We start from the raw sequence: 72,089 nt of genomic DNA, 5'->3' as shown, positions 1-72,089 counted from the left end.
ATGTAATGGGCAACTGGAAACAGTTAAGTTTACTGAATGGTTTAAAACTTTACATAGTACAGTAGTACAATTACAAAAATGTTATTTGTGCAAAAAAATCAACAATGAACTGGTTAGGTTGGAGCTGCTGGCACAGTGTGGCAAAAGAATGTACACACTAACACTGGAAACAGTTAAGTTTACTGAATGGTTCACTAAATAAACAAAATCTCGATCCCCGTAACACCAGTAGAACTGACATGAACATTGTCTGTGCATTGGGACGGCTTAAACACTTTACATGAGATCGACAATTAACTAGTTAGGTTGGAGCTGCTGGCAGACACCTTCGTGTCTGAACATTCAGGGAGGAGTACATTGAAAAATAATAATAATAATAATAATAATATAGAGGTTACTGACCTCACATCTCACTCAAAAAGTTTGAGTTTCAAGGCTTGTGCCTTCTTTGACAGTGTACTGCCATCCAGCTGCATTAGGATTTTCTGTACAACTTCAAAAGTGTACCTCAGTTCTGCAGGGTAGCCCAGATTGAAATTATAGATTAGACCAAACAGCATGGCTGTTGCGAAGGGCACGCTTGGGAGGTCTCGCAGTACAGCCTGCCCTTCGAGGACGATCCCGATGTCCCCTTCACTTGGGTCGTCGCTCTTTATATTGAAGATCCCCACTGTGGTCGCCTCGATCCCATCCTGGATGGTGGCTTCGTCTGCAGTCTGGAGAAAAAGATTGTCAAGTTACATTACTTGGAATATGAACGTTGGTTTGGAAAAATGTTGTGCATGAATGCGTTCAAAAGAGATTTTTTTTCTTCCAAGAATGTTGAACTGAACACAGCCATTTGAATCTGGTGAACGTGAACTAGTTCATTTTGGGGGGCTGTGAACCTGTAGTTCATATTTAGGAAGATAAATCAATGAGAATTAAAAGTAGGCTAGCCTAACTCGAATACAAAACAATGCTAGATTCAGATTCTTCGCCTTGAGGCTCGTTATAGGCTACTATCAGTGTTTCACACGATTAAGGCTGTCGCGCGAGCATCAGGAGCAAGTGAGAGAAGTGTCAAGTAATGTTTGGATTAGGTTTAGGCTTAGGGCTGGTAATCATGTGGGGTTAACAGGCTCTGCATCGATGGGAACTAGCCTCTACCCATTATGTTGCTATAAATGACACTGCATTACTGCATCTTATGCATAAAAGGAAATTATTGACATTGGTTTAGTGGTAAAACAAAACTTTTTAAATCACTGTCTATGATTCTATAATAGACTGTAGCAATAGCTTGTGGTACACATATAAAAAGGGACTTTTTGGGACTGAACTTAGTTCAAAATAGTGAATTATGAACTTGAACACTTTAGTTGGACTTACATCATACTCCCTCACCAGACAATCTGGCTTCTCGTTGAGGTACACACAGAGACCCTTGAGGATGGACTCCCTTCCAAAGTCAATGTCATCATTCTGGAAAGAGAGTTACCGGTATTTCATTTGTCATAACAACCGACAAGGGGTGTTAGATCACTGCAATGCTCAAAGGAAAATTACACCTTTTGGGGAGGTTAGCCTATTTACCACCTTCCCCATTGTGAGACAAGAACATGTGGCATTTTCTTCTCTGTGCATTCTGTATGAACATTTTGGAAATCCAAAGAATTACCCTAGCTTAGCTGCAAGAACTAAACTGAATGGGCCCCGCTAGCATTGTTGCAGCATTGCTAGTGGAGCCCATTCAATTTAGTTCTTACAGCTAAACTTGGGTAATTCTTTGGATTTCCAAAATGTTCATACAGAATGCACAGAAGAAAATTGTATATGTTCTTGTCGCACAATGGGGAAGGTGGGGAAGGTGGCAAATAGGCTAGACTGAAAAAGGTGTTTTTCCTTTAAAGGTGCACTTCCCCCATTAGCAATCAGCTTTCTGTTCTTCCATAAGTGTCAGTACATTACAATGAAGGTGGTTTTCCTGACCTCAATCTTCCCTGGGCTTCCAAAAAAAGTATATGTTGTTTTTTTAAACTACACAAATTATGTCATAAAGATGTCAAAATCGTCATATGACATAATTTGTCCAGATTTTAAATGTTACTTTTAATTAACTTTTTTGGAAGCCCAGGGAAGATTGAGGGCAGAAAACCCACCTTCATTGTAATGTACTGACACTTAGGGAAGGACAGAAAGCTGATTGCTAATGGAGGAAGTGCCCCTTTAGTGCAGCTAAAAAATGGTCTCAGAAAGCCACCATCCCAGGCCACCTAAACAGAAGGACTGAAATTATGTCAAGAGGGGGGTCCAGGCAGGGCAGATTGTCAGCTTAGTCTAGAGGCAGGGATGGAGAGTATGACAAAAGTCCTCTGTGCCCTGTGGTTACTGCATAATTGTACACCAACATCACTGTTGTACAAGAACTGTACATAATTTGCAGGCAATATACCACATTACATTTGATTTTAATCACCATCATGCAACACATATTAGAGTACAAAGAATTGGGGTACATTATTCTATCAAATATTTTTCTGGAATAAATGTACATACTTTGTCCATGGCTTCCTGGATTGCCATCACTTTTTTGCCGATCACACCTCCTCTCTTTTTAAAGAGATGCAAAAGCCTGTAGGTGTGCATGTCAAGCTCGGACAGGAACTTAGATTGGAGAGGCATTGTAGTGATGAATGGGTGAATGAGAGGCCGTTGTAAAGCACTTTGGATAAAGGCGCTGTATAAGTGCAGTCCAGTTACCACTTAGGAGGCCTTGTTGTTGGTCTATCTAGTCCAACCAGGGTTTTTACTTTTATCGTCAAGGTCCAGTTTACCCTTTTCTAGACACAGCCGAGTCCATCAATTTAATTTCCTAATGAAATAATTTATTCATTTCGTAATCGTTTTTTTTCAATGCTAACATTTTATTTCATCGGTGAATCGGTATTGTTTCATAGTCCGGGTCTCCTTTTTTATGCGTTAGCCGCTTGGAACTCTGGGAAGTGGCCAATTTTCTGTACAGCCTCCTCAGCCCAGTGGGCCTCCAGCGCAGCAACCGCTTCATCCACCTGGTAGCGCAGCGCCTCAGGAGACGCCAGCAGGCGCAGCAGATCACGGTTGTCCATCTCCAGCAGCATGCCCGTGACCTTGGGGGCGATGCTGGGGTGCATGCTGAGGATGGATGGGAAGAGACGCTCACCTGGAGGGAGGGGGGAGTAAATATCAGTAACAGTAACTGTTGTAACGTTATAGGTTACCTGATCGATTGACAGTTAAAAGAGATTGATTAATATGTTACATGATTGATTGACAGTTAAAAGAGTTATTATTTATCGTTAAGGTAGTTACAAAAAAAGAAGTACATTTCTGTTGTATTAGTTAAAGAATGGGTTTCAGAACTGCAGTTTCCAGAATGCCTTGCAGCAAGACGTCTCACAGAAGTTGACAGTTTGTTGTTTTTGAGAAATGCGAATTGTACCGTCCAGAATATGAAAGTGAATATCTAACAGCTTGTTTTATTGAATTGAAAGTGATCACAAGTGCATGTCAGCAGATTTGTATATAAAGAACCTTTCGCTTGATAACACCAGTCCTAGCCATCATTTCAGCAGGTAGAAATTCTACAGTAACTGTAACAGCTAATGGGTATCCATAGAAACAAACAAATATACTCACCTATCATCTGCTTCTGGTCCTCATGGGGAACTGTAGCCAGTATGGAGGCAGTCAGTGTCTCCTGGTCCTGGTCCTGGACATGGACAGCAGGCTGCTGCACGGGGACTTGTAGCTGGGGAGCTGTGTGCTGCTGGCGGTCGTGTACACCAGCTGTGGACTTGTTCTGGGGCACAGCGTGCAGCCGTGCCATAGCTGGATCACCATCTGCAACGGCAGGGTGCTTTCTCAAGGCCTGGGTAGCTGAGAGGGGAAGATAAGCATAACCAAAGGGATATTTATGGCAAATGTTTGGATAGTGCTCTTGTCTCTATGTCAGGGGTCCCCACACCTTCTGAAACATCCCATTCAAGCACCTTTCAAGGACTTTCAAGACTCGATTCCCTCAAATTCAAGGACCCAACACGGCATAGTTTGAGACGGAGCTAGTTGACGAGCTGAGTAAAACATTTTTGAATATATATTATTTATTTTTTAGCGAGAGAGAGAGGGGAATTCAAGCACTTTCAATGGCCCATGTCTATTTTCAAAAAACTTTTAAGACCTTGATTTATTTTTCTCAAATTCACAAACTTTCAAGGGTTTCAAGGACCCGTGGGAACCTTGCTATGCGCAGGGATGCTTCACTAAATAAACTGACCTATGTGCTGAGACGTCATCCTACGGGGCACCTGGGAAGGTGTGGCGGGGGTCATAGCATCGAAGGTCTGAGGCCCGGTAGCCCATGGAGACGTGGGGGTGTCGTCGGGCGTGTTCTGGAAGTGCTGAGGTTTCGCCTCAGGTTCGAGGGTAGCCAGGTGATGAGTGGGTCTCAGCTGAGCTGAGGAGTATTGGGCGGTTCCACAGTCCTGGGTCTGTGGAATGTGAGAAGCCATGAAGAGTCCAGGTGGGGGAGCAACCTGGTAGGGTAAGTTAGGTAGGAAGTCTGGGTCGGGAACGGCGCAGACGCTGGCCATCCTCTGTGGCATGTTCCGGTTGGTTCTGAGAGCCTGGCGCTCCTCCTTGCGCTGGGCCAGGGCCACGTACAGGGGCTTGGTGGCCACGATGCGGCCGTTCATCTCGGTCACGGCCTTGGTGGCCGCCTCGGGGGAGGAGAAGCACACGAAGCCGAATCCCTTGCTGCGTCCTTCCTCCGTCATCATCACCTTCGTGCTGGTGATGGTTCCGAAGTGGGAGAACTCTTTGTGCAGTTGGTCGTCGTCCAAGCGGTCGTGCAAGTTCTTCACGTACAGGTTGACACCCTGCTGGTAGAGAGAGAGCATGTTTAGTGAGATGTTTTTATACCTCAAATACATCAAGAATGTTTACCGAGACTATCAGCTTCTTTTTCTTATACACATAATAATGTTAGCTGTAGCTATCTCCCAGTGACTAACACTGACAGATATTGACAGCTGTCAATCTAGAGGGGGAGTCGTTGTGTTACCGCCCATTAGCTGGCTGTGTGAAGGTGTGAAAAACAACCAACTCTTTAAACAGCTTTTTCTCTGGATTGTGATTGTATGACACATCATTCGAAAGCGTACAATCTGTAGTTTAAGCACATGTAAAAAAAACAACTGAAAAATGACTTTGCCTACTGGTTGCTTTGACTACTTTTCACCAGCAGCTGTCACATTTTTTTCCTTCATAAACACACACCTGGTATGTGGTCCTGTGGCCCTGGTTCAGTTGCTCAAACTGGCTCTTCAGGACAGCCTGGCGCTCTCCTCTCTTCTGGGCCCGGCCCACGTAGACCCGCCTCCCGTTTATCTCCTGGCCGTTCATCTCCTCGACGGCCCTCTTGGCGTTCTCGTGCCTCTCGAAGTTGACGAATCCAAAACCCACGGATCTACCAGCGCCATCAGTCATGAACCGGACGCTCAGGGCCGGTCCGAATCTCTCAAACCTCTCCTTCAGGCGTCGGTCGTCCATATCCTCCCCAAAGTTCTTGACGTACACGTTAGTGAACTCTCGCTCTTTGCGAGACTTCCAGTGTCCGACAAACACTTTTTGGTCGTTCAACAACGTGCCGTCGAGTCTCTCGATAGCTCTCTCTGCGGCCTCCTGGGTGTTATACTGGACGAAGCCGAAGCGTTTAGAGAAGCCGTTCTCGTCAGACGCTACCTTGCAGGAAAGGATGTCCCCGAACTCGGAGAACGTGTCGTAGAGGTCCTTGCTGTCGAAAGCCTTCGCTAAATTCTTGATGAAGATGTTGCCGACTCCACTGTTCCTTCTAGAGGGGTCACGCTGACACCACATGATGCGCATGGGTCTCCCGGTGACGTCGTCGAAGTTCATGGTGTCCAAGGCGCGCTCGGCGTCAGCTCGCTGTTGGAAGTTGACGAAAGCGTACCCGAGAGACCGGCGTGTCCTCATGTCCCTGCACACTCTTATAGAGGTGATCGGTCCAGAAGGGCTGAATTTCTCAAATAGCATTCCTTCAGTGGTGTCCATGTGGAGATCTCCTACATACAAGGAGGCCGTCGGTTGAATAGGCGCACTAGGATTCATTGTCTGGTGACTTTCGGATAGCGAGAGTTGGAGAAAAACTGTGAGAAGAACGAATAACTAATCTATCTATCTAGCTCTTCACAGAGGAATGGCAGGTAAATGAACGGCATGTGTACTGCAGCTGGATTCTAGAACCCCAGCTGCATGTTCTACATTGTTATGTCATCACATGGTGACATCCTTAATGACTGGATGTGATGTGGGGAATGTTTTAGAAGAATTTTGGTCATTGTTACATCACAGACCATAGCCAGGGTCCATGTTGTATAGAGGTCAGCAAACCCATATTAATAATAATAAAGTTTATTTGTATAGCACTTTTCCTGCAAACGTTGCAGCTCAAAGTGCTTAGGCTATATTAGGCAGTGGAGGCTCCTCCATAGAGGTGGAGGAGGCCTGGCCTCCCCAATAATTTGAGAGAAGAGAGAGATTTAAAAAAGCAATACTTTTATTTATTTATTTAACAAAAAACATATTTTAAATGTTTTTATATTCATATTATTTCCGTTTTGTTCATAAATCTGAATTTTTCCATGGCTAAAACCCAATATTGCAATTGTAAAGCACCTACAGGCCAGAATCCCTATCCGTTTGTATTGAGGAGGCCAGGCCTCCCCCAGGAAAGTGGTTTCTCATAGAAGTCAATGTAATGTAATTTTTTTCATGGCAATATGTGATTGGCCAAATCACTGAAAATGGGTGGGCAGAGGAGGCCTGGCCTCACCATGCATTGAGTCCAGGGCTGAAAGATTGACATTTTGTTCGTCCAATCACATGAAGCCATTTTTCCCTGAAAATAATAGCTCATTTGGCCAAATACTTTTGCTTAAAATGACCTCGGAAGTCGGTGAGATGGCGCGATTTATACATCGAATAGGTAGACAACATTTAGGATTTATTGAACAGTTTTATTTTTAATATTAATAATTAATAATTGTATGTAGTATGTTGTGGTGAATGTTGTGAGCCTGAGCAGAAGGGACAATAGCTGCTGCAGGCGGACCAGAGATTCATGCCAATTGTTTTGTTTATTTGATGACCCATTGTGCAGGTAACTTATTACATATGTTGTTTGAGTTCTATGTTTTGGTGCATTTTGTAAGAGTCCACTCGTGGTGTTGCTAGCATTCGCGATCTAGGGCATGGCTAGTCAGTAACGTCATGTTGCATTCCACATGTAGTACCTTTTTCCGCCACACGCGTGTATGAGTGCTGCTCTGCAGGATAAATATTAGAAATGGATGAAGTATTGTTCTGAATTGTATGTTGTGTGTCTGATTGACATAGTGTTTGAGTGCTTTTGACATGTCATTGATTGTATGTAGTATGTTGTGGTGAATGTTGTGAGCCTGAGCAGAAGGGACAATAGCTGCTGCAGGCGGACCAGAGATTCATGCTAATTGTTTTGTTTATTTGATGACCATTGTGCAGGCAATAAAAGCTGCTTCATCCACCATCCTGAGAGTGTCCCAATCCTTTCAGTACCGCCAAACACAAATTAATATTTTTTAACAAAGACAGATAAGAAGAACAGGGAACATTCCATCGCGAGTGAAGCGAGCAAGCGGAAAGAGCAAGCCTCCTCAATTCTGGAAGTCACCAGCCTCCACAGATATTAGGAATACTTGAGGAATCCTTTCCCCAGCGGAGATGTATTACACGTAAACAAGGATATTGTTACTGAATATGAGGGAGAGAGAGGGGGACAGAGGGAGAGAAGGAGGTAGGGAGGTAGGGAGAGAGGGAGGGAAGGAGAGAGAGAGAGAGAGACTGAGATGGACGGACAGGGCGTTTGTGTTTGTGTGTGTGTGTGTGTGTGTGTGTCTGTGTCTGTGTGTGTCTGTGCGTGTCTCTGTGTGTCTGTGTGTCTGTGTCTCTGTGTGTGTGAGAGATAGAGAGAGAGAATCCGCTCCAGTTTGCCCCTCAGCCATGCTACAGATAACAATAAAAGACCACAACAGTTTGGGGGTACTCGACGTGATTTATCTGCAAGGTTATATTTCATGTGTTTTAATGTGTTCTCTGTTATGATGGGAGTAATTCAACAGGGGCGGCTCTTTTTTTCTTCCCCAAGTCATATCGTTAAGTCGAGTTCCTTAAACGGTGCGAACGATACGATACTTTTAAATCAACCGGTTGGTTTCCCGAGGTGCTCTGCGAAACGTCGAGACGCGCTCGGGGCTTTCACCTGGCGGATGGATGTTTTTCAATTACATTTCTTCACATATCATCAGCTTAATGAGCTATACAGGGCTCCACAATAATAAAAAAAAGCGTTATAGAAATATGACGCCCGGATGCCTCAGTGTTTCACAGTTTGAGAAGTTTGTTCTGGAAGAACTTTCAGAAACATTTTCCCCTCACGAGGGGTTTATAAACACGGATGATGAGGGGAAAAAAACGAAACTCAAATTTCAGCTGCGGCTTTCTCGTAATTGCCGGAGCGTTGTCATGGTTTCGTGTCCATTAGGTGGAGGTGGAGGAAGGGACACAAGCTGAAGAGGCACTGCTTGTTAAGTCGTGACGTGTTTCCGGGTCCCAACGTTGGCTGAGGCGCTGTCTTCGAAATGGAGAAATAATAATAATAATTAATTATATTTATATAGCGCTTTTCCGAGGCTCAAATACCCTGACAATAAGGTATTACTACAATGGGGAAAAGTGCTCCCATCACCACTAAGACTGTTAGAAAAGTGCTCCCATCACCACTAAGACTGTTAGAACCTGGCCAGAAGGGTCCGCTCCACTGCAGATCTGCCTAAATGACACCCTATGGCAGGAATATGAGCATGAGGACCTGGAACAGTACACGTCGTCGGTTCTGAACCACATAGTGAACTGCACCAACTCAGTCACCGTGGACAAACGGGTCCGGGTCTACCCCAACACGAAGCCATGGATGACTGGGAAGGTCCAAAAACTGATCAACGAGAGGGACAACGCCTTCTTCGCAGGGAAGCGCACACCGCTGTACAGCTCCACCAGGGCCAACCTAAAGCGCGGCATCAAAGCGGCCAAGGCAGAGCACAGAGAGAAGATTGAGGAATGCCTCCTGAGCAACGACTCCAGGCGGATGTGGCAGGGGGTTCAGCTGATGACAAACTTCAGAGCCAACAGGCTCACAGCCGCAGAGGACGACCCCCTGCTGGCGGGAAAGCTGAACACCTTCTACGCCCGGTTCGACGAGGGGCGAACGGAGGTAACCGCAACACAAACACCACTCTCTCCAGCTCTCAGCAGCCTCACCCTCACAGAGCATGAGGTGAGACGCGTACTGAAGGCAGTGGACCCCAGGAAAGCCTCGGGGCCGGATGGCGTCCTGGGACGGGTGCTGAGAGACTGCGCCGACCAGCTGGCCGGGGTTTTCACCAACATCTTTAACCAGTCCCTGTCCCAGGCCACCGTCCCACCCTGCCTGAAAACCTCAACTATCATCCCAGTCCCGAAGAAAAGCACGGTGAGCTGCCTAAACGACTACCGCCCGGTGGCACTCACACCAATCATCATGAAGTGCTTCGAGAAACTAGTCCGGGCCCACATACTCACACGCCTCCCGCCCAACCTGGATCCATACCAGTTCGCCTACAGAGCCCACAGGTCCACAGAGGACGCCATAGCGACGACTCTCCACGCCACTCTATCCCACCTGGAGAGGGGAAACAGCTACGCGAGACTGCTCTTCGTGGACTTCAGCTCCTCCTTCAACACCATCCTTCCAGACAGGCTAGTGACCAAACTACTAGACCTGGGTCTATCACACTCTATATGTGCGTGGATCAAGGACTTCCTGACCGACCGCCCCCAGAGGGTGCGGGTGGGCCCCCACACCTCCACAGCCCTCAGCCTCAGCACTGGGTCCCCCCAGGGCTGCGTGCTAAGCCCCATCCTCTACAACCTCTACACCCACGACTTCACCCCCGTCCACCCCAGCAAATACATCGTAAAGTTTGCAGACGACACCACCGTGGTGGGATGTATCTCGGGGGGGGACGAGGCGGCGTACAGGGATGAGGTAGAGCAACTGAGCAAGCTGTGCAAGGTTAACAACCTGCTGCTAAACAAGTCAAAGACCCAGGAATTCATCGTAGACTTCAGGAGGAAAAAGTCCGAGATCCAGCCCCTGCTCATCGACGGAGAGAGCGTGGAGAGAGTCTCAACCCTCCGATTCCTGGGACATCACATGCGGGATGACCTGGCCTGGAAGGACAACACAAAAGGCACCATCAAGAGGGCACAACAGCGGCTATACACCCTGAGATGCCTCAGGAAAGAACACAACAAGCAGGAGATACTGGTGGCCTTCTACCACGGCGCAGTGGAGAGCATCCTCACCTACGGCATCTGCAACTGGTTCCACAGCTGCACAACAGCGGAGAGAAACGCGCTACAGAGAGTCGTGAGAACAGCACAGAAGATCACCGGCGCCCCCCTCCCCTCTCTGGAGGAGCTGTACAACACACGCTGTCTCAGGAGGGCCTCCAAGATCTCCAGGGACCCGACCCACCCTGGGCACGTACACTTTGTCAGGCTGCCCTCGAACAGGAGGTACAGGACCCCGGCCGCTAAGACAAACAGACTGAAGGACTGCTTCTACCACAGGGCCGTCAAGGCCCTGAACACAGAAAAGGCCTAAGTTCTGGGCCCAGGACAGTCCGGACGGATTGTATGGCAGCTAGTGCTGAGGCACAAACATGTACATTTCAAGCCTGCAAACTGTGACACTTTAAAATAACGTGAAAAAATACTTTTGTGCAATATGACAACCCTAGTTGACTATCTGTGCAGTATAGTACAGTGGATTGTGTACATAGCCTTTATTGATGTAAACCAGCTCCCTACCTTCTTGTGATTTTATGCTTTTTTTTCCCCCTTTCCTAACACCAGGGGAGCCACCCCTCCTAAATTTCGTTGTTTGGTACCTGTACTGTAGCAATGACAAATAAAGTCCATTCCATTCCATTCCATTTTGATATTTTAAGGTTAAAACCACACCCAGTGTTGGAATGGGATGAATTGGATTTGGGCTTCAACGTACACTTCAGTCCAAACTTCAACATGATGACTGAGCCAAAAAACTAAAACAAAATTGTGTGCACATTATGCAGCGATGAACTGTCTTTCCACAACAGTATTGTTTTGTGTAATTTCAAGATCCCTTGAGCCAACATCTTGCTTCTTTAGACATGACAGAAGATGATATACACTTGCTGTTGTTTTAATGATTTGTAATGACTGTGCTATGGGCCTATAGGTACGATACTTTATTCAAGTTGCATGTGTATCTTTGTGAGAAAGGATCTGTTATAAAATGATCAGACCTGTTTCTTTCTCTCGTGGATTGCATCACTTGCTATTAGCAATGTGTCTAAATGATCAAATAAAACTCAGATGAAAGATTTATATTTGAAATAGAACATTTGTTATTTTAATAATCACAAAAAACATACTCACACACAAATAAACAATTTAACCCCTTAAAAACCCTGAGGTTAAATAAATAACTATATACAGAGAGGAGATAAAAGATCCATATTTGAAATTGAACATTTGTTATTTAAATAATCACAAATAAACACACACTCACACACAAATGAACAAGTTAAGCGTATTCCAGCAGGGTTCCAGCAGGGTTCCTGTCACCAGCAGGGTTCCTGTCACAAGCCGAGGATGGTGCTGACAGCCTGGTTACTCTGCCAGGCTGTCCACATGGTCCTTTCCTGGCACGCTGTGCTCATCCACTACCTGAAAAATAATACCAATGCCAGGATACCACCTTCAGGTTTTGTGCGGATATGCTCAGATCTAACATCAGAATAACATTCTACACATGACAAAGATATACAATCATCAATAATTAACTGAATACAACATGAAGCAGAATTATAACCTGCAGGAAATGACATGCCCACAATTAATATAGAATATCTCCACAACCATAAGGGCCATTGTAATAATCTTGGTATCAGATGAAAACTAACACCTGTGGGGTGTCAGAATCAAAATAGATGTTACTGTGTAGTAGCAAATAGAGCTAGGACTTTGTATGTAATCAGTATTCCAATGTATGATTAGTACTTGTCCCAAGTTAGATGCTAGTATGTGAGCCAGTGACACTTTGGAGAGGTTTTAGTACAGGTATGTCCAGACGGACCACCAAATTGTGCCATTTGGAGAACTTTTGGCACCACCAGTGCCATTTGACCTTTCTCATGTACCAGACTGTAAAACTAATTATATTTCACCGACAGATCACTATAGGTATACATTCCATCCAAATTCAACTGTTTTCTCACCATTCACCTCTATACGTTTTCCCGCTCAAAGAAAATCATACAAAGAAAATGAAGTTTGACTCAGATTTATTGTCAAACTGAGAATATACAGAATTACAATGAAAGCCAACGTTGAAATATGAAACAGAAAATATAACCAAACACACAATAAAACCAAACCTTGAAATTTCTGAAATAACAGGTAAAAACAAATCAGAAGTATATACAATGTCTGCCACTCAGTCATTTGCACCTGCATTTGCACTTTCTTCACCACAAGAATGTTTCCTGGATAGGATTTCACGATGAGGACAATAGTGAAATAAGATTCATTTTTATCTAATCATGAAAATAGGTTGAACCATCCCGTAAAAAACTATGATGTCTGTGACCACTAAACAGTCTGATACTCCAATCCTACTCCTACACTTAACTCCTAACACTGAGGACCATGTGTTGGTTATTACAATTCTTCTAATGAGGTCAAATACAGAATCCATTGGAGGATACAACCTTCCTGTTCTGTGACCAAAGACCACAAGTTACTATAAATACATGGATGAATCTATCTTCTTTTTAACTATTATAATAATAATAATAATAATAATAATAATAATAATAATAATAATAACAATAATAATATATGCAAACACTTTTATCCAAAGCAACTTACATTGCAGTGAGTGCATACATGTTTCAGTATATATGGTCCCAGCAGGGATATATGGTACTACACAAGGGGTAATGGAACTCTGTCAGTGTGCGTACCATGATGCTCTCAGGTTGCAGGACTTACTGAAACTGTTCTGACTCTAGGAGCAGTGGTACTCTCTCCTGTGTGTATTCTCTGATGTACCTTTGGGGGATGTTTGTAACTCTCCTCACACTCCCCACAAATGTTATGGCTTCTCTCCTATGTGTGTTCTCTGATGGGTCTTTAGGGTTCCTAATAGAGTAAAACTCTTCCCACACTGGGAGCAGTGGTACCAGTTCTCTCCTGTGTGTATTCTCTGATGGTTCTTTAGGTCTCCTAGTTGAGAGAAACTCTTGCCACACTGGGAGCAGTGGTATGGCCTCTCTCCTGTGTGTGTTCTCTCATGTCTCTTTAGGGTTCCTAATCGATTGAAACTCTTCCCACACTGGGAGCACTGGTATGGTCTCTCTCCTGTGTGTATTATCTGATGTCTCTTTAGGGTTCCTAATAGAGTAAAACTCTTCCCACACTGGGAGCAGTGGTACCAGTTCTCTCCTGTGTGTATTCTCTGATGGTTCTTTAGGTCTCCTAGTTGAGAGAAACTCTTGCCACACAGGGAGCAGTGGTACGGTCTCTCTCCTGTATGTATTCTCTCATGGGTCTTAAGGTGATCTAGTCTACTGAAACTCTTCCCACACTGGGAGCAGTGGTATGGCCTCTCTCCTGTGTGTATTCTCTGATGGATCTTAAGCTTTCCTGCCTCATTAAATCTCTTCCCACACTGGGAGCAGTGGTATGGTTTCTCTCCGGTGTGTATTCTCTGATGCTTCTTCAGGTCTCCTGCTTGACTGAAACTCTTCCCACACTGGGAGCAGTGGTATGGTTTCTCCCCGGTGTGTATTCTCTGGTGAATCTTTAGACTTCCTGCTTGACTGAAACTCTTCCCACACTGGGAGCAGTGGTATGGTTTCTCCCCGGTGTGTATTCTCTGGTGACTCTTCAGGTCTCCTGCTTGACTGAAACTCTTCCCACACTGGGAGCAGTGGTATGGTTTCTCTCCAGTGTGTATTCTGTGATGCTTCTTCAGGTCTCCTGCTTGACTGAAACTCTTCCCACACTGGGAGCAGTGGTATGGTTTCTCTCCGGTGTGTATTCTGTGATGCATCTTCAGGGCTCCTCCTCCACTAAAACTCTTCCCACACAGTGGGCAGCGGTAGGTCTTCTCTCCGGTGTAAGTCTGTGGGTGTGTTTTAAGGTGATTCTTCCGCCTCGAGCTCCTGTGTTGTTGATGGTTTCCTGGTGTGGTGGAGCTGGGCTCGCTGTCTGAACCTGGGTTGGAGCTCTGCTGGTCTGTAAGAATAGGAACATATACAGGGTTACATAGGCAAGTTTATTTGTATAGCACATATGATACAACAAGGGCAATTCAAAGTGCTTTACATACAGCATTAGGATATTAAGAAAAAGAAATATAGAGAGAAATTAAATATCAACATTTGTTAATCTATCTAAGTATGTCTCAGAGAGACAAACCTCTGCACCTCCTACAAGCATCGTACCACCATACAGGATTACGGTCAGATTATCACGGGGAGTGGCTGCACATATGATGCAGAAGAGGTTGATTATCATTATTAAAAAATAATAGTAATAAATATGCAAATATTTTTAAATTGATATACATTATATACTGTATCATAAATACACTTTATACACATTATATACTGTATCATAAATAAAATTGTATTTGTTCCATGTTCCATGAAAATCCGTTGAGGATTACAGACATAATCAAATGTAGGCTACTGCAAGTACTTTGCTGCGATAGCTATAGCGAGACCTACTGTTAAGTTTATCATTCATAACTGTCTGTACATAGACATATAATATCCTATCACTACTGCGTATGTAACTGGGGTAAAACCTGTTATAGAAATAGCTTTATACGAGGTAGATTTAGAACATGTCAGGATACTGGGTGGTAGAACGCACTTATCTCTGAAAAGTCATGAAAGGAGGGTCCTGAAATTTGATCGACTTCAAAGGTAGAATCTATTTTTACTCACTAGGTCAAATGACCCCACCCATGGCTGTTCTAGTGTTAATGACCCCACCCATGGCCGTTCTAGTGTTAATGACCCCACCCATGGCTGTTTTGGTGTTAATGACCCCATCTGTGACTTCTAGTGTTAATGACCCCACCCATGGCTGTTCTAGTGTTAAGTCTAGAATATCACTGTTCTTTACTCTGATATCCAGTCTATCCCATTTCGACCTCATTCAGAGCAGACATTGTGACTTTGCAACTGCAAACCACGGCCTCACACGAGTTGCACAAAGGACAGACGAAAACGTGTTGATATGAAATCAAAATACTCATCAGAACATATGTTTGTTCCGTGGTGTATTCCGGTAGAAACGATCAAACAGATACAACATCTCTTCTGATTAGTATGTTCACCTCATTTAAACTTTCCTCAAGAAACAACCACCATTACGAGACGAATGAAACAAACAATGCGATGCAGGACTTGCTGCTACGAACACGTTTTACTTACATTTCTGCGTTTTCACCAATGTGGAGATACCGGCGCTGCTCCAAACGGCCCTGTCGGAAGTCTTAAAAAATAAGAAATAAATGTCCTACAAGCTGGCGACCTCGACGGACTCACATCAGGAGTAGAATGAAACATGTTATAAACAAGTTGTCGTCTTTTGATGACGTCATCACCGGGTCCTTCCGGAGCTGTGTTCTGGAACTCCGCCCACTTAGCTCGGGTACATTTCTTAAAAATAAAAGCTTGTTTAAGCATTTAGAAATACTACATTTGGATAAAGTAACGCAAATGATATGCAACTACATAATTCTTCTAATATCCTAATTATTGTGGTGAAAGACTGCTGCACTGCATAAAGGGACATATAATTGATTGTACACAAATAATCTTCCAAGGCTAAACATGATTACTACCACTGACTGTACTCAGCAACACTTCTAGAATATGGATCAAGTGAGTTTCAATCATGAGGGGTGACATACAGCTGTCTCTTGTCGTGTAATTTCTACTAATTAATCAATAATAAAGATACACGTGAGTTGCTAGGCTTACAAGAACTTACCACTAAGGTACACGATGTGATGAAACAAAGTCTCCTCCGTTTATTAAGAGTTCTTAGAGAAGCAAGATACAAAGCAAAGCTACCTCAGTAGGGGTTACTGAGGGGTAAAAATACTCATAATACAACAATAAGGAAGACAAGATATTATCACTTATCATCAACACAAACACATTTCCATCAGTGGGGTGGAAGCTGTTTAATGTTTGCACTTTTATTTCGAAAAATGAGAATACATTTCAATGAAAATCAATGACACACTGGCTAGTCAACTAACACAGCTTGTTTTGTGAGCCTGCTATTAATGCAAAGTATATTTTAGTTAACTAGGTAGCAGTAGGGATTACTCACCAAACCCACTGCATTACAATATATTGGCTTGTCTAGCGAATTTATTCAGATGACTCAGGGTCGATCACTCTCTATGCTTGGGAGTCAAATGAATTGCCTGACCCAGCTGAAACCACTTTACACTTTACAAGTGTTCTGGGTCCTTTGTGTCATAGATGAATGAGGCACCTAGCAGACATCCTGTCTGTGATCAAATCGACAAACCCCTTTTTTCCTTGCTATTAAATTTGAATGTTTCAGTAGTTGGGTGTATCATGTTTGATCTTATTTTAATGTATGTTTTATGAGTAGTGTGTTGTTGTCATTTTCATTATTGTGAGATGTTTCTTTCCAGTATTTTGTTGTGCCTTTTTAATAACATTCCACAGAAACCCAGCCAAATGTGAATCAGTCAGGTCAATCAGCTCATGACAATTGGTATGGAGCTCATTACAGTGGTTATTGGGATGTAAATAGTGTCACACCTCTGGCTGATGTCTCTGTGGAAAACACTGTTTATGAAATGAATACTTTTGTTGTGTTACTTGCCAGTGAGTGTCCCCATTTGATAAAAGGTCTTTTGATATTTTAAGGTTAAAACCACACCCAGTGTTGGAATGGGATAAATTGGATTTGGGCTTCAACGTACACTTCAGTCCAAACTTCAACATGAAAAACAAAAAACAAAAACAAAAAACTACAACAAAAGTGTGTGCACATATTGCAGCGATGAACTGTCTTTCCACAACAGTATTGTTTTGTGTAAATTCTAGATCCCTTGAGACAACATCTTGCTTCTTGTGACATAACAGAAGATTATATACACTTGCTGTTGTTTTAATGATGTTTAATGACTGTGTTATGGGCCTATAGGTACGATACTTTATTCAAGTTGTTGTTTTAATGATGTTTAAAGACTGTGTTATGGGCCTATAGGTATGATACTCTATTCAAGTTGCATGTGTATCTTTGTGAGAAAGGATCTGTTATAAAATGATCAGACCTGTTTTTTTCTCTCGTGCATTGCGTCACTTGCTATTAGCAATGTGTCTAAATGATCAAATACAACTCAGATGAAAGATTTATATTTGAAATAGAACATTTGTTATTTTAATAATTACAAAAAACATACTCACACACAAATAAACAAGTTAACCGCTTAAAAACCCTGAGGTTAAATAAATAACTATTTACAGAGAGGAGATAAAAGATCCATATTTGAAATTGAACATTTGTTATTTAAATAATCACAAATAAACACACACTCACACACAAATAAACAAGTTAAGCGTATTCCAGCAGGGTTCCAGCAGGGTTCCTGTCACCAGCAGGGTTCCTGTCACAAGCTGAGGATGGTGCTGACAGCCTGGTTACTCTGCCAGGCTGTCCACATGGTCCTTTACTGGCACGCTGTGCTCATCCACTGCCAAAAAATATGACCAATGCCAGGATACCACCTTCAGGTTTTGTGTGGATATGCTCAGATCTTGCTTCCTCTAACATTCTACACATGACAAAGATATACAATCATCAATAATTAACTGAATACAAAATGAAGCAGAATTATAACCTGCAGGAAATGACATGCCCACAATGAATATAGAATATCTCCACAACCATAAGGGCCATTATAATAATCTTGGTATCAGATGAAAGCTAACACCTGTGGGATGTCAGAATCAAAATAGATGTTACTGTGTAGTAGCAAATAGAGCTAGGACTTTGTATGTAATCAGTATTCCAATGTATGTTTAGTACTTGTGTAGAGTTAGAAGCTAGTATGTGAGCCAGTGACACTTTGGAGAGGTGTTAATACAGGTATGTCCAGACGGACCACCAAATTGTGCCATTTGGAGAACTTTTGGCACCACCAGTGCCATTTGACCTTTCTCATGTACCAAACTGTAAAACTAATTATATTTCACTGACAGATCACTATAGGTATAAATTCCATCCAAATTCAACTGTTTTCTCACTTGTTTTGAAAAGTAAACCATTCACCTCTATACATTTTCTCACTCAAAGAAAATCATACAAAGAAAATGAAGTTTGACTCAGATTTATTGTCAAAGTGAGAATATACAGAATTACAATGAAAGCAAACTTTGAAATATGAAACAGAAAATATAATCAAACATAAAAAATAAAAAAAACTTGACATTTCAGAAATAACAGGTAAAAACAAATCAGAAGTATATACAATGTCTGCCACTCAGTCATTTGCACCTGCAATTGCACTTTCTTCACCACAAGAATGTTTCCTGGATAGGATTTCACTATGAGGTGAATAGTGAAATAAGATACATTTTTATCTAATCATGAAAATAGGTTGAACTATCCCGTTAAAAACCATGATATCTGTGACCCCTAAACAGTCTGATACTCCAACCCTACTCCTACACTTAAGAGCAGGAGTAGGGTTGGAGTCTTGATCTGGGATGTTGACGGTACCACAGTAAGTTGTTGACATTGCCTTCATAGTTACAGGAGAGAGTGACGTCTGATCCTTGGAGGACATTCACCTCAGTTCTCACCGGCTGTATTGAATCCTCAAGACTATGATCTGCAACACATTCATATGGTCATTATGTTGTAAAGTTATTCCTGATGATGTTTTAATGGTAAACTGACAATCTGGATTTGATGCACCTCATGAGAAGATTTTGATGTAGAATTGTATGTGAATTATTAGTTATCTGATCGAAAACTACTTATACAATAATTTAATTGTGATGTTATCTTACTTCTAACAACATTAATATTTAAAAACTTACCAAGAAATGTTGAGAGGAGCAAAAACAATATGAGCAACATCCTGACGAAGCTTGGAAACAGACTGACAGCGAGAGACAGTGAGAGCTGAGTAGACAGTCCAACCACACGCACGCATGCATGCACGCACGCACGCACACACACACACACACACACACACACACACACACACACACACACACACACACACACACACACACACACACACTATTGTAACTGTGTTTGCATACAAGCCTGATTTACTTTTAAAGTGACAGCACTGTATCTGCCTTGTTTGATATTTCTCTGTTGATAAGGATCAAGGTAATTCTGAACAGCAAACCTGCATCTAAATGTATGTGTGTCAATTGGCATGTTTTTGTACAGTGTCTCTGGGTTTCCTGTCACTGTGGGCTGCAGGGCGCAGTAGTAGAGAGCAGAGTCTGTCACTTCAGCAGAGGAGATCTCCAGATCCACACGTTTCTGGTCTTTGTCATGTGTGATGTTCAGTCCTGGTATTGGGTTGGTTACCTGTCCTGTGTACTCCATAATGAGGAACTGTGATGCTGATCCAGGGTTCAGGCGGTACCATAACAGACTGTTAGTTGTGGATGAGCTGGTGTACTTGCAGGAGATGTTAACACTACTACCCTCCATAGAATGCTCTACATCTCTGTGTGGGGTGATTGTATCTTCTCCAACACTTGAACCTGTGAAAGAGGAGAGGTATGACGCTGTTTAGTAAATACACATTATTTCTGTCTAATATTTATCTAGAAACCCAAACTGTATTACGCTCTGGTTGAGAGAGTCTGCTAAATGGCTAAAATGTAAATGAATTAAATGTTAATAACATGTTCCAGCTGCGTATACATTCAGTATTTCTCCTCATGTTCAATTGACAAGGAGTGAATTCTTACCCACAAGAGTACAAAACAACATCACTGAATAGAGCAACATCATAGCTAAAGCACTGCGTCAGATAGAGAGACTAGAAGCTTTGCTGAACCAGAGTGATCTTCACTTGGAACATTCACTCTTAAAGGTGACTCTGTTCTGCTCACTGTCTGTTGGGAGTGATGTTGAGCTCCTCCCCTTTAACACAATAGAATGTTGCATAATTGGCTTCAGTGAGACAACCTGTTGCCAATGCACTGTAGTGTACTCATCACTCCACTAGGTGGCAGTGAAAGGTAACAAATTACTCGAGACTAGAAACACTCTCAGGTAATAAGAGGTTTTTGTACAGTGTCTCTGGGTTTCCTGTCACTGTGGGCCTCAGAGCGCAGTAGTAGAGAGCAGAGTCTGTCACTTCTGCTGAGGAGATCTTCAGATACAGTCTTTTTCAATAACTTTAACAGAGAACCTTGTGTTTGGATTTAGAGGATCTGCAGATCTTGTGGTGATCGCTGTTCTATATATGGACCAGGGTTTCCGTTAGAAAAAATTGCCGCCGGACATCGTGTCCGGGAAGATTTCGATTTACCGGACAAACGTGATATATTCCGGTCATCATATTAAAATATAATAACATTTTTTTTTTTCAAAATCATATTTTTTTCCCCAAATCTAATATAGCTGTTTGTCGCGGTGATTACTGTTGTGTAGCGGCCTATATATGCCATTTAATGTCTATTTCTCATCCGATACGATTAGATGCGAGCTATATAATATATAATAATATAACATGATTCGCATGCGCGCTATGCCATTATGTCCAGCGCTGAACGGGCGCCTCACTGGGAACTGAACAGACAGCATCGATCAATGAACGGACTCCACATTACGTTAACTGAAGTTTGTTAAATTGTTTGGGATTAATGTGAGTTTTCTATTTTCTCTTTCCAGTTTTACCCTTTTTTTATCAATAAAACAACGTCATTTCTATAACCAGGTCTCGCTGGTTGGGAAGGCATTTCGTTTAGCTGCCTGTCAAATCATACTTAATCGGACTCGGGAGTATGACAATGAGGAGAACATAACTGTTTATTGAGAAACAATAGGCAGGCTGGTATACGTATATAAAGAAATACCACAATGTCTAGATGTATAACATTTTATTGAACAGTGCAAGCATGTAGGCTTCTGGCGTGACATCGTACCCCTAACGTTCTTAGGGCTTGTTTGAAAAGCTTAGACTGAAAGTTAGTGCCCTGGTCAGATTGTATAACAAGAGGAAGACCGAATGTGGAAAAAAACGTTGTTAAAGCTTTCACCACTGAGCTGGCTGATATGTTACGCAACGGAACAGCTTCGGGAAAACGAGTAGCAGCGCACATAATAGTGAGCAAATACTGACTTCCACTTTTAGTCCTAGGCAAAGGTCCAACACAATCAATTATTACACGTTCAAATGGCTCCCCTATAGCAGGAATGGGATGCAATGGTGCGGGTGGAATGGATTGATTAGGCTTACCCGCCATCTGACAAGTATGGCAACAGCGGCAGTGCTTGGCAACATCCGCCTTCAGTCCGGGCCAAAAGAAATGTTTCAATATCAGCTGATAAGTTTTAGTTATACCTAAATGTCCTGACCACTGGCTCTCATGTGCTACAGATAACACCTGTTGTCTATAACCCACAGGCACAACCACTTGTTTTACAGTATTCCACTCACAACCATTTGCATTAGGAGGAGACCATTTACGCATTAATATCCCATCGTTAAGGAAATAAACTACGTTGCCCCCTATTTCAGATTCCTCACTAGCTGCATGTAAAAAACATTTGTTTAATGACTGATCAGCTACTTGAGCGACACGCAATCGCTCGCCGGTTACAGGCAGAGATAGGCTGTCAGCGGATGGTATGGTAGGACTCGGGGAGGATGGTAACTCTACCACTTTCTCCCTGGGAGAAGCTGAAACAATCGGGTTCTCATCCCTTTCAGAAAAGGCTTGCATAATCACACTATCACAGAGAGAAACATCGCTATCCTCCTCTCTGCCTCGACTCGATTGTGCACGAGTTATAGCGCACACCGGAAACAACCGCTGTTTCGCATAGGCAGCCTACACATTAGGAGTCATCATCATGCCGGTGTCAAATCATATCATAATAAAAGAAATACATAGCCTATATATTCGTCTTTTTTCAAATAGAAGGAATCAGAATGTGAACTTTAGCGAATTGTATTCAAATTGTGCTTAGAGGGAATTCTTTTCACCGGACATTTATGTCCGACGAGTTTTCAATTTGTCGGACTTCAACAAATTTTACCGGACAAAAACCGGTAATTACCGGTTAACGGAAACCCTGATATGGACATAAGGAACTCAGGTGTTTGTCCTCCGTGTTGTCGATACCAAAATAAATAATCTTAATGCCAGCAGTTTTGAAATATGTGTAGGAGAGAGTAACGTTGGTGCCTTCTACAGTAGACACTTCAGTCTGGACTGGAGTGAGGTCCTGAGAACTGACACCTGGACAGAAAAGAATAATACAAATGTTTGATCTTTATTTAATTTGAACAAATAAAAATATGACCAACACAATTGTTAACATATGGTGAAACATTATGGGCCCTATTATGCACTTCATAAGTCTTAAGCAATAAGACGAGGCGGTAGATCTAAACTTAAGACGTGGAGGCGTGGTCAAGGCAACTTTGCTATTATGCGTGCGGTAGTGGGCGCCTAAAACCCGGCGCTAAGCAAAGAAATTAGTCATGGGTGTGTTTTGGGCGTCTTCTCAATCAACCCAATCAGCGTGCCAGGTGCCATTCCCTTTAAGAACCGGCTGCGTTGAGTCATTAGCGCTATGCTATTATGGAAGTCCTAAGAAGGAGGTCAGCGCGCTTCTCTGCCTCTCCCTTCTGAAATAAAGCATTTATACTGTGACCGTAATTGACGTCTTGCCGTGGAGCCACGTGCGTGTTCATGTGTGCCCACATGCATGCGCAAACCGCGGAGGCGCGCTCGTGTTTCAAAACGTGCATGAAGTCTAAACTTAAGAACTTTTCAAACCACTTCTTAGCGCTAGGAGCAAAGTCAGATCGCATAATAGCAGGGGCGCCTAGTGCACTTCATTAACATATGAACACTCCCACAATGAGTAATATATGCACGGGAGTATTGCGTCTTATGTGTGGGCGCCTATCGACACCGGCATAATAGCAGTAGCGCGTATGAAGCGCATAATAAGGGTGGCGGTAGGTCTTAACCTGGCGGTGCGTCTTAATTAAGACTTAAGACGGCAAGTTAAGAAGTGCATAATAGGGCCCTATATCTCGTACCCATAACTATGTTCAGGAGCAGCAGAGAACACAGCAACATCATCTTACATGAAACAGAGACAAATGATAACTGAACATTCCATCCTGGTGTTTATGTACTTCACTCTCTGTTTAGCTCCTCCCCTGCCACAAGCCCCTCCCCTTAACATAGTCAGTGTATGTAGGTGTGTTTCATGTACTGTAGGTTCATGTGAGGTTTTTGTACAGTGTCTCTGGGTTTCCTGTCACTGTGGGCCTCACAGCACAGTAGTAGAGAGCAGAGTCTGTCACTTCAGCAGAGGTGATCTTGAGAGACAAGCGATTTCCACTAACTTCAGCAGACAATCTTGTGTCTGGATTCCCAGGATCTGCATATCGTGTGGTGGTCCCTGATCCTGAGATGAACATGAGGAACGTTGGTGCTTTTTCTGCATCTTGACGATACCAGTAGAATTCATCTCCAAAAGATGCAGTTTTGAGTAGTTGAAGGAGAGAGTAACACTGGTGTCTTCTACAGTGGACACTTCAGTCTGGACTGGGCTGAGATCCTGAGAATGAACACCTGTATGTGAAAGTATATAAATATGAAGTTATTCAGGGAAATGTATCTCTAATTTCTCTGTCATTCATTTAATGACTAAAGGATTACATATTTATCTTTATTCAAATACATGAGTATCACTATCACATGTTAATCACCTACCCATAACTATCACCAGGAACAACAGCAACACCATCTTATATGAAACAGAGATGAAGAGACAGGGAGCACTGCTGTTTCTGAAAGTTTCATCCTCTTTTATGTACTTCTCTGTTAAGCCCCTCCCCTTAGTGTCAGTAGGTGTGTTTCATGTACTGTAGGTTCATGTGAGGTTTTTGTACAGTGTCTCTGGGTTTCCTGTCACTGTGGGCTGCAGGGCGCAGTAGTAGAGAGCAGAGTCTGTCACTTCAGCAGAGGAGATCTCCAGATCCACACGTTTCTGTTCTTTGTCATGTGTGATGTTCAGTCCTGGTATTGGGTTGGTTACCTGTCCTATGTACTCCATAATGAGGAACTGTGGTGCTGATCCAGGGTTCTTGCGGTACCATGACAGACTGTTAGCTGTGTCTGAGCTGGTGTACTTGCAGGAGATGTTAACACTACTACCCTCAATAGCATGCACTACATCTCTGTGTGGTGTGATTGTATCTTCTCCAACACTTGGACCTGTGAAAGAGGAGAGGTATTACGCTGTTTAGTAAATACACATTATTGATCTAGAAAGCCAAACTGTATTATGCTCTGGATGAGAGAGTGCTAAATAACTCAAATGTAAAAATGAATAAATAATTAATTGGTATTCCAGCAGCATATACATTCAGTATTTTTCCGTAAGTTCAATTGACAAGGAGTGAATTCTTACCTACAAGACTGCAAAACAACATCACTGAATAGAGCAGCATCGTAGCTAAAGCACTGTGTCAGATAGAGAGACTAGAAGCGTTGCTGAACCAGAGTGATCTTCACTTGGAACATTCACTCTTAAAGGTGACTCTGTTCTGCTCACTGTCTGCTGGGAGTGATGTTGAGCTCCTCCCCTTTAACACAATAGAATGTTGCCTAATGGCTTCAGTGAGACAACCTGTTGCCAATGCACTGTAGTGTCCTCATCACTCCACTAGGTGTCACTATTGTATGAAAGGGAACCAGAGACTAGAAACACTCTCTCAGGTAATAAGAGGTTTTTGTACAGGGTCTCTGGGTTTCCTGACACTGTGGGCTGCAGGGCGCAGTAGTAGAGAGCAGAGTCTGTCACTTCAGCAGAGGAGATCTCCAGATACAGTTGGGTCTTCTCTGTGTTCAGTTTACCAGAGAGGCGAGGGTCCAGAGACTCAGCAGTCCCTCCGGTCCCAGTGGCGCCTAGGAGAAGGAGGTACTGGGGAGCAGATCCTGGGTTCTGCGTGTACCATAGTAGAGAGAACGCTGAGGAGTAGTTGCAGGACAGAGTAACTTTGCTGCCTTCTTCACCATGTACTTCATGCTGGTTTGACTGGATAGTTTGCCCAGAACTGACACCTGGAAACATGAGGAAGTGAACATTGAGTTATGAACAGATAATACTACAAATGCAGTATTTTCCCCAAATAAATAGGACTACTATAATAGGTTGAAGCAGTACACTACAAAGTGTTGAAAAAAAGACAATTGAACAGAAACACAACATTGTTGGGGTCGGACGTCAAACTGACAAAGAATGCACCAAACTAAATTCCTCTGCAAGGTTTTCAATGGATCATGTCACCCTGTCTTTCTGTTGAAGCTCCACCCCAAAGGACTTTAATGCAGTCATGTGTTTGTACAGTGTCTCTGGGTTTCCTGTCACTGTGGGCTGCAGGGCGCAGTAGTAGAGAGCAGAGTCTGTCACTTCAGCAGAGGAGATCTCCAGATCCACACGGTTTCTCTCCTTATTCAGGTTAACAGATAGTCGAGGGTACGGAGGATCAGCTCTCACTACATTCACTTTATCTCCATATGCTGAGATGAGGAGGAGGAACTGAGGAGCAGATCTGGGATGTTGGTGATACCATAACAGACTACTTGATGCACTACTAGTTAGTGAGTAGTTGCAGGAGAGCTTGACATTGTCACCCTGGATCGCATGTTCTTCCAGCCTGATGGAGAATATTTCATCTTCGTAACTGTCACCTGTCAAGTCAAGATTGTGTAATGAGTCATTTATTGGCAAATCGTAATATGTTGTGTTTTGTTATGAATATATTATGTTTTAAAAGTTGTTATTAAGAGGTTATTACATATCTATTATGTTACTGTATTTCACTTACCTACGAATGTTAAAAGTCCGAAGACTATCCAACACAGCATGGTTGATGTTAAAGAGACAAGCTGACAATGAACAGAGAAGAACACTTCATGCCACTCTGGTTCTCCTCTTCTTCTTCTTCTTCTTCTTCTTCCATTCTAGCTCCTCCTCTCAATGCAGTTGTACATGACATCTCCTTTCAGAGAGGATCTTCTGAAGAGGAGGAACCACAGTCAGGGAAGAAGATGTGTTGGAAAGAATAAGCTTTGTTTTTCATGTCTGATTTTCAAGACCAATAAGAAACAATGAAGAAAACCTCTCTCCAATCTATCCTTTGTTATGGAGTTTCAGTACATGTTTTCATATGTCTTTAATGTCCACTGAATTAATGTCAACATGTGAGAAAGATAACAGTAGTGATTGAGTTAATAACTGCCTCTATGTTTTTACAATGGAGTTAATGTGATAGTTTGACCTTATGTGAGGTCACATTGTGTAAAGTGTTGCCCCCATCACGCTAAACATGCTGCCACTCGTTCACCCAACAGGTGTTACCACAACAATACTCTTATCTCCAGAGCCTCTGCAGCCGTGTGGCTGATACTGAACTGTGGTGAGAGAATGACCTGTAAACTGGTCTACAACAGGGCCTTTCTCAGCGTAGGGGTTTTTGTACAGCCTCTAGGAGACTTTGTATCAGTGTGCGGCCCTGAGGGCGCAGTAGTAGAGAGCGGCGTCTGTCAGAGTCACTGGTTTGATCACGAGGCTGATGGACTTTGGAGACGATTCAATCGTATATCGACTATCAGTGCTGTGTTCATCTTTGTTTGTTCCTGCACCTTTATACAGTAGAAACTCAGGCGCCTGGTTAGGATGTTGCCGGTACCAGAAAAGGTGGATGTTTTGGCTGCTTGAATCATAGGAGCACCTCAGTGTCGCAGAGCCTCCTTCTGTATGGGTGTATTCTTCCTTCTCAGGAGTCATTTCATCACCACATACTAAACCTGCAGTGGGAAAACTATTATGTCAATTATTAAAAACAATATATGTATATGATATATGTGTTTATATCAGCATGACTATCTACATTAATATTCTTGTTTGTATTTTCATGATTGTTTAGTAATAATATGAATAATCTCATGGTGATAATAAGGATATCAGGAGACTTGTTGTTGTTGTTTACATGTGTTGTTTATTGATGATTAGAATCAGGACACTGAGGGGTTTCTCCATCTCCAGACAGACTGTTGCAGGCCTTCACTCTCCTCTAAAGTCTTCCTCTGTGTGTTACTGTGGGCTTTACAACCAGCTGGGACGTCACCACACCCACCAAGGAAACAGGAGGGGCATGTTTACTGTTCGATAGCTGCAGTGTGTCTGTGTGTCTGTCTGTCTGGCTCTCTGTCTGTCTGTCTGTCTTTCTAAAACTTGATGAAAGTAATGTAAGATCGGATACAGTGTGTGTGTGTGTGTGTGTGTGTGTGTGTGTGTGTGTGTGTGTGTGTGTGTGTGTGTGTGTCAGTGGAGGCTCCTCCATAGAGGTGGAGGAGGCCTGGCCTCCCCAATAATTTGAGAGAAGAGAGAGAGATTTAAAAAAGCAATAATTATATTTTTTATCAGACACACAACATACAATTCAGAACAATACTTCATCCATTTCTATTATTTATCCTGCAGAACAGCACTCATACACGCGTGTGGCGGAAAAAGGTACTACACGGAGGCCAGGCCTCCTGTCGTAAAGTGGTTTCTCATAGAAGTCAATGTAATGCAATTTTTTTCATGGCAATATGTGATTGGCCAAATCACTGAAAATGGGTGGGAACAGGAGGCCTGGCCTCCGTGTAGTACCTTTTTCCGCCACACGCGTGTATGAGTGCTGTTCTGCAGGATAAATATTAGAAATGGATGAAGTATTGTTCTGAATTGTATGTTGTGTGTCTGATTGACATAGTGTTTGAGTGCTTTTGACATGTCATTGATTGTATGTAGTATGTTGTGGTGAATGTTGTGAGCCTGAGCAGAAGGGACAATAGCTGCTGCAGGCGGACCAGAGATTCATGCCAATTGTTTTGTTTATTTGATGACCCATTGTGCAGGCAATAAAAGCTGCTTCATCCACCATCCTGAGAGTGTCCCAATCCCTTCAGTACCGACAAACACAAATTAATAATTTTTAACAAAGACAGATAAGAAGAACAGGGAACATTCCATCGCGAGTGAAGCAAGCAAGCGGAAAAAAAATTGGCCTCCTCAATTCTGGAAGTCACCAGCCTCCACTGGTGTGTGTGTGTGTGTGTGTGTGTGTGTGTGTGTGTGTGTGTGTGTGTGTGTGTGTGTGTGTACCAGAGTGCATCTGATGTAAAGTTGTGGTCTGGATATGACTTCTGACCTCATTAGAAAATAACACCTTATCTCTGCTCAGCTTTTTGTACAGCCTCTTCCAGCTGTTGCATCGCTGCGTAGTCTGAGTCAGTACTCAGAGCACAGTAGTAGAGAGTTCAGTTGATATTGTGTGTGTTATGGATTCATATCGACTATCAGAGGCATGTCCAGTACTGCTCAATGATCATGCACCTTTATACAGCAGATACTGAGGTGCCTGGTCAGGGTAATGCATGAACCAGTAAAACCTAATAGCGTGCCTCTTAGATTTATAAGTGAAGCTCAGTTTCACAGATTCTCCCTCTTTTCCACGGACTTCAGGTATAACAGGAGACATGGAATCTCCAGCCACCAGTTGTGTAAAAATACAGAAACAACATGATTGCAGTACAGTAACATAACATCACCTCCGTCCAAAGATAGAAGAAAATACGTTCGAAGCAATTTATGGTAATGATGATACTAGTTTACGATATTAAAATGTGACTTAATAACAAAAACATTGTTTACCTGAGGCCAGGATGAGGTGGCATGACAACTGCATGACAACTTTACAAGCACAAGATGAAACTCTGATGTCTTTATGGGGCTTGGAGTTTTCTTTGAGGAGAAACACACACACACACATAAAACACTTTGCACACACACACACACACACACAGTGGATGAATGGATATAGCACTAGATCAACCTACACAGATCAACGTATTACTGAACATACAAACAGCATTTCCACGTGTAGTCTATGCAGATATAGAGGATGGTTGAAGGACACTGGCTCCTATGAACATAGTTGTTGTACAGGAGCTGTATATCCTGTAGTCACAGTGGGCCTCAGAGCACAGTAGTACACAGCAGAGTCAGACAGCTGCAGCCTCTGGATCCTCAGAGGAACTGACTTCAGAGTAGAAGTGATATTGAGATTGGCATCAAATCTCCCTTTGAATTCTTCAGCATTTTCCCCTCTGTCTCCCAAAAATGTGAACCTCTTCAACATGAACCTGGGGTAGTCGTTAGCTTCTTGTTTGTACCAGAACAGAAAGGGGCTTGGATCTGTAGTATCAAATTCACAGCCCAGTGTGACTAGACCTCCCTCAGTAGCAGTCACATCTCCTGTTGGCTGGGTGACTGAGTCCTCTCCTCTGCACTCTGGAAAACAACCAACATATTTATTCATATTCGTGCCAGGAAGAAATATATCAAGCAAAACATTCTAGAGGGGACGGTGTTGATTTGTTAACTCTGATTGTGCTTATTGTTGTGCTTTTTTATCTGAACAAATACTAAATGAAAGTAAAGTAATAAACTAGAGGTGATTAATCCTGGTGGTGTCATACCAAGACAGAGAGGCAGACTCAGCAGGTTCCTCAGCCAGTGCTCCATGTCTGCTGTGAGGTGAGATGGAAGAGGCAGAGCAGCAAACACACTCTGATGTACATGTGCTGCTGTGAGCTGAGCTTTGACTCCCTCTACCCTACTGTTCATTCTTCATCTTCCTCATCTTGTGTCCTGTGTAGCCTCCTATGGGGAGGTGTCTGCAGTGCTGACAGGATGGCATCGCCTGGAATCAGGGAGGAACATTTGCTTTGCAACGTCGCCCCCTTCAGGTTGACTTTCACACTGCTCCACTAAACTGTATGAATTATGAGGAGGACTGTGATTGATCCTTTGAGATTTGTAGATTTGGTCACCGCCCCATATGGAGCACCACAAGACTGACCAGAGTAGACATGAGGGCTATTCTCTGTTTTCTACCTTCTACACTAACCTTAATAAGAACAATATGTTTCTTTATACAACTGTTGTATAAACGCTCACTCCACTGTCAGAAACTGAGTTGAAAGATGTACTGTAATTAAATAGCAGCAAGTTGTGGATGTTGATGATCTTACTATACTACCCAAATAAGCACCCTCACAGAAATACCAGTTTCACAATCATAACAGTCAACAGACATATCATAAACAGACAGCAGTAATCTAGGCCTTCAGTAAAAACTGTTAGATACATTAAAAACGTTTAATGTTCATGGAGAAAAAAAAAGAGTAAATGACATTTTCATGATCAACTTTTGTCAAGACAAGACTGCTCCTCCAGGTGTGACTACAGTTGTCTGATGCCTCTAACCCTCTGGTAGATGATATCAGATTGTGGTTTAATGTTTGATTCTGATCCAGACCACAACAAAGCATTTCAGTCAGGAGGGTTTTTGTACAGCCTCCTAGCGACTTTGTATCACTGTGTTTAGCAAGTAATAGTTATAGACATCATCCAGAGCACAGTAGTAGAGAGCTGTGTCTGCCAGGGTTAGACGCGTTATGACAAGTTCAGTTGATGTCCAGGACGTTGTGGATTCATAACGACTATCAGACGTACGTTTAACACTCACTTTAACACTCACTTTAACGCTCACTTTTCTGGCACCTTTCCGCAGTAGATACTGAGGTGCCTGGTTAGGATGATGTCTGTACCAGTGAAGCAAAACATATTCAGTGTTTGTCTCATAAGTGCAGCTTAATGTCACAGATTCTCCCTCTCTACTGATGACTTCAGGTTTTACAGGAGAAATGGAATCCTCAGCTATCAGCTCTGTAATAAAGATACAATAACACAATTATGAGAGGAAAAACACTATAATGTTGTTCATTACATCAACCATAGGACAGCACAGAAAAGAAAAACATGATATTTACTGATTTACCATAATAAAATTATGATCTATTTTATTATGTTTACACAACAATAAAATATAATTAGGTTAGATATTGTTCACCTGAGGCCATAATGAGAACCAGTATGAGTGAGTTCTCCATGTGGAACAGAGATATACTAGATCACTTCTCTGTCTTGGTCACTGTATTCTGTTGCTGTGATGCTCGTTGCTGAGAGTTTTCTGCAGAGAGGAAAAGGGGATGTATCTGACTCTGAAATCTGACCTCACTCTCAACTGTATTAGCTGTATTGACTTCTAGAGGAACCATTTCCTTTACAGATGCTGGTGTTTTATTACATTTTTTTTTTATTATTACTCAGTAATTACAAATCATTTCCTCAGGACACATTTATAAATGATATGCTAAATAAATAAACTAAATATCTTATATACAAAAGCAAGGCATTATCTTATTATCATTACTAAATACTACTTCCCATATATACTGTATATATATATATATATATATATATATACCGGTGCTGGTCATATAATTAGAATATCATCAAAAAGTTTATTTATGTCAGTAATTCCATTCAAAAACTAAAACTTATATTATATATTATAAAATATATATTATATTCATATTTCAAATGTTTATTTCTTTTAATTTTGATGATTATTACTGACAACTAATGAAGATCCCAAATACAGTATCTCAGAAAATTAGAATATTACTTAAGACCAATACAAAACAAGGTTTTTAAAAAATGTTGGCCAACTGAAAAGTATGAACATGGAAAGTATGAGCATGTACAGCACTCAATACTTAGTTGGGGCTCCTTTTGCCTGAATTACTGCAGCAATGCGGTGTGGCATGGAGTCCATCGGTCTGTGGCACTGCTCAGGTGTTATGAGAGCCCAGGTTGCTCTGATAGTGGCCTTCAGCTCTTCTGCATTGTTGGGTCTGGCGCATCGCATCTTCCTCTTCACAATACCCCATAGATTTTCTATGGGGCTAAGGTCAGGCGAGTTTGCTGGCCAATTAAGAACAGGGATACCATGGTCCTTAAACCAGGTACTGGTATCTTTGGCACTGTGTGCAGGTGCCAAGTCCTGTTGGCAAATGAAATCTGCATCTCCATAAAGTTGGTCAGCAGCAGGAAGCATGAAGTGCTCTAAAACTTCCTGGTAGACAGCTGCGTTGACCCTGGACCTCAGAAAACACAGTGGACCAACACCAGCAGATGACATGGCACCCCAAACCATCACTGACGGTGGAAACTTTACACTGGACTTCAAGTAACGTGGATTCTGTGCCTCTCCTCTCTTCCTCCAGACTCTCTCCTCTCTTCCTCCAGACTCTGGGACCTTGATTTCCAAAGGAAATGCAACATTTACTTTCATCAGACAACATAACTTTGGACCACTCAGCAGCAGTCCAGTCCTTTTTGTCTTTAGCCCAGGCGAGACGCTTCTGACGCTGTCTCTTGTTCAAGAGTGGCTTGACACAAGGAGTGCGACAGCTGAAACCCATGTCTTGCATACGTCTGTGTGTGGTGGTTCTTGAAGCACTGACTCCAGCTGCAGTCCACTCTTTGTGAATCTCCCCCACATTTTTGAATCGGCTTTGTTTCACAATCCTCTCCAGGGTGCGGTTATCCCTATTGCTTGAACACTGTTTTCTACCACATCTTTTCCTTCCCTTCGCCTCTCTATTAATTTGCTTGGACACAGAGCTCTGTGAACAGCCAGCCTCTTTAGCAATGACCTTTTGTGTCTTGCCCTCTTTGTGCAAGGTGTCAATGGTCGTCTTTTGGACAACTGTCAGGTCAGCAGTCTTCCCCATGATTGTGTAGCCTACAGAACTGGACTGAGGGACCATTTTAAAGGCGTTTGCAGGTGTTTTTAGTTAATTAGCTGATTAGAGTGTGGCACCAGGTGTCTTCAATATTGAACCTTTTCACAATATTCTAATTTTCTGAGATACAAAATTTGGGGTTTTCATTAGTTGTCAGTAATAATCATCAAAATTAAAAGCAATAAACACTTGAAATATATCAATCTGTGTGGAATGAATGTATACAAGTTTCACTTTTTGAATGGAATTACTTAAATAAATCAACTTTTTGATGATATTGTTATGCACACCTTGAAACTGGAAAAGCCAAATGTGGTGGAACCCCAGAGAAACAGAGACAGAGGCCAGGAGAATATATAATGATTTATTATGGATGATATAAACAAAGAAATAGGCCCTACACTAACTAGTGGAAAAACAAACATAAGGTGTGATGCAGGCGATAATAATGGGGTGTGTAATTATACTATGTGTGTGTGCGTGTATGAGGTCAGGGGTGTTGTATTATGTGCTGCGATACTACCCTAGTGAGCAAAGTCCGAGATCCTTTTCGGGCCAGGGAGAGTGATCCATGAGAGAGTAGTCCAGAGGGGAGTCCAGGGAGGGAAATCCAGATGAGAGTAGTCAGAGGGGGTCCATACAGAAAGTTATGTCCAAGCGTTGGATCTCCGTCTGTAGCAGGGTTAAGTAGGCGGCTGTCCAGGTGGTGATTGGGACAGCTGGGCTGAAACGTAATAGCCCACACCTGCTGCAAACAGAGCCAGAGATCCGGCCCACTCAATCCGGCCGGGAGGGGGCGCCAGAACGAGGCTCACGGGGGCGTGTCGGATTAGGAGGCACAACAGTACCCCCTTCCTCAGGGGAGGCACCGGACGACGGACCCAGGGCCCCGGGGTTGGCTCGGTAGAAATCCTCCAATAAGGACGGGTCGGCGAGATAGGACGCAGGCACCCAAGTCCGGTCCTCGGGCCCGTAGCCAACCCAGTCCACTAGGTATTGAAACCCGCGACCCCGGCGGCGGACCTCCAGTAGTTTGTTTACCGTCCATACCGGGTCCCCATCATCCAGGACACGGGGCGGCGGCGGAGCCGGGCTGGGGGAAGACAAAGGGCTGGCGGCCACAGGTTTAAGCTGGGAGACATGGAACACCGGGTGTATTTTGAGGGAGGGAGGAAGGGTCAAACGTACCGCCGTGGGGTTGACGATACGGTCCACGGGATAGGGACCAACGTACCGGGGGTTGAGTTTCCGGGTGGAGGTTTGGGAGGTCTGGAGGGGCAGGTCCCGGGCCAACAGCCAAACCCTCTGACCTGGCTGGTAGTCAGGGGCCGGCACCCTCCGCCGGTTCGCGCTCCGCCGGGCGCGCTCGGTGGCGCGGAGCAACGCCGCCCTGGCGGTCCTCCACACGTTGCGACACCGGCGGAGATGGGCCCTGGTGGTTGGGACCGCCACCTCCAGCTCCTGTTGGGGAAACAGAGGGGGTTGGTAACCCAGGGAACATTCGAATGGGGACATACCAGTGGCGGCGCTCTCCATAGTGTTGAGGGAGTACTCCACCCACGGCAGGTATTTCGCCCAGGAGGAGGGATTGTGGGCGGAGACACATCGGAGAGCGGCTTCCAGAGCCTGGTTGGCCCGCTCGGCCTGCCCATTGGACTGAGGGTGGTACCCGGAGGTGAGACTGGTGGTGGCCCCAATGCCTCTGCAGAAGGCCCGCCAGACCTTGGAGACGAACTGGGGGCCCCGGTCAGAAACCACATCCGAGGGGATCCCGTGGAGGCGTACGACGTGGAGAGTTAGGAGGTCCGCCGTCTCGGCCGCTGTGGGCAGTTTCGGGAGGGGAACGAAGTGGACCGCCTTGGAGAACCGGTCCACGATGGTGAGAATGGTGTCGCACCCCTGGGAGACAGGGAGCCCAGTAACAAAGTCCACGGCGATGTGCGACCACGGTCGGCTGGGCACCGGGAGAGGCTGCAGGAGACCCGCAGGAGGCCGATGGGAGGCCTTACTACGGGCGCACACCGTACAGGCGGCCACAAACTCCCTGGTGTCCCCCCTGAGATTGGGCCACCAGAACCTCCTCCCGATGAATGCCGCCGTCCGCCGCTCGCCGGGGTGGCAAGCGAAGCAGCTGGAGTGGCCCCACTCCAACACCCTGGCTCGGACAGCTGTAGGCACAAACAAACGGTTAGGGGGTCCGGTCCTAGGGTCTGGTTCGGCCCGCTGAGCCTGTCTCACCAAAGCCTCGACGGGCCAGGTTACGAACCCCACCACCCGGGACGGGGACAGGATGGTATCTCCCCCCTCAGCGACACCCGAATCCGCCTTGGGGAACTGGCGGGAGAGAGCATCAGCTTTGACGTTCTTGGAGCCGGGACGGTAGGTAAGGGTGAAGTCGAAACGACTAAAAAAAAGAGCCCAGCGGGCTTGTCGAGAGTTGAGCCTCTTGGCGGACCCAAGGTAAGTGAGGTTCCTATGGTCAGACCACACCAGGAACGGTAGTTTGGCTCCCTCCAGCCAGTGTCTCCACTCCCTCAGGGCCTCGTGAACCGCCAGCAGCTCCTTGTTGCCCACGTCGTAATTTTGGGCCGCGGGTTCGTAGCGCCGAGAGAAGTAGGCGCAAGGGTGTATCTTCTGGTCCTCCCCCGACCGTTGAGAGAGGACCCCCCCGATCCCCGTGTCCGAAGCATCTACATCTACGATGAACTGTCTCTCGGGGTCGGGGTGGATCAGCACTGGCGCGGAGGAGAACAGGTGTTTTAGTGTGCCGAAAGCGGTCTCAGCAGCGGCGGTCCAGCAGAAGGGCCGTGAGGTGGAGGTAAGCGCAGTGAGCGGCGCTGCGACCTGGCTGAACCCTTTAATGAACCGCCTCACAAATCCCGCGAACCCCAGGAAGCGTCTAAGTTGGGTCCGGTCCGTGGGCTGAGGCCACTCCACGACGGCCTTGACCTTGGCAGGGTCCGCCCGCATCTGTCCGTCCTCCACCACATTACCCAGGTAGGTGACCGAGCTGGTGTGGAAAACGCACTTCTCCCCCTTCACGAATTAGCGGTTCTCCAGGAGCCTCTGCAGGACTAGCCGGACGTGCTGGTGGTGCTCCTCCACGGACCGAGAAAAAATAAGAATGTCGTCAAGGTACACAACAACAAAAATGTTTAACATGTCCCGAAGGACATCGTTGACCAGGGCCTGGAAAATAGCAGGGGCATTAGATAGACCAAAAGGCATGACGCGGTATTCAAAATGGCCGAGGTGGGTGTTAAACCCGGTCTTCCACTCGTCCCCCTCCCTGATGCGGACTAGATGGTAGGCGTTACGTAGGTCCAGCTTGGTGAATACCTTGGCATGGGTGAGGGGTTCGAAGGTGGAGCTAATGAGGGGAAGGGGATAACGGTTCTTTACAGAAATGTCATTCAGAGCCCGAAAATCAATGCAAGGTCTGAGCCCACCGTCCTTCTTGGATACGAAGAAGAATCCAGCCGCGAGGGGAGAGGAGGAGGGCTGGATGATACCAGAGTTGATGGACTCCGTAATGTAGTTACGCATCGCCTCCTTTTCAGGGAGTGAGAGGCTGTAAAGTCTACCTTTAGGAAGGGTGGCACCAGGCAGGAGGTCTATAGGACAGTCATACGGGCGATGGGGTGGAAGGGAGAGTGCCTCGTCCTTGCTGAACACCTGGGCTAGGTCGTGGTAGATGTGAGGAACCCCGGTGAGGTCAGGCGGAGTGATCTTAGACTTGGGGTCGCTAGAGGGAGACAGGGCGGAGCGAAGGCAGGAGGCGTAACACGTACCTCTCCAGCCTAGGATCTGGCCCGAAGCCCAGGAGATGTGAGGTTCATGTCTCTCGAGCCAGGGTCTACCCAGCACCAGGGGAGACGTGGGGGTCTGAAGGACAAAGAACCGGATCTCCTCGGTATGATTCCCGGAGATCGTAAGAGATATAAGCCCAGTGGTGTGGGTGATAGTTCCTAGGGAACGGCCATCAATGGCCCTAGGCATGATGGGGCGGTCTAGAAGGACTAGGGGGATGCCCGCCTGGTGGACTAAGTTTTCATCGATTAGACAACCATCAGCCCCGGAGTCGATGAGGGCGCTGACAGACAGGGTGTCCTTCCCCCAGGTGAGAGTGGCAGGGAATAGGCGACTGGGGGTGACCTGGGGCTGAGAGAGAGAGGTGTTGCTCACCAGTATGCCCCCTACTGGTGAGCTGGGTCTTTTGGCCGGACAGGACACGCCCGGATGATGTGCCCCTCCTTGCCGCAGTACAGGCACTGCTTGTTGAGAAGCCTCCGTTCTCGCTCCTCTCGCGAGAGCCGAGAGCGGCCGATCTCCATGGGCTCCCCAGCCCCGGAAGTAGCCACGAGAGGAGGCAGCATGGGCAGAGAAGGGGGCGGGGTCGTTCCGGCGCGATAGGTAGTGGGGCGCGTGACAGCTCGCTGGACGCGGTCGGTGCGTCGTACCTGAAGGCGTGCATCCATCCTAAGGGCCAGGGTAATCAGCTCATTAAGGGTGCCGGGATCGTCGCGCACCAACAGGTCCTTGATGGAATCATGTAACCCCTTGTGGAAAAGGCTGAGGAGGGCTCCGTCATTCCAGCCTGTCTCCGTGGCTAGAGTACGGAACTCGACCATGTACTCGGCTACAGAGCGGGAACCCTGGGAGATGGCTAACAAGCGGCCGGTTACATCCTGCCCGTCCTGGGGGTGGTCGAACACGAACCGGAACTCCGCTTTAAACAGGGGGTAATCCGTGGAGTATCTTGAACTGCTCCCGACAGCGGCTATGGCCCATTTGAGCGCTTTGTCAGCGAGTAGAGACATGATAAACGCTACCTTGGCCCCGTCGGAGGAGTACTTGGAAGGCTGGTGCGTAAATACTAATTCGCACTGGGTCAGAAAACCCCGACAACAATCAAAGTCACCATGGAATGGAGCGGGGCTGACTAACCTGGGTTCCCAGTGAGCGACAGGAGGATAGAGCGAAACGGGGTTCACAGGATCGACCGGGGGATTAGTCATCTGCCCAGATATGGAACTCGTGTCAGGGGGTGGTCTGCTGCCTGCGGCGATGAGGTCCAGAGAACGCTGGATGGAGGCGAGAGACCCGGACAGGGCGTCCATCTTCGTCTCGAGACTATTTACAGCCCCGACGGTGGCACGGGTGGTATTCTCCAGTACGGCTATCTGGCCTTGGACCGTGGGGAAGGCCTTCTGGAGCTCGGCCTGCAGACTGGTAAGTTGCGTAGCATGGCTATTTACCTCTCTGCGTAAATCTACGACTAATGGGAGAACCCCAATACCCGGGGAACCACCCTTGTTCTCTGGAGTTCCACCTTGGCTCATAATGGCTTGGACATACTGTTATGCACACCTTGAAACTGGAAAAGCCAAATGTGGTGGAACCCCAGAGAAACAGAGACAGAGGCCAGGAGAATATATAATGATTTATTATGGATGATATAAACAAAGAAATAGGCCCTACACTAACTAGTAGAAAAACAAACATAAGGTGTGATGCAGGCGATAGTTATGGGGTGTGTAATTATACTATGTGTGTGTGCGTGTATGAGGTCAGGGGTGTTGTATTATGTGCTGCGATACTACCCTAGTGAGCAAAGTCCGAGATCCTTTTCGGGCCAGGGAGAGTGATCCATGAGAGAGTAGTCCAGAGGGGAGTCCAGGGAGGGAAATCCAGATGAGAGTAGTCAGAGGGGGTCCATACAGAAAGTTATGTCCAAGCGTTGGATCTCCGTCTGTAGCAGGGTTAAGTAGGCGGCTGTCCAGGTGGTGATTGGGACAGCTGGGCTGAAACGTAATAGCCCACACCTGATGCAAACAGAGCCAGAGATCCAGCCCACTCAATCCGGCCGGGAGGGGGCGCCAGAACGAGGCTCACGGGGGCGTGTCGGATTAGGAGGCACAACAGATATTCTAATTATATGACCAGTACCTGTATATGTTACGGTACATGTGGGAACACGGTACATGTGGGAAAAATAGGGTTAGGGTTAGGCGTAGGGTTAGGATTAGGGTTAGACATGCCAGCATGTACCAAGTCGACGTAGCACCTAACCCTAACCCCAGTTTTCCCACATGTACCATATTCCCACATGTACCATAACATATACACTACCGTTCAAAAGTTTGGGGTCACCCAGACAATTTCGTGTTTTCCATGAAAACTCACACTTTTATTTATCAAATGAGTTGCAAAATGAATAGAAAATATAGTCAAGACATTGACAAGGTTAGAAATAATGATTTTTATTTGAAATAATAATTTTGTCCTTCAAACTTTGCTTTCGTCAAAGAATGCTCCCTTTGCAGCAATTACAGCATTGCAGACCTTTGGCATTCTAGCTGTTAATTTGTTGAGGTAATCTGAAGAAATTTCACCCCACACTTCCTGAAGCACCTCCCACAAGTTGGATTGGCTTGATGGGCACTTCTTGCGTACCATACGGTCAAGCTGCTCCCACAACAGCTCAATCTAGTTCCCGTTCACCAGATTCAAATGGCTGTGTTCAGTTCAACATTCTTGGAAGAAAAAAATTCTCTTTTGAACGCATTCATACACAACATTTTTCCAAACCAACGTTCATATTCCAAGTAATGTAACTTGACAATCTTTTTCTCCAGACTGCAGACGAAGCCACCATCCAGGATGGGATCGAGGCGACCACAGTGGGGATCTTCAATATAAAGAGCGACGACCCAAGTGAAGGGGACATCGGGATCGTCCTCGAAGGGCAGGCTGTACTGCGAGACCTCCCAAGCGTGCCCTTCGCAACAGCCATGCTGTTTGGTCTAATCTATAATTTAAATCTGGGCTACCCTGCAGAACTGAGGTACACTTTTGAAGTTGTACAGAAAATCCTAATGCAGCTGGATGGCAGTACACTGTCAAAGAAGGCACAAGCCTTGAAACTCAAACGTTTTGAGTGAGATGTGAGGTCAGTAACCTCTATATATATATATATATATATATATATATATTTTTTTTTTTCAATGTACTCCTCCCTGAACGTTCAGACACGAAGGTGTCTGCCAGCAGCTCCAACCTAACCAGTTAATTGTCGATCTCATGTAAAGTTTTTAAGCCGTCCCAATGCACAGACAATGTTCATGTCAGTTCTACTGGTGTTACGGGGATCGAGATTTTGTTTATTTAGTGAACCATTCAGTAAACTTAACTGTTTCCAGTGTTTTTGGGGGGCTGTGAACCTGTAGTTCATATTTAGGAAGATAAATCAATGAGAATTAAAAGTAGGCTAGCCTAACTCGACTACAAAACAATGCTAGATTCAGATTCTTCGCCTTGAGGCTCGTTATAGGCTACTATCAGTGTTTCACACGATTAAGGCTGTCGCGCGAGCATCAGGAGCAAGTGAGAGAAGTGTCAAGTAATGTTTGGATTAGGTTTAGGCTTAGGGCTGGTAATCATGTGGGGTTAACAGGCTCTGCATCGATGGGAACTAGCCTCTACCCATTATGTTGATATAAATGACACTGCATTACTGCATCTTATGCATAAAAGGAAATTATTGACATTGGTTTAGTGGTAAAACAAAACTTTTTAAATCACTGTCTATGATTCTATAATAGACTGTAGCAATAGCTTGTGGTACACATATAAAAAGGGACTTTTTGGGACTGAACTTAGTTCAAAATAGTGAATTATGAACTTGAACACTTTAGTTGGACATCATACTCCCTCACCAGACAATCTGGCTTCTCGTTGAGGTACACACAGAGACCCTTGAGGATGGACTCCCTTTCAAAGTCAATGTCATCATTCTGGAAAGAGAGTTACCGGTATTTCATTTGTCATAACAACCGACAAGGGGTGTTAGATCACTGCAATGCTCAAAGGAAAATTACACCTTTTGGGGAGTTTAGCCTATTTACCACCTTCCCCATTGTGAGACAAGAACATGTGGCATTTTCTTCTCTGTGCATTCTGTATGAACATTTTGGAAATCCAAAGAATTACCCTAGCTTAGCTGCAAGAACTAAACTGAATGGGCCCCGCTAGCATTGTTGCAGCATTGCTAGGGGAGCCCATTCAATTTAGTTCTTACAGCTAAACTTGGGTAATTCTTTGGATTTCCAAAATGTTCATACAGAATGCACAGAAGAAAATTGTATATGTTCTTGTCGCACAATGGGGAAGGTGGGGAAGGTGGCAAATAGGCTAGACTGAAAAATGTGTTTTTCCTTTAAAGGTGCACTTCCCCCATTAGCAATCAGCTTTCTGTTCTTCCATAAGTGTCAGTACATTACAATGAAGGTGGTTTTCCTGACCTCAATTTTCCCTGGGCTTCCCAAAAAAATAATATGTTGTTTTTTTAAACTACACAAATTATGTCATAAAGATGTCAAAATCGTCATATGACATCATTTTGTCCAGATTTTAAATGTTACTTTTAATTAACTTTTTTTTAATTATTCGAGCATCCCGATGGGTTGTTGGAGGGGAACGGTTGAAGAGCGGGCTGCGTCTTCCACCAATCAGGGCGTACATGGATGACATGACGACAATAACAACAACAAACGCATGCACCAAACGCCTGCTGGATAAACTCCAGGGAAACATCAAATGGGCACGAATGGAGATTAAACCCAGTAAGTCCCGCAGTATCTCCATTGTCAAAGGCAAGCTCGCCAATGAGAGGTTCCACGTCAACAACGAGCCAATACCAACAGTTCTGGAGAAGCCCATCAAAAGCCTTGGCCGCTGGTATAGCGCAGAACTCAAAGACTCGAAGCAGGTGGAACAACTCAAGCAGGATACAATCAGTGGCCTCAAGCAGATCAACAACACTGCTCTCCCTGGGAAGCTGAAGCTGTGGTGCTTTCAGTTTGGACTGCTGCCCCGTCTCATGTGGCCAATTTCCATCTACGAGGTCACACTATCCCATGCCAACCGGCTGGAGAGACTGGTGAATGCACAAGTGAGGAAGTGGCTTGGACTGCCGAGAGGCCTTAGCAGCATAGGCCTGTATGGCAACGGAGCCCTCTCCCTACCAATCTCAAGCCTGGTGGAGGAGTACAAATGTGCCAAATCAAGGCTGGAAATGACTCTAACAGAATCCCGGGATCCATTCGTCAGAGGTGCTGCTCCAATCCTAGCAACGGGGAGGAAATGGAAGCCATCTGCAGCAGTTGCGGTGGCAAAGACCGCCCTCAGACACCGGGATATAGTGGGGCATGTCCAACATGGCAGAGGGGGCCTTGGCTTGGAAACAACAACACCCACATGGCAAAAGGCTACTCCAACCGAACGGCGGAAGATGGTGGTTGAGGAGGTGCGCCACCAGGAGGAAGCAGCCAGGTGCGCCAAGGCAGTCTCCCAAGCCCAGCAAGGCCGCTGGATGAAGTGGGAGAGCGTGGAGAGGAGGAAAATCACGTGGAACGAGCTGTGGAGCATGGAGTCTAATAGGCTAAGTTTCATCATCAGAGCCACATATGATGTCCTGCCCTCTCCTACCAACCTACATCTCTGGTATGGAGAGGACCCAGCCTGTCTCCAGTGTGCAGCCCCAGCAACCCTCAAACACATCTTGGTGGGTTGCAAGACCAGTCTAACTCAAGGAAGATACACCTGGCGCCACAACCAAGTGCTAAAGTGCTTGGCTGCCAAACTTGAGCACAAGAGGGTAACCACCAACGCCATGCCTCTCAATGCCCAGACTACCTTTCCACGGAAAACAACCTTCATCCGGGAAGGGGAGAAACAGCGGACCAAGCCATCACCTCCAGACTCAGGCCCACTGAACGCAGCCCGGGATTGGGAAATGCGGGTAGACCTCAGCCAGAGGCTCACCTTCCCACCCGAAATTGCAGCGACCAACCTGCGCCCAGACCTAGTCCTCTGGTCCAAGTCCTGCCGGCGTGTCTTCATCGTAGAACTGACGGTCCCATGGGAGGAGGCCATCGATGAGGCATTCGAACGGAAGAGGCTGCGGTATGCCAACTTAGCAGTCGAAGCAGAGGGGCGGGGCTGGAACGTGAAGGTGTGGCCAGTGGAGGTGGGCTGCAGAGGCTTTGTAGCCAGCTCCACCACAAGGCTCCTGAGGGCAGTAGGGATCAGAGGACAGGCCCAACGGAAGGCAATCAGAGAACTGTCCACTGCAGCAGAACGGAGCAGTCACTGGCTGTGGCTGAAACGTAGGGACCCAACATGGGCTCCCAAATGACCACGTGGTGCCACCGTGCGACACACACCCAGGCCTGATCAGCCTGTGGTGGGCCAACCTCGGCAGAGGGTGTCTTGTGATAACTGGCCGAAACACCCAATGAGGTCGGGGACCACAACTGAAGATGTGTCGTACTGGTGGCACCACGTGATCATTGCCAAATTCCACTCCACCCAAGAGGACATCTCCAACTCCACTCAATTGTTGTGCTGAATATTTAGGGATTTTAACAACCAGTCCTATTAAGAATCCTTTTGGAAGCCCAGGGAAGATTGAGGGCAGAAAACCCACCTTCATTGTAATGTACTGACACTTAGGGAAGGACAGAAAGCTGATTGCTAATGGAGGAAGTGCCCCTTTAGTGCAGCTAAAAAATTGTCTCAGAAAGCCACCATCCCAGGCCACCTAAACAGAAGGACTGAAATTATGTCAAGAGGGGGGTCCAGGCAGGGCAGATTGTCAGCTTAGTCTAGAGGCAGGGGTGGAGAGTATGACAAAAGTCCTCTGTGCCCTGTGGTTACTGCATAATTGTACACCAACATCACTGTTGTACAAGAACTGTACATCATTTGCAGGCAATATACCACATTACATTTGATTTTAATCACCATCATGCAACACATATTAGAGTACAAAGAATTGGGGTACATTATTCTATCAAATATTTTTCTGGAATAAATGTACATACTTTGTCCATGGCTTCCTGGATTGCCATCACTTTTTTGCCGATCACACCTCCTCTCTTTTTAAAGAGATGCAAAAGCCTGTAGGTGTGCATGTCAAGCTCGGACAGGAACTTAGATTGGAGAGGCATTGTAGTGATGAATGGGTGAATGAGAGGCCGTTGTAAAGCACTTTGGATAAAGGCGCTGTATACGTGCAGTCCAGTTACCACTTAGGAGGCCTTGTTGTTGGTCTATCTAGTCCAACCAGGGTTTTTACTTTTATCGTCAAGGTCCAGTTTACCCTTTTCTAGACACAGCCGAGTCCATCAATTTAATTTCCTAATGAAATAATTTATTCATTTCGTAATCATTTTTTTTCAATGCTAACATTTTATTTCATCGGTGAATCGGTATTGTTTCATAGTCCGGGTCTCCTTTTTTATGCGTTAGCCGCTTGGAACTCTGGGAAGTGGCCAATTTTCGGTACAGCCTCCTCAGCCCAGTGGGCCTCCAGCGCAGCGACCGCTTCATCCACCTGGTAGCGCAGCGCCTCAGGAGACGCCAGCAGGCGCAGCAGATCACGGTTGTCCATCTCCAGCAGCATGCCTGTGACCTTGGGGGCGATGCTGGGGTGCATGCTGAGGATGGATGGGAAGAGACGCTCACCTGGAGGGAGGGGGGAGTAAATATCAGTAACAGTAACTGTTGGAACGTTATAGGTTACCTGATCGATTGACAGTTAAAAGAGATTGATTAATATGTTACATGATTGATTGACAGTTAAAAGAGTTATTATTTATCGTTAAGGTAGTTTAAAAAAAAAAGAAGTACATTTCTGTTGTATTAGTTAAAGAATGGGTTTCAGAACTGCAGTTTCCAGAATGCCTTGCAGCAAGACGTCTCACAGAAGTCGACAGTTTGTTGTTTTTGAGAAATGCGAATTGTACCGTCCAGAATATGAAAGTGAATATCTAACAGCTTGTTTTATTGAATTGAAAGTGATCACAAGTGCATGTCAGCAGATTTGTATATAAAGAACCTTTCGCTTGATAACACCAGTCCTAGCCATCATTTCAGGAGGTAGAAATTCTACAGTAACTGTAACAGCTAATGGGTATCCATAGAAACAAACAAATAGACTCACCTATCATCTGCTTCTGGTCCTCATGGGGAACTGTAGCCAGTATGGAGGCAGTCAGTGTCTCCTGGTCCTGGTCCTGGACATGGACAGCAGGCTGCTGCACGGGGACTTGTAGCTGGGGAGCCGTGTGCTGCTGGCGGTCGTGTCCACCAGCTGTGGACTTGTTCTGGGGCACAGCGTGCAGCCGTGCCATAGCTGGATCACCATCTGCAACGGCAGGGTGCTTTCTCAAGGCCTGGGTAGCTGAGAGGGGAAGATAAGCATAACCAAAGGGATATTTATGGCAAATGTTTGGATAGTGCTCTTGTCTCTATGTCAGGGGTCCCCACACCTTCTGAAACATCCCATTCAAGCACCTTTCAAGGACTTTCAAGACTCGATTCCCTCAAATTCAAGGACCCAACACGGCATAGTTTGAGACGGAGCTAGTTGACGAGCTGAGTAAAACATTTTTGAATATATATTATTTATTTTTTAGCGAGAGAGAGAGGGGAATTCAAGCACTTTCAATGGCCCATGTCTATTTTCAAAAAACTTTTAAGACCTTGATTTCTTTTTCTCAAACTCACAAACTTTCAAGGGTTTCAAGGACCCGTGGGAACCTTGCTATGCGCAGGCATGCTTCACTAAATAAACTGACCTATGTGCTGAGACGTCATCCTACGGGGCACCTGGGAAGGTGTGGCGGGGGTCATAGCATCGAAGGTCTGAGGCCCGGTAGCCCATGGAGACGTGGTGGTGTCGTCGGGCGTGTTCTGGAAGTGCTGAGGTTTCGCCTCAGGTTCGAGGGTAGCCAGGTGATGAGTGGGTCTCAGCTGAGCTGAGGAGTATTGGGCGGTTCCACAGTCCTGGGTCTGTGGAATGTGAGAAGCCATGAAGAGTCCAGGTGGGGGAGCAACCTGGTAGGGTAAGTTAGGTAGGAAGTCTGGGTCGGGAACGGCGCAGACGCTGGCCATCCTCTGTGGCATGTTCCGGTTGGTTCTGAGAGCCTGGCGCTCCTCCTTGCGCTGGGCCAGGGCCACGTACAGGGGCTTGGTGGCCACGATGCGGCCGTTCATCTCGGTCACGGCCTTGGTGGCCGCCTCGGGGGAGGAGAAGCACACGAAGCCGAATCCCTTGCTGCGTCCTTCCTCCGTCATCATCACCTTCGCGCTGGTGATGGTTCCGAAGCGGGAGAACTCTTTGTGCAGTTGGTCGTCGTCCAAGCGGTCGTGCAAGTTCTTCACGTACAGGTTGACACCCTGCTGGTAGAGAGAGAGCATGTTTAGTGAGATGTTTTTATACCTCAAATACATCAAGAATGTTTACCGAGACTATCAGCTTCTTTTTCTTATACACATAATAATGTTAGCTGTAGCTATCTCACCCAGTGACTAACACTGACAGATATTGACAGCTGTCAATCTAGAGGGGGAGTGGTTGTGTTACCGCCCATTAGCTGGCTGTGTGAAAGTGTGAAAAACAACCAACTCTTTAAACAGCTTTTTCTCTGGATTGTGATTGTATGACACATCATTCGAAAGCGTACAATCTGTAGTTTAAGCACATGTAAAAAAAAAAAAAAAAAAAGGCTTTGCCTACTGGTTGCTTTGACTACTTTTCACCAGCAGCTGTCACATTTTTTCCTTCATAAACACACACCTGGTATGTGGTCCTGTGGCCCTGGTTCAGTTGCTCAAACTGGCTCTTCAGGACAGCCTGGCGCTCTCCTCTCTTCTGGGCCCGGCCCACGTAGACCCGCCTCCCGTTTATCTCCTGGCCGTTCATCTCCTCGACGGCCCTCTTGGCGTTCTCGTGCCTCTCGAAGTTGACGAATCCAAAACCCACGGATCTACCAGCGCCATCAGTCATGACCCGGACGCTCAGGGCCGGTCCGAATCTCTCAAACCTCTCCTTCAGGCGTCGGTCGTCCATATCCTCCCCAAAGTTCTTGACGTACACGTTAGTGAACTCTCGCTCTTTGCGAGACTTCCAGTGTCCGACAAACACTTTTTGGTCGTTCAACAACGTGCCGTCGAGTCTCTCGATAGCTCTCTCTGCGGCCTCCTGGGTGTTATACTGGACGAAGCCGAAGCGTTTAGAGAAGCCGTTCTCGTCAGACGCTACCTTGCAGGAAAGGATGTCCCCGAACTCGGAGAACGTGTCGTAGAGGTCCTTGCTGTCGAAAGCCTTCGCTAAATTCTTGATGAAGATGTTGCCGACTCCACTGTTCCTTCTAGAGGGGTCACGCTGACACCACATGATGCGCATGGGTCTCCCGTTGACGTCGTCGAAGTTCATGGTGTCCAAGGCGCGCTCGGCGTCAGCTCGCTGTTGGAAGTTGACGAAAGCGTACCCGAGAGACCGGCGTGTCCTCATGTCCCTGCACACTCTTATAGAGGTGATCGGTCCAGAAGGGCTGAATTTCTCAAATAGCATTCCTTCAGTGGTGTCCATGTGGAGATCTCCTACATACAAGGAGGCCGTCGGTTGAATAGGCGCACTAGGATTCATTGTCTGGTGACTTTCGGATAGCGAGAGTTGGAGAAAAACTGTGAGAAGAACGAATAACTAATCTATCTATCTAGCTCTTCACAGAGGAATGGCAGGTAAATCAACGGCATGTGTACTGCAGCTGGATTCTAGAACCCCAGCTGCATGTTCTACATTGTTATGTCATCACATTGTTAGACAAACATGTTTTTTATTGTGTCATGAACATGAAAGCTTTGGGATTAAATTGCATAATAAAATCATGTTTGTCTATTATAAAATTGTCTTACTATATTCTTATGAAAGATTAATGATAGCAAAACATGATTTTATTTCATGCAACCGATGTCCATGATTCATTGAGGTAGATGCAACACCTTTTTCAGTGGTATAATATTGTACATATAACTGATCCAATATTGATCTGATCTTTGATCAATATTGGATCAGTTAGTATGCACAATATTATACAACAGTACCCATACTACTAAATTCACATTTTGCCAAATTCTGAATGAATTGACCATTTCAAGGAATGTTTGGTTACTGGGCAACACCTGGCTGCTACTGAACTTCCTGTGAGTCAGCTGATACTGGGTTAGTACTTTGTTAGCTAACAGGAAGTTCGTCTGGATCCAGCATGGTATTGCCTAGTAACCGAACATACCTTGACATGGTCAATATAGTACATTACAGGTAGTTCTGTTCTGTTAGTTCTAATTGGAAAAGAGACATTACAACTGATATTACAGTACAACATCACTTATTTTTAAGAAAAAAATCTTTATTTGTCATGCATAAGTGCACTTGACTCAAACACATGTAATGGGCAACTGGAAACAGTTAAGTTTACTGAATGGTTTAAAACTTTACATAGTACAGTAGTACAATTACAAAAATGTTATTTGTGCAAAAAAATCAACAATGAACTGGTTAGGTTGGAGCTGCTGGCACAGTGTGGCAAAAGAATGTACACACTAACACTGGAAACAGTTAAGTTTACTGAATGGTTCACTAAATAAACAAAATCTCGATCCCCGTAACACCAGTAGAACTGACATGAACATTGTCTGTGCATTGGGACGGCTTAAACACTTTACATGAGATCGACAATTAACTAGTTAGGTTGGAGCTGCTGGCAGACACCTTCGTGTCTGAACATTCAGGGAGGAGTACATTGAAAAATAATAATAATAATAATAATAATATAGAGGTTACTGACCTCACATCTCACTCAAAAAGTTTGAGTTTCAAGGCTTGTGCCTTCTTTGACAGTGTACTGCCATCCAGCTGCATTAGGATTTTCTGTACAACTTCAAAAGTGTACCTCAGTTCTGCAGGGTAGCCCAGATTTAAATTATAGATTAGACCAAACAGCATGGCTGTTGCGAAGGGCACGCTTGGGAGGTCTCGCAGTACAGCCTGCCCTTCGAGGACGATCCCGATGTCCCCTTCACTTGGGTCGTCGCTCTTTATATTGAAGATCCCCACTGTGGTCGCCTCGATCCCATCCTGGATGGTGGCTTCGTCTGCAGTCTGGAGAAAAAGATTGTCAAGTTACATTACTTGGAATATGAACGTTGGTTTGGAAAAATGTTGTGCATGAATGCGTTCAAAAGAGATTTTTTTTCTTCCAAGAATGTTGAACTGAACACAGCCATTTGAATCTGGTGAACGTGAACTAGTTCATTTTGGGGGGCTGTGAACCTGTAGTTCATATTTAGGAAGATAAATCAATGAGAATTAAAAGTAGGCTAGCCTAACTCGACTACAAAACAATGCTAGATTCAGATTCTTCGCCTTGAGGCTCGTTATAGGCTACTATCAGTGTTTCACACGATTAAGGCTGTCGCGCGAGCATCAGGAGCAAGTGAGAGAAGTGTCAAGTAATGTTTGGATTAGGTTTAGGCTTAGGGCTGGTAATCATGTGGGGTTAACAGGCTCTGCATCGATGGGAACTAGCCTCTACCCATTATGTTGCTATAAATGACACTGCATTACTGCATCTTATGCATAAAAGGAAATTATTGACATTGGTTTAGTGGTAAAACAAAACTTTTTAAATCACTGTCTATGATTCTATAATAGACTGTAGCAATAGCTTGTGGTACACATATAAAAAGGGACTTTTTGGGACTGAACTTAGTTCAAAATAGTGAATTATGAACTTGAACACTTTAGTTGGACTTACATCATACTCCCTCACCAGACAATCTGGCTTCTCGTTGAGGTACACACAGAGACCCTTGAGGATGGACTCCCTTCCAAAGTCAATGTCATCATTCTGGAAAGAGAGTTACCGGTATTTCATTTGTCATAACAACCGACAAGGGGTGTTAGATCACTGCAATGCTCAAAGGAAAATTACACCTTTTGGGGAGGTTAGCCTATTTACCACCTTCCCCATTGTGAGACAAGAACATGTGGCATTTTCTTCTCTGTGCATTCTGTATGAACATTTTGGAAATCCAAAGAACTACCCTAGCTTAGCTGCAAGAACTAAACTGAATGGGCCCCGCTAGCATTGTTGCAGCATTGCTAGTGGAGCCCATTCAATTTAGTTCTTACAGCTAAACTTGGGTAATTCTTTGGATTTCCAAAATGTTCATACAGAATGCACAGAAGAAAATTGTATATGTTCTTGTCGCACAATGGGGAAGGTGGGGAAGGTGGCAAATAGGCTAGACTGAAAAAGGTGTTTTTCCTTTAAAGGTGCACTTCCCCCATTAGCAATCAGCTTTCTGTTCTTCCATAAGTGTCAGTACATTACAATGAAGGTGGTTTTCCTGACCTCAATCTTCCCTGGGCTTCCAAAAAAAGTATATGTTGTTTTTTTAAACTACACAAATTATGTCATAAAGATGTCAAAATCGTCATATGACATAATTTGTCCAGATTTTAAATGTTACTTTTAATTAACTTTTTTGGAAGCCCAGGGAAGATTGAGGGCAGAAAACCCACCTTCATTGTAATGTACTGACACTTAGGGAAGGACAGAAAGCTGATTGCTAATGGAGGAAGTGCCCCTTTAGTGCAGCTAAAAAATGGTCTCAGAAAGCCACCATCCCAGGCCACCTAAACAGAAGGACTGAAATTATGTCAAGAGGGGGGTCCAGGCAGGGCAGATTGTCAGCTTAGTCTAGAGGCAGGGATGGAGAGTATGACAAAAGTCCTCTGTGCCCTGTGGTTACTGCATAATTGTACACCAACATCACTGTTGTACAAGAACTGTACATAATTTGCAGGCAATATACCACATTACATTTGATTTTAATCACCATCATGCAACACATATTAGAGTACAAAGAATTGGGGTACATTATTCTATCAAATATTTTTCTGGAATAAATGTACATACTTTGTCCATGGCTTCCTGGATTGCCATCACTTTTTTGCCGATCACACCTCCTCTCTTTTTAAAGCGATGCAAAAGCCTGTAGGTGTGCATGTCAAGCTCGGACAGGAACTTAGATTGGAGAGGCATTGTAGTGATGAATGGGTGAATGAGAGGCCGTTGTAAAGCACTTTGGATAAAGGCGCTGTATAAGTGCAGTCCAGTTACCACTTAGGAGGCCTTGTTGTTGGTCTATCTAGTCCAACCAGGGTTTTTACTTTTATCGTCAAGGTCCAGTTTACCCTTTTCTAGACACAGCCGAGTCCATCAATTTAATTTCCTAATGAAATAATTTATTCATTTCGTAATCGTTTTTTTTCAATGCTAACATTTTATTTCATCGGTGAATCGGTATTGTTTCATAGTCCGGGTCTCCTTTTTTATGCGTTAGCCGCTTGGAACTCTGGGAAGTGGCCAATTTTCTGTACAGCCTCCTCAGCCCAGTGGGCCTCCAGCGCAGCGACCGCTTCATCCACCTGGTAGCGCAGCGCCTCAGGAGACGCCAGCAGGCGCAGCAGATCACGGTTGTCCATCTCCAGCAGCATGCCCGTGACCTTGGGGGCGATGCTGGGGTGCATGCTGACGATGGATGGGAAGAGACACTCACCTGGAGGGAGGGGGGAGTAAATATCAGTAACAGTAACTGTTGTAACGTTATAGGTTACCTGATCGATTGACAGTTAAAAGAGATTGATTAATATGTTACATGATTGATTGACAGTTAAAAGAGTTATTATTTATCGTTAAGGTAGTTAAAAAAAAAGAAGTACATTTCTGTTGTATTAGTTAAAGAATGGGTTTCAGAACTGCAGGTTCCAGAATGCCTTGCAGCAAGACGTCTCACAGAAGTCGACAGTTTGTTGTTTTTGAGAAATGCGAATTGTACCGTCCAGAATATGAAAGTGAATATCTAACAGCTTGTTTTATTGAATTGAAAGTGATCACAAGTGCATGTCAGCAGATTTGTATATAAAGAACCTTTCGCTTGATAACACCAGTCCTAGCCATCATTTCAGGAGGTAGAAATTCTACAGTAACTGTAACAGCTAATGGGTATCCATAGAAACAAACAAATAGACTCACCTATCATCTGCTTCTGGTCCTCACGGGGAACTGTAGCCAGTATGGAGGCAGTCAGTGTCTCCTGGTCCTGGTCCTGGACATGGACAGCAGGCTGCTGCACGGGGACTTGTAGCTGGGGAGCCGTGTGCTGCTGGCGGTCGTGTCCACCAGCTGTGGACTTGTTCTGGGGCACACCGTGCAGCCGTGCCATAGCTGGATCACCATCTGCAACGGCAGGGTGCTTTCTCAAGGCCTGGGTAGCTGAGAGGGGAAGATAAGCATAACCAAAGGGATATTTATGGCAAATGTTTGGATAGTGCTCTTGTCTCTATGTCAGGGGTCCCCACACCTTCTGAAACATCCCATTCAAGCACCTTTCAAGGACTTTCAAGACTCGATTCCCTCAAATTCAAGGACCCAACACGGCATAGTTTGAGACGGAGCTAGTTGACGAGCTGAGTAAAACATTTTTGAATATATATTATTTATTTTTTAGCGAGAGAGAGAGGGGAATTCAAGCACTTTCAATGGCCCATGTCTATTTTCAAAAAACTTTTAAGACCTTGATTTATTTTTCTCAAACTCACAAACTTTCAAGGGTTTCAAGGACCCGTGGGAACCTTGCTATGCGCAGGGATGCTTCACTAAATAAACTGACCTATGTGCTGAGACGTCATCCTACGGGGCACCTGGGAAGGTGTGGCGGGGGTCATAGCATCGAAGGTCTGAGGCCCGGTAGCCCATGGAGACGTGGTGGTGTCGTCGGGCGTGTTCTGGAAGTGCTGAGGTTTCGCCTCAGGTTCGAGGGTAGCCAGGTGATGAGTGGGTCTCAGCTGAGCTGAGGAGTATTGGGCGGTTCCACAGTCCTGGGTCTGTGGAATGTGAGAAGCCATGAAGAGTCCAGGTGGGGGAGCAACCTGGTAGGGTAAGTTAGGTAGGAAGTCTGGGTCGGGAACGGCGCAGACGCTGGCCATCCTCTGTGGCATGTTCCGGTTGGTTCTGAGAGCCTGGCGCTCCTCCTTGCGCTGGGCCAGGGCCACGTACAGGGGCTTGGTGGCCACGATGCGGCCGTTCATCTCGGTCACGGCCTTGGTGGCCGCCTCGGGGGAGGAGAAGCACACGAAGCCGAATCCCTTGCTGCGTCCTTCCTCCGTCATCATCACCTTCGCGCTGGTGATGGTTCCGAAGCGGGAGAACTCTTTGTGCAGTTGGTCGTCGTCCAAGCGGTCGTGCAAGTTCTTCACGTACAGGTTGACACCCTGCTGGTAGAGAGAGAACATGTTTTATGTTTTTATACCTCAAATACATCAAGAATGTTTACCGAGACTATCAGCTTCTTTTTCTTATACACATAATAATGTTAGCTGTAGCTATCTCACCCAGTGACTAACACTGACAGATATTGACAGCTGTCAATCTAGAGGGGGAGTGGTTGTGTTACCGCCCATTAGCTGGCTGTGTGAAGGTGTGAAAAACAACCAACTCTTTAAACAGCTTTTTCTCTGGATTGTGATTGTATGACACATCATTCGAAAGCGTACAATCTGTAGTTTAAGCACATGTAAAAAAACAAACAGAAAAATGACTTTGCCTACTGGTTGCTTTGACTACTTTTCACCAGCAGCTGTCACATTTTTTCCTTCATAAACACACACCTGGTATGTGGTCCTGTGGCCCTGGTTCAGTTGCTCAAACTGGCTCTTCAGGACAGCCTGGCGCTCTCCTCTCTTCTGGGCCCGGCCCACGTAGACCCGCCTCCCGTTTATCTCCTGGCCGTTCATCTCCTCGACGGCCCTCTTGGCGTTCTCGTGCCTCTCGAAGTTGACGAATCCAAAACCCACGGATCTACCAGCGCCATCAGTCATGACCCGGACGCTCAGGGCCGGTCCGAATCTCTCAAACCTCTCCTTCAGGCGTCGGTCGTCCATATCCTCCCCAAAGTTCTTGACGTACACGTTAGTGAACTCTCGCTCTTTGCGAGACTTCCAGTGTCCGACAAACACTTTTTGGTCGTTCAACAACGTGCCGTCGAGTCTCTCGATAGCTCTCTCTGCGGCCTCCTGGGTGTTATACTGGACGAAGCCGAAGCGTTTAGAGAAGCCGTTCTCGTCAGACGCTACCTTGCAGGAAAGGATGTCCCCGAACTCGGAGAACGTGTCGTAGAGGTCCTTGCTGTCGAAAGCCTTCGCTAAATTCTTGATGAAGATGTTGCCGACTCCACTGTTCCTTCTAGAGGGGTCACGCTGACACCACATGATGCGCATGGGTCTCCCGTTGACGTCGTCGAAGTTCATGGTGTCCAAGGCGCGCTCGGCGTCAGCTCGCTGTTGGAAGTTGACGAAAGCGTACCCGAGAGACCGGCGTGTCCTCATGTCCCTGCACACTCTTATAGAGGTGATCGGTCCAGAAGGGCTGAATTTCTCAAATAGCATTCCTTCAGTGGTGTCCATGTGGAGATCTCCTACATACAAGGAGGCCGTCGGTTGAATAGGCGCACTAGGATTCATTGTCTGGTGACTTTCGGATAGCGAGAGTTGGAGAAAAACTGTGAGAAGAACGAATAACTAATCTATCTATCTAGCTCTTCACAGAGGAATGGCAGGTAAATCAACGGCATGTGTACTGCAGCTGGATTCTAGAACCCCAGCTGCATGTTCTACATTGTTATGTCATCACATTGTTAGACAAACATGTTTTTTATTGTGTCATGAACATGAAAGCTTTGGGATTAAATTGCCTAATAAAATCATGTTTGTCTATTATAAAATTGTCTTACTATATTCTTATGAAAGATTAATGATAGCAAAACATGATTTTATTTCATGCAACCGATGTCCATGATTCATTGAGGTAGATGCAACACCTTTTTCAGTGGTATAATATTGTACATATAACTGATCCAATATTGATCTGATCTTTGATCAATATTGGATCAGTTAGTATGCACAATATTATACAACAGTACCCATACTACTAAATTCACATTTTGCCAAATTCTGAATGAATTGACCATTTCAAGGAATGTTTGGTTACTGGGCAACACCTGGCTGCTACTGAACTTCCTGTGAGTCAGCTGATACTGGGTTAGTACTTTGTTTGCTAACAGGAAGTTCGTCTGGATCCAGCATGGTATTGCCTAGTAACCGAACATGCCTTGACATGGTCAATATAGTACAATACAGGTAGTTCTGTTCTGTTAGTTCTAATTGGAAAAGAGACATTAAAACTGATATTACAGTACAACATCACTTATTTTTAAGAAAAAATCTTTATTTGTCATGCATAAGTGCACTTGACTCAAACACATGTAATGGGCAACTGGAAACAGTTAAGTTTACTGAATGGTTTAAAACTTTACATAGTACAGTAGTACAATTACAAAAATGTTATTTGTGCAAAAAAATCAACAATGAACTGGTTAGGTTGGAGCTTCTGGCACAGTGTGGCAAAAGAATATACAAACTAACACTGGAAACAGTTAAGTTTACTGAATGGTTCACTAAATAAACAACATCTCGATCCCCGTAACACCAGTAGAACTGACATGAACATTGTCTGTGCATTGGGACGGCTTAAAAACTTTACATGAGATCGACAATTAACTGGTTAGGTTGGAGCTGCTGGCAGACACCTTCGTGTCTGAACGTTCAGGGAGGAGTACATTGAAAAAAAAAATGAAAAAAAAATAATAGTATAGAGGTTACTGACCTCACATCTCACTCAAAAAGTTTGAGTTTCAAGGCTTGTGCCTTCTTTGACAGTGTACTGCCATCCAGCTGCATTAGGATTTTCTGTACAACTTCAAAAGTGTACCTCAGTTCTGCAGGGTAGCCCAGATTTAAATGATAGATTAGACCAAACAGCATGGCTGTTGCGAAGGGCACGCTTGGGAGGTCTCGCAGTACAGCCTGCCCTTCGAGGACGATCCCGATGTCCCCTTCACTTGGGTCGTCGCTCTTTATATTGAAGATCCCCACTGTGGTCGCCTCGATCCCATCCTGGATGGTGGCTTCGTCTGCAGTCTGGAGAAAAAGATTGTCAAGTTACATTACTTGGAATATGAACGTTGGTTTGGAAAATTGTTGTGCATGAATGCGTTCAAAAGAGATTTTTTTCTTCCAAGAATGTTGAACTGAACACAGCCATTTGAATCTGGTGAACGTGGACTAGTTCATTTTGGGGGGCTGTGAACCTGTAGTTCATATTTAGGAAGATAAATCAATGAGAATTAAAAGTAGGCTAGCCTAACTCGACTACAAAACAATGCTAGATTCAGATTCTTCGCCTTGAGGCTCGTTATAGGCTACTATCAGTGTTTCACACGATTAAGGCTGTCGCGCGAGCATCAGGAGCAAGTGAGAGAAGTGTCAAGTAATGTTTGGATTAGGTTTAGGCTTAGGGCTGGTAATCATGTGGGGTTAACAGGCTCTGCATCGATGGGAACTAGCCTCTACCCATTATGTTGCTATAAATGACACTGCATTACTGCATCTTATGCATAAAAGGAAATTATTGACATTGGTTTAGTGGTAAAACAAAACTTTTTAAATCACTGTCTATGATTCTATAATAGACTGTAGCAATAGCTTGTGGTACACATATAAAAAGGGACTTTTTGGGACTGAACTTAGTTCAAAATAGTGAATTATGAACTTGAACACTTTAGTTGGACTTACATCATACTCCCTCACCAGACTCCCTTCCAAAGTCAATGTCATCATTCTGGAAAGAGAGTTACCGGTATTTCATTTGTCATAACAACCGACAAGGGGTGTTAGATCACTGCAATGCTCAAAGGAAAATTACACCTTTTGGGGAGGTTAGCCTATTTACCACCTTCCCCATTGTGAGACAAGAACATGTGGCATTTTCTTCTCTGTGCATTCTGTATGAACTTTTGGAAATCCAAAGAATTACCCTAGCTTAGCTGCAAGAACTAAACTGAATGGGCCCCGCCAGCATTGTTGCAGCATTGCTAGTGGAGCCCATTCAATTTAGTTCTTACAGCTAAACTTGGGTAATTCTTTGGATTTCCAAAATGTTCATACAGAATGCACAGAAGAAAATTGTATATGTTCTTGTCGCACAATGGGGAAGGTGGGGAAGGTGGCAAATAGGCTAGACTGAAAAAGGTGTTTTTCCTTTAAAGGTGCACTTCCCCCATTAGCAATCAGCTTTCTGTTCTTCCATAAGTGTCAGTACATTACAATGAAGGTGGTTTTCCTGACCTCAATCTTCCCTGTGCTTCCAAAAAAAAAAAAAATGTTGTTTTTTTAAACTACACAAATTATGTCATAAAGATGTCAAAATCGTCATATGACATCATTTGTCCAGATTTTAAATGTTACTTTTAATTAACTTTTTTGGAAGCCCAGGGAAGATTGAGGGCAGAAAACCCACCTTCATTGTAATGTACTGACACTTAGGGAAGGACAGAAAGCTGATTGCTAATGGAGGAAGTGCCCCTTTAGTGCAGCTAAAAAAGGGTCTCAGAAAGCCACCATCCCAGGCCACCTAAACAGAAGGACTGAAATTATGTCAAGAGGGGGGTCCAGGCAGGGCAGATTGTCAGCTTAGTCTAGAGGCAGGGGTGGAGAGTATGACAAAAGTCCTCTGTGCCCTGTGGTTACTGCATAATTGTACACCTCACTGTTGTACAAGAACTGTACATAATTTCAGGCAATATACCACATTACATTTGATTTTAATCACCATCATGCAACACATATTAGAGTACAAAGAATTGGGGTACATTATTCTATCAAATATTTTTCTGGAATAAATGTACATACTTTGTCCATGGCTTCCTGGATTGCCATCACTTTTTTGCCGATCACACCTCCTCTCTTTTTAAAGAGTTGCAAAAGCCTGTAGGTGTGCATGTCAAGCTCGGACAGGAACTTAGATTGGAGAGGCATTGTAGTGATGAATGGGTGAATGAGAGGCCGTTGTAAAGCACTTTGGATAAAGGCGCTGTATAAGTGCAGTCCAGTTACCACTTAGGAGGCCTTGTTGTTGGTCTATCTAGTCCATCGTTTCTCAACGGGGGCGGTACCGCCCCCCAGGGGGCGTTCAGACAACATCGGGGGGCGCTGGAACAGATATTTTTAAAAGGGGGGCGTTGAGGTGTTCTTGGGGGGGCGTTCGCGCATTTAGTATTTTTCTCATGAAAAACAGCTGTGTTATTACGGACACATTCGTAAATGCACGATAGCTGAATGTCGATACACGATGAACGGTCAGTTCGCTCGGACAAACCGTGTTTCGGTCGACTGTTCGACCCTGCTGGCTGCCTGTCCCGCCCTAATGCGAGCCACGGCCGCTGCTATTGGTTGATAGAACGACATGTAGAAATGTGATTGGCTGAGCGGGAAGCCTTTTCTAAAAAGCTGCTAGTTTGGTTGCAGTGCGCCATAGAGCCCTACACGTGCCCATCTCTGAGCGCTCTGAACTTGGCCGGGCTCTGTGATGCAGACACACGTAGCTCAGCGCCCAAAAAAATAAAAGTGAGAGTGTCATCAAGAAGATGAAGCTAAAAACTCAGCTAGCAAAGGCAGAGCTTTTGATAGTTTCCAATGTGTCTGGGTAAGCTGCATTGTAGAAGAACCTTGACAGTTCATGTACAGTGCAGAAATTGCAATACTATGCTACGATAGAAAGAACCCCGGTTCATCCCATCTGTAACATCATGTTGACCAATGCCCAACTTCTATGAGTGTTTTCCTTGTAGGCTATGCTTGAGTGACATATGTTTCAGTTTGTGGGCTCATTGTAATTGTTGCGTTCGCTTCGTTCGCTTCCTTTCAATACAGCTTATTTAATTTAGTTAAAATGAGTGCTGATACCATACCACCATACCGCTAATACCATACCACCATACCAGAACATCACAGCAGGAACAACCTATCTCAAAAAAGCGATCGTAATAAACCAGTCCTGAAAGTTCTCTGTCGCTTACCAATAATCGAACCTAGAGAAATCAGCTACGAATGTCCCCTCCCCTCGCAGGTTCATTACAGTATATTACATAAATGTATTACTGTTAAGTGTTGTTGTGGATGTTATCCCTAGTGCCATTCTGAGGTTAGCATTGCGATGTGTTTGCAAACTAAAATACGATCGCTTTTTTGTGATATGTTGCTCCTCTTGTGATGTCCTGGAAACGAACGCATCAGCTGCAGCGTCTTTTGTATTGATCAGCTGTCAGCAGTGTTATTACGGGTACGTTCGTAAATGCACGAACGGTCAGTTCGCTCGGACAAAACCGTGTTTTCAGTCAGAGCGCCCATCTCTGAAGCGCTCCCAGAGCGCAGAGCTCTGTTTTGATATGAGAAATTCGAAGTGGTCAGTTTATGAAAATAATAATACCATAGAATACTAAATAAAATATTAAAATAATAGCCCCCTAGCGTTTGCCGCCATATTGTGACACCCCCCCCCCCCCCCAAAGTCCAATAAAAATTGGAGAATAAATATTAGCATCATAAAACAGCAATTTGGAGAAATGCAACACCAGCACACTTAAAAAAAAACTAACAATGTTAGTTGTAATGTACAGTTCTGCAGCCTACTGTTTGTTCTGCATCGGACATGTGTGAAATTGCTGCTGTTCCGTAGCAGTCTGTTTGTATTCTCTGATGTTGTCTGAGTTTGTTTAACACTCAGAAACAGCATTTTTATTCACATTCACATGGCTTTTCTGCTCTCTGGTAAACTAATGATAATGATATTCCAACTGCCCAATCCAATCTATTATTTGGCATTCAGTGACATGCTTTTTAAATTATATAACACAGAATATTAGTCAACATTAATATTTAGGGAAGAAAATAAGCCTACTTTTTTTGATGGGGGGTCGGTAAGAGGCCTGGATAATGGACAGGGGGGCGCTGGCCCAAAAAAGGTTGAGAACCACTGATCTAGTCCAACCAGGGTTTTTACTTTTATCGTCAAGGTCCAGTTTACCCTTTTCTAGACACAGCCGAGTCCATCAATTTAATTTCCTAATGAAATAATTTATTCATTTCGTAATCGGTTTTTTTCAATGCTAACATTTTATTTCATCGGTGAATCGGTATTGTTTCATAGTCCGGGTCTCCTTTTTTATGCGTTAGCCGCTTGGAACTCTGGGAAGTGGCCAATTTTCTGTACAGCCTCCTCAGCCCAGTGGGCCTCCAGCGCAGCGACCGCTTCATCCACCTGGTAGCGCAGCGCCTCAGGAGACGCCAGCAGGCGCAGCAGATCACGGTTGTCCATCTCCAGCAGCATGCCCGTGACCTTGGGGGCGATGCTGGGGTGCATGCTGAGGATGGATGGGAAGAGACGCTCACCTGGAGGGAGGGGGGAGTAAATATCAGTAACAGTAACTGTTGTAACGTTATAGGTTACCTGATCGATTGACAGTTAAAAGAGATTGATTAATATGTTACATGATTGATTGACAGTTAAAAGAGTTATTATTTATCGTTAAGGTAGTTACAAAAAAAGAAGTACATTTCTGTTGTATTAGTTAAAGAATGGGTTTCAGAACTGCAGTTTCCAGAATGCCTTGCAGCAAGACGTCTCACAGAAGTTGACAGTTTGTTGTTTTTGAGAAATGCGAATTGTACCGTCCAGAATATGAAAGTGAATATCTAACAGCTTGTTTTATTGAATTGAAAGTGATCACAAGTGCATGTCAGCAGATTTGTATATAAAGAACCTTTCGCTTGATAACACCAGTCCTAGCCATCATTTCAGCAGGTAGAAATTCTACAGTAACTGTAACAGCTAATGGGTATCCATAGAAACAAACAAATATACTCACCTATCATCTGCTTCTGGTCCTCATGGGGAACTGTAGCCAGTATGGAGGCAGTCAGTGTCTCCTGGTCCTGGTCCTGGACATGGACAGCAGGCTGCTGCACGGGGACTTGTAGCTGGGGAGCTGTGTGCTGCTGGCGGTCGTGTACACCAGCTGTGGACTTGTTCTGGGGCACAGCGTGCAGCCGTGCCATAGCTGGATCACCATCTGCAACGGCAGGGTGCTTTCTCAAGGCCTGGGTAGCTGAGAGGGGAAGATAAGCATAACCAAAGGGATATTTATGGCAAATGTTTGGATAGTGCTCTTGTCTCTATGTCAGGGGTCCCCACACCTTCTGAAACATCCCATTCAAGCACCTTTCAAGGACTTTCAAGACTCGATTCCCTCAAATTCAAGGACCCAACACGGCATAGTTTGAGACGGAGCTAGTTGACGAGCTGAGTAAAACATTTTTGAATATATATTATTTATTTTTTAGCGAGAGAGAGAGGGGAATTCAAGCACTTTCAATGGCCCATGTCTATTTTCAAAAAACTTTTAAGACCTTGATTTATTTTTGTCAAACTCACAAACTTTCAAGGGTTTCAAGGACCCATGGGAACCTTGCTATGCGCAGGGATGCTTCACTAAATAAACTGACCTATGTGCTGAGACGTCATCCTACGGGGCACCTGGGAAGGTGTGGCGGGGGTCATAGCATCGAAGGTCTGAGGCCCGGTAGCCCATGGAGACGTGGTGGTGTCGTCGGGCGTGTTCTGGAAGTGCTGAGGTTTCGCCTCAGGTTCGAGGGTAGCCAGGTGATGAGTGGGTCTCAGCTTAGCTGAGGAGTATTGGGCGGTTCCACAGTCCTGGGTCTGTGGAATGTGAGAAGCCATGAAGAGTCCAGGTGGGGGAGCAACCTGGTAGGGTAAGTTAGGTAGGAAGTCTGGGTCGGGAACGGCGCCGACGCTGGCCATCCTCTGTGGCATGTTCCGGTTGGTTCTGAGAGCCTGGCGCTCCTCCTTGCGCTGGGCCAGGGCCACGTACAGGGGCTTGGTGGCCACGATGCGGCCGTTCATCTCGGTCACGGCCTTGGTGGCCGCCTCGGGGGAGGAGAAGCACACAAAGCCGAATCCCTTGCTGCGTCCTTCCTCCGTCATCATCACCTTCGCGCTGGTGATGGTTCCGAAGTGGGAGAACTCTTTGTGCAGTTGGTCGTCGTCCAAGCGGTCGTGCAAGTTCTTCACGTACAGGTTGACACCCTGCTGGTAGAGAGAGAGCATGTTTAGTGAGATGTTTTTATACCTCAAATACATCAAGAATGTTTACCGAGACTATCAGCTTCTTTTTCTTATACACATAATAATGTTAGCTGTAGCTATCTCACCCAGTGACTAACATTGACAGATATTGACAGCTGTCAATCTAGAGGGGGAGTGGTTGTGTTACCGCCCATTAGCTGGCTGTGTGAAGGTGTGAAAAACAACCAACTCTTTAAACAGCTTTTTCTCTGGATTGTGATTGTATGACACATCATTCGAAAGCGTACAATCTGTAGTTTAAGCACATGTAAAAAAAAAACTGAAAAATGACTTTGCCTACAGGTTGCTTTGACTACTTTTCACCAGCAGCTGTCCCATTTTTTCCTTCATAAACACACACCTGGTATGTGGTCCTGTGGCCCTGGTTCAGTTGCTCAAACTGAATGTCTCCAGGTGCCTGTGGGAGCGCACACTTCACAGACTCCCTGGCGGTGCATAGCTGATCGCCGGGCCATAAAAGTACAGCTGTCTAATGATCTAGTCGTTTTTGGCAAAACATTTTGGGCCGCTACCCACACCTTTAGCTGTGTAACTCATTCCACGAATGCATGATCCTTACAAGTTGTACCTCGGTGTAAAGGTGACTAATCAGGCTTTCCAACGATATAAAATACAATACCAATTGGTATTATTAAAGGGGAGCAAGAATCGACTGAAATAACGTTTCCAAACTTTTTTTGAGGGGTTTAGTAGTTTATTCACCAGGAGTCAGGAGGTAGAGCCGCCGTCTAATGATCGCAAGGTTGGCAGATCGGCGGTTCGAGTCCCCGGCTGGGCACATGTCGAAGCGTCCTTGGGCAAGACACTGAACCCCAAATTGCTCCCAGTGAGTGAGCGGGCCGGCGACCTTGCATGGTAGCTTGCCGCCGTTGGTGTGTGAATGTGTGTGTGAATGGGTGAATGAGAGGCCGTTGTAAAGCACTTTGGATAAAGGCGCTGTATAAGTGCAGTCCAGTTACCACTTAGGAGGCCTTGTTGTTGGTCTATCTAGTCCAACCAGGGTTTTTACTTTTATCGTCAAGGTCCAGTTTACCCTTTTCTAGACACAGCCGAGTCCATCAATTTAATTTCCTAATGAAATAATTAATTCATTTCGTAATCGGTTTTTTTCAATGCTAACATTTTATTTCATCGGTGAATCGGTATTGTTTCATAGTCCGGGTCTCCTTTTTTATGCGTTAGCCGCTTGGAACTCTGGGAAGTGGCCAATTTTCGGTACAGCCTCCTCAGCCCAGTGGGCCTCCAGCGCAGCGACCGCTTCATCCACCTGGTAGCGCAGCGCCTCAGGAGACGCCAGCAGGCGCAGCAGATCACGGTTGTCCATCTCCAGCAGCATGCCCGTGACCTTGGGGGCGATGCTGGGGTGCATGCTGAGGATGGATGGGAAGAGACGCTCACCTGGAGGGAGGAGGGAGTAAATATCAGTAACAGTAACTGTTGTAACGTTATAGGTTACCTGATCGATTGACAGTTAAAAGAGATTGATTAATATGTTACATGATTGATTGACAGTTAAAAGAGTTATTATTTATCGTTAAGGTAGTTAAAAAAAAAGAAGTACATTTCTGTTGTATTAGTTAAAGAATGGGTTTCAGAACTGCAGGTTCCAGAATGCCTTGCAGCAAGACGTCTCACAGAAGTTGACAGTTTGTTGTTTTTGAGAAATGCGAATTGTACCGTCCAGAATATGAAAGTGAATATCTAACAGCTTGTTTTATTGAATTGAAAGTGATCACAAGTGCATGTCAGCAGATTTGTATATAAAGAACCTTTCACTTGATAACACCAGTCCTAGCCATCATTTCAGGAGGTAGAAATTCTACAGTAACTGTAACAGCTAATGGGTATCCATAGAAACAAACAAATAGACTCACCTATCATCTGCTTCTGGTCCTCATGGGGAACTGTAGCCAGTATGGAGGCAGTCAGTGTCTCCTGGTCCTGGTCCTGGACATGGACAGCAGGCTGCTGCACGGGGACTTGTAGCTGGGGAGCCGTGTGCTGCTGGCGGTCGTGTCCACCAGCTGTGGACTTGTTCTGGGGCACAGCGTGCAGCCGTGCCATAGCTGGATCACCATCTGCAACGGCAGGGTGCTTTCTCAAGGCCTGGGTAGCTGAGAGGGGAAGATAAGCATAACCAAAGGGATATTTATGGCAAATGTTTGGATAGTGCTCTTGTCTCTATGTCACAGGTCCCCACACCTTCTGAAACATCCCATTCAAGCACCTTTCAAGGACTTTCAAGACTCGATTCCCTCAAATTCAAGGACCCAACACGGCATAGTTTGAGACGGAGCTAGTTGACGAGCTGAGTAAAACATTTTTGAATATATATTATTTATTTTTTAGCGAGAGAGAGAGGGGAATTCAAGCACTTTCAATGGCCCATGTCTATTTTCAAAAAACTTTTAAGACCTTGATTTATTTTTGTCAAACTCACAAACTTTCAAGGGTTTCAAGGACCCATGGGAACCTTGCTATGCGCAGGGATGCTTCACTAAATAAACTGACCTATGTGCTGAGACGTCATCCTACGGGGCACCTGGGAAGGTGTGGCGGGGGTCATAGCATCGAAGGTCTGAGGCCCGGTAGCCCATGGAGACGTGGTGGTGTCGTCGGGCGTGTTCTGGAAGTGCTGAGGTTTCGCCTCAGGTTCGAGGGTAGCCAGGTGATGAGTGGGTCTCAGCTTAGCTGAGGAGTATTGGGCGGTTCCACAGTCCTGGGTCTGTGGAATGTGAGAAGCCATGAAGAGTCCAGGTGGGGGAGCAACCTGGTAGGGTAAGTTAGGTAGGAAGTCTGGGTCGGGAACGGCGCCGACGCTGGCCATCCTCTGTGGCATGTTCCGGTTGGTTCTGAGAGCCTGGCGCTCCTCCTTGCGCTGGGCCAGGGCCACGTACAGGGGCTTGGTGGCCACGATGCGGCCGTTCATCTCGGTCACGGCCTTGGTGGCCGCCTCGGGGGAGGAGAAGCACACAAAGCCGAATCCCTTGCTGCGTCCTTCCTCCGTCATCATCACCTTCGCGCTGGTGATGGTTCCGAAGTGGGAGAACTCTTTGTGCAGTTGGTCGTCGTCCAAGCGGTCGTGCAAGTTCTTCACGTACAGGTTGACACCCTGCTGGTAGAGAGAGAGCATGTTTAGTGAGATGTTTTTATACCTCAAATACATCAAGAATGTTTACCGAGACTATCAGCTTCTTTTTCTTATACACATAATAATGTTAGCTGTAGCTATCTCACCCAGTGACTAACATTGACAGATATTGACAGCTGTCAATCTAGAGGGGGAGTGGTTGTGTTACCGCCCATTAGCTGGCTGTGTGAAGGTGTGAAAAACAACCAACTCTTTAAACAGCTTTTTCTCTGGATTGTGATTGTATGACACATCATTCGAAAGCGTACAATCTGTAGTTTAAGCACATGTAAAAAAAAAACTGAAAAATGACTTTGCCTACAGGTTGCTTTGACTACTTTTCACCAGCAGCTGTCCCATTTTTTCCTTCATAAACACACACCTGGTATGTGGTCCTGTGGCCCTGGTTCAGTTGCTCAAACTGGCTGTGACGGATATGAGTAGCCTGGTTGTTTGTGTCTGTGTATTTGTGTGTATGTCTTTTTAACAGCCATAAGTCCAGTCCAGGGGATCCACCCCCCCCCCCCCCCCCCCCCGTGATCATTACCAATCAAACTCCGGCAGTGACCAATCAACTCCAGCCAATCAACACCAGCCAATAATCACACCAACCAATCATCAAATGCCACACCCTACAAAAGACATTGAGAGAGAACCAGCAGCAGCTGTGTGATCCCATCACACAGTTCCCACCATTTTGTGTTGCCTTGCTGGTGGTGTAGTTTGTTAGTTGTGTTCTGTGTTTAGTGATCTTGTTCAGTGATACTTTGGTAGCGATCCTTTTGGTTTGATTTGTTAGTTGTGATATGTGTTTAGTGAATTAAGTGATACCATGTTTGACACCTTTTTATTGTTATTGTTTATTTAACCATCCACGGGATGAGTTTATTGTTTATTTAAGTAGGAGGCATTTGTTAGTTCTAATTCTGTTTTTATCTGTACCATAATTACTTTAATTAACCCTTGAGTAATAAATATCTTTACTTTACTCATAACACCTGTAGTTTGTTACTTCTTATTCTCCCTAGCGAATGTAGAACGTAAGAAGTGGGGGCTCGTCCGGGATCTAACGCCGTTAAAGGGTCCGGATCTAAAAAAGGTATTTGGCTGGGGTAATTAATAGTTAATAACCATCATGGCAACAAGAAAGTTTGAATTGGAACAATTTATGACCCAGCCCTCTATAGAACAACTGGAGGAATGCAAAAAGGCAGAGTTGATAGAAATAGCTACTCACGTTGGTCTTACATATGAGAAAAGGATAACAAAGAAGGAGCTGAAACTTCTTCTGGTGGGGGAACTGGTTGAGAAGGGTGTGATTGAAGAGGCTAAAGATGAAAATTATGGGGAGGAGGAGTCTGGGGGCTCTCTACCTTCAGAGGGAGAGGAGCTTCTTCAGACGCCCGTCCCATCCTTTAAGACACCACTGAAAACAGTGGATATCACTTTGGAGCAGTTTGACCCATCTCCTATTGGTAGTGCCAGTACTGGGGCTCTTGGAGAGGAGGCGAAACAGCAGTTTCAGTTAGCCTGTCTCCAAATGGAGGCCCAGGAAAGGGCAGCCATCAGAGAAGAGAAGGCTCAGGAGAGGACTGAGGCCCGAGAGGCTGAGGCTCAGGAGAGGACTGAGGCCCGAGAAGCTCAGGCTGAGGCCCGAGAAGCTCAGGCTGAGGCCCGACAGCATGAGCTGAGGATGTGTGAGATCGAGTCTGCTAAAGTGATCAAGTTACGTCAGCTAGAGCTTGAGAGTCAAGCTCTCAATCAAGCCCCATCTCCCAGTACCACCCCAAAACCTTTTGATGTCAGTAAGCATATTTCTTTGGTGCCTCCTTTTAAAGAGACTGAGGTGGATTCCTATTTTATTGCGTTTGAACGCACCGCCTTACACTGGCCCGACAATGTTTGGGTATTACTGCTAAACTGCAAGTTGCAGGGAAAAGCTCGGGAGGCAGTAACTGCGCTTCCCGTTGCTGATAGTTTAGATTACACTAAGGTTAAGGCCGCCATTTTTCGCGCCTATGAGTTGGTTCCTGAGGCATATAGACAAAAGTTCAGAAATCTTAAGAAGACCCCCACCCAAACTTTTGCGGAGTTCGCTAGGGAGAAGGGAATTTTATTTGATAAATGGAGCAATGCGTGTAAAGCAAATGATTACGAAACCTTGAAAGAGTTAATTCTTCTAGAAGAATTTAAGCAAAATTTGCCTGATAGCATTGTTGTATATTTAAATGAACGAAACATAGAGTCCCTCTCCCTTGCTGCTGTGCGCGCAGACGAATATATGCTCCTGCACAAAACCCATTTCCCTTCTGTTCCTGCTGAGAAGCCTCGTAATGTGCCGGCTACTCAGTTTCATTCCTTGAACACTTCTTCCTTTAGGACGCAGAGCTTGAGGAAGGAAGATAGGGAATGTTATTACTGCCACAAACCAGGACATGTCATTGCCGATTGTTTAATTCTTAAAAACAAAGATCAGCAGTTGTCTAAGAAGGAACCACAAGTGCAGGGTATTGGATTGATTAGGGCGGTATCAAGTTCTGACATTGAGATGACCACCACCACCGGCACTGAAAGGGATAAATGTTTTGATCCATTCATATTTACTGGCTCAGTGTCATTGACGGGCGAACAAAAATATCAGTGTCCAGTACGTATTTTACGAGACACCGGGGGGTCACAGTCTGTAATTCTATGTAGTGTCCTGCCATTCTCCGATCAGTCTGCGTGCGGAAATGAAGCTGTGTTGTGTGGTATTGAAATGGGTTATGTCTCGCGGGCTGTACACCGCATTCACATACAATCTGAGTTAGTTACTGGTTTTTATTCGGTTGCTGTCTGTCCAGCGTTACCCATTAAAGGAGTGACATTGTTGTTGGGCAATGATATTGCTGGGGGTAAGGTGACTCCTACGTTGGAAGTACTGGATTCGCCTCAATGCAGGGAATCTGAGACAAAAGATTCAACAAATGTTGATTTGTTTCCGGTGTGCGCCGTAACTCGTGCACAATCGAGTCGAGGCAGAGAGGAGGATAGCGATGTTTCTCTCTGCGATAGTGGGATTATGCAAGCCTTGTCTGAAAGGAATGAAAACCCGATTGTTTTAGTTTCTCCCAGGGAGAAAGTGGTAGAGTTACCATCCTCCCCGAGTCCTACCATATGATCCGCTGACAGCCTATCTCTCCCTGTAACCGGCGAGAGATTGCGTGTCGCTCAGGTAGATGATCAGTCATTAAACAAAGGTTTTGTAAATGCAGCAAGTGAAAAATCTGAAATAGGGGAGCCATTTGAACGTGTAATAATTGATTGTGTTGGACCTTTGCCTAGGACTAAAAGTGGAAGTCAGTATTTGCTCACTATTATGTGCGCTGCTACTCGTTTTACCGAAGCTGTGCCGTTGCGTAACATATCAGCCAGCTCAGTGGTGGAAGCTTTAACAAAGTTCTTTTCCACATTCGGTCTTCCTCTTGTTATACAATCTGACCAGGGCACTAACTTTCAGTCTAAGCGTTTCAAACAAGCCCTAAGAACGTTAGGGGTACGACATGTTGTTTCCAGTGCCTATCATCCTGAGAGTCAGGGTGCATTAGAACGATGGCATCAGACGTTAAAGGCGATGCTTCGTAAATACTGTCTAGAGAGTGGGAAGAGTAGTCCGGAGCGGAATGTGTTAGATTACATTAGTCATTTTCGTGAGCGTTTGCATCAGGCTAATACCATTGCAAAAGAGTCTCTTGTTAGTTCGCAAACAGTGATGAAGCGTCATTATGATCGCACTGCTGTTTTTAGAAAGTTTCATGTAAGTGATAAAGTTTTAGCTCTATTGCCTATTTCAGGCGCTGCGCGGTCGGCGAAATTCTGTGGTCCGTATGATATTCGTGAGTGTCTTAGTGACACTGATTATGTGATCAATACTCCCGAGAGACGGAGAAGTACTAGAGTGTGTCATGTGAACATGTTAAAACGCTATTGCTCCAGTGAGGAATCTAAAATTAGTCAGGAGACTTGTAAAACTGTCCCTAAGCCGGTAGTCACTGGCCGCGGTGCATTCATTGTGACAGAGACGCTGTGCGTAACAGATGAGGAGTTGAGGACACGTCATTCCTCTAATCAGAATACTCGAATGGGCCACTCGAAAATGTTGAAAGTGTTGCCCACTCAGTTAACTAATTTGTCAGATGAACAGCAAGTTGAGGTGATGAAGTTGATCGAGCGTTTTCTGTGTATATCTGGTGATATGCCGAGTCAAGCTACTAAGTCATGCTCCTGTACTCACGGCTCCTGATCTTGGTAGACCAGTTAAGTTAGAGGTGTATGTAGGGTCCAGTTGTTGCCGGTGGTGGTGTTCACGGATAATAATCCCATTGTTTTCCTATCTCGCATGTGTAATCACAATCAACGTTTGATGAGATGGGTTAATAGTGCAAAATTACAGATTAGAGATAAAGCATAAAAATAGGCGGACAGGTTGGTTTGTAGTGGTAATAACATTTGCTACATGTCCGAATCCTTGGGTTTGTGTCTTAAGGGGGGGAGTGTGACGGATATGAGTAGCCTGGTTGTTTGTGTCTGTGTATTTGTGTGTATGTCTTTTTAACAGCCATAAGTCCAGTCCAGGGGATCCACCCCCCCCCCCCCCCCCCCCCGTGATCATTACCAATCAAACTCCGGCAGTGACCAATCAACTCCAGCCAATCAACACCAGCCAATAATCACACCAACCAATCATCAAATGCCACACCCTACAAAAGACATTGAGAGAGAACCAGCAGCAGCTGTGTGATCCCATCACACAGTTCCCACCATTTTGTGTTGCCTTGCTGGTGGTGTAGTTTGTTAGTTGTGTTCTGTGTTTAGTGATCTTGTTCAGTGATACTTTGGTAGCGATCCTTTTGGTTTGATTTGTTAGTTGTGATATGTGTTTAGTGAATTAAGTGATACCATGTTTGACACCTTTTTATTGTTATTGTTTATTTAACCATCCACGGGATGAGTTTATTGTTTATTTAAGTAGGAGGCATTTGTTAGTTCTAATTCTGTTTTTATCTGTACCATAATGACTTTAATTAACCCTTGAGTAATAAATATCTTTACTTTACTCATAACACCTGTAGTTTGTTACTTCTTATTCTCCCTAGCGAATGTAGAACGTAACACTGGCTCTTCAGGACAGCCTGGCGCTCTCCTCTCTTCTGGGCCCGGCCCACGTAGACCCGCCTCCCGTTTATCTCCTGGCCGTTCATCTCCTCGACGGCCCTCTTGGCGTTCTCGTGCCTCTCGAAGTTGACGAATCCAAAACCCACGGATCTACCAGCGCCATCAGTCATGACCCGGACGCTCAGGGCCGGTCCGAATCTCTCAAACCTCTCCTTCAGGCGTCGGTCGTCCATATCCTCCCCAAAGTTCTTGACGTACACGTTAGTGAACTCTCGCTCTTTGCGAGACTTCCAGTGTCCGACAAACACTTTTTGGTCGTTCAACAACGTGCCGTCGAGTCTCTCGATAGCTCTCTCTGCGGCCTCCTGGGTGTTATACTGGACGAAGCCGAAGCGTTTAGAGAAGCCGTTCTCGTCAGACGCTACCTTGCAGGAAAGGATGTCCCCGAACTCGGAGAACGTGTCGTAGAGGTCCTTGCTGTCGAAAGCCTTCGCTAAATTCTTGATGAAGATGTTGCCGACTCCACTGTTCCTTCTAGAGGGGTCACGCTGACACCACATGATGCGCATGGGTCTCCCGTTGACGTCGTCGAAGTTCATGGTGTCCAAGGCGCGCTCGGCGTCAGCTCGCTGTTGGAAGTTGACGAAAGCGTACCCGAGAGACCGGCGTGTCCTCATGTCCCTGCACACTCTTATAGAGGTGATCGGTCCAGAAGGGCTGAATTTCTCAAATAGCATTCCTTCAGTGGTGTCCATGTGGAGATCTCCTACATACAAGGAGGCCGTCGGTTGAATAGGCGCACTAGGATTCATTGTCTGGTGACTTTCGGATAGCAAGAGTTGGAGAAAAACTGTGAGAAGAACGAATAACTAATCTATCTATCTAGCTCTTCACAGAGGAATGGCAGGTAAATCAACGGCATGTGTACTGCAGCTGGATTCTAGAACCCCAGCTGCATGTTCTACATTGTTATGTCATCACATGGTGACATCCTTAATGACTGGATGTGATGTGGGGAATGTTTTAGAAGAATTTTGGTCATTGTTACATCACAGACCATAGCCAGGGTCCATGTTGTATAGAGGTCAGCAAACCCATATTAATAATAATAAAGTTTATTTGTATAGCACTTTTCCTGCAAACGTTGCAGCTCAAAGTGCTTAGGCTATATTAGGCAGTGGAGGCTCCTCCATAGAGGTGGAGGAGGCCTGGCCTCCCCAATAATTTGAGAGAAGAGAGAGATTTTAAAAAGCAATACTTTTATTTATTTATTTAACAAAAAACATATTTTAAATGTTTTTATATTCATATTATTTCCGTTTTGTTCATAAATCTGAATTTTTCCATGGCTAAAACCCAATATTGCAATTGTAAAGCACCTACAGGCCAGAATCCCTATCCGTTTGTATTGAGGAGGCCAGGCCTCCCCCAGGAAAGTGGTTTCTCATAGAAGTCAATGTAATGCAATTTTTTTCATGGCAATATGTGATTGGCCAAATCACTGAAAATGGGTGGGCAGAGGAGGCCTGGCCTCACCATGCA

The 72,089-nt window shown here is 45.0% G+C and overlaps 4 protein-coding genes across 4 annotated transcripts; all 4 read right to left on the bottom strand.

Annotated features, from left to right (window-relative positions):
- Positions 1 to 410: 410 nt before the first annotated feature.
- LOC308171942 (polyadenylate-binding protein 4-like) lies at positions 411 to 6,147 on the bottom strand (the record flags this gene model as incomplete). Its single annotated transcript, XM_080546855.1, has 5 exons — positions 411 to 716; positions 1,372 to 1,464; positions 4,326 to 4,418; positions 4,554 to 4,895; positions 5,296 to 6,147. The coding sequence occupies 5 exons, from the start codon at positions 6,145 to 6,147 to the stop codon at positions 411 to 413; spliced, it is 1,686 nt and encodes a 561-aa protein (XP_080402981.1).
- Positions 6,148 to 19,976: 13,829 nt separating this feature from the next.
- Positions 19,977 to 47,724, bottom strand: LOC308171941 (polyadenylate-binding protein 4-like; the record flags this gene model as incomplete). Its single annotated transcript, XM_080546854.1, has 6 exons — positions 19,977 to 20,021; positions 24,553 to 24,731; positions 25,374 to 25,580; positions 45,872 to 45,995; positions 46,131 to 46,472; positions 46,873 to 47,724. 6 exons carry the CDS (start codon positions 47,722 to 47,724, stop codon positions 19,977 to 19,979), a joined length of 1,749 nt encoding a protein of 582 aa, XP_080402980.1.
- A 1,209-nt stretch (positions 47,725 to 48,933) lies between these two features.
- LOC308171939 (polyadenylate-binding protein 4-like) lies at positions 48,934 to 54,666 on the bottom strand (the record flags this gene model as incomplete). The annotated part of the gene is made up of 6 exons (XM_080546852.1): positions 48,934 to 49,239; positions 49,895 to 49,987; positions 52,260 to 52,384; positions 52,818 to 52,941; positions 53,077 to 53,418; positions 53,815 to 54,666. 6 exons carry the CDS (start codon positions 54,664 to 54,666, stop codon positions 48,934 to 48,936), a joined length of 1,842 nt encoding a protein of 613 aa, XP_080402978.1.
- Positions 54,667 to 55,875: 1,209 nt separating this feature from the next.
- Positions 55,876 to 71,359, bottom strand: LOC308171938 (polyadenylate-binding protein 4-like; the record flags this gene model as incomplete). The annotated part of the gene is made up of 5 exons (XM_080546851.1): positions 55,876 to 56,174; positions 61,603 to 61,782; positions 64,775 to 64,898; positions 65,034 to 65,418; positions 70,548 to 71,359. The coding sequence occupies 5 exons, from the start codon at positions 71,357 to 71,359 to the stop codon at positions 55,876 to 55,878; spliced, it is 1,800 nt and encodes a 599-aa protein (XP_080402977.1).
- Between the last annotated feature and the right edge of the window lie 730 nt (positions 71,360 to 72,089).

The sequence above is a fragment of the Nansenia antarctica genome (assembly GCF_963989245.1).
Source record: "Nansenia antarctica genome assembly, chromosome: 16".
In the NCBI taxonomy this organism is placed as follows: Eukaryota; Metazoa; Chordata; class Actinopteri; order Argentiniformes; family Microstomatidae; genus Nansenia; species Nansenia antarctica.
Note: the sequence above shows the minus strand (reverse complement) of the source record. Positions and strands in the feature narration are given on the sequence as shown.